We start from the raw sequence: 72,089 nt of genomic DNA on the forward strand, positions 1-72,089 counted from the left end.
TTATTTTTATTTATTTATTGCATTTTTTAAGAATTGTTTGGCTGGTAACTTATCAATTTAATAAAAAAAGAAAGATTAACAAACACAATAAAAAAAATAATATTTTAATAAAAATAAGTTAAAATAGAGAGTTTGATGCTAAGATGTGACTAGCTAAAATAACAAAATAATTTTAATTTGATTAAAAATTTGAAAAATTTAGTGTGGATGCTCTAACATAATTATAATAATTTGCATTAATATAAAAATTCATAACGATTTTACAAAATATACAAAACATTGTATCCATATCTTAACAATCCCACCAACTTGCTCTTTGTCCAATATGAACCGGACACACCAAAGACTAAAGGCAAGAGTTTCTACACCCAAAAGACGGAATGGCCTTCTTTTCTACCCCAAGAAGAACACGGAATGGTAGACAACTGATGACTTGACTTGGACGTAAATGTATTCTTATTTACAAATTTTAATAATTTTTAATTATATACATTATATTATAATAATAATAATAATAATTATTATTATTATAACTAGCTGCTCATGACTTGAGACTTTCCAAAACAATCAAGTCTTCTTATACACAGTCTATAAAACTCTAACTTGAGACTTTCCAAAACAATCGAGTCTTCTTATACAGTCTATAAAACTCTAGTCTTTCAACACAGGCATCAAAGAATTACATTCCACACTCAGAAGCTATGGGCACAACCTCTAGTGCTCTTGTAATGTTATTTGCTCTTTTTTTCATTGCAAGACTTGAGTTCATTTGTAGTAGTACAAATTCAAATGTGAGTTGCATAGCGAGTGAGCGAGAAGCTCTGATGAAAATCAAAGGAAATCTCACAGATAAAGCAAACCGTTTATCCTCGTGGGTTGGAAAAGACTGCTGTACGTGGAAGGGAGTTGGCTGTAGCAATAAAACAGGCCATGTCGTAAAGCTTGATCTGCGCAATCCAATTCCTGCAAAGTTTGGACACACCACTTACTACGATGATCCAATTTTCAAAATGAACGAATTGAGTGGTCAGGTAAGTCCTTCCTTACTCGATTTGAATCATTTGCATTACCTAGACTTGAGCATGAACAATATGCAAATTTCTAATTCCTTAGCTTCTTTGAAAAGCTTGAGATACCTTGACCTCTCTTCGTCAATTTCGGATGAAACGATTCCTCCTCATCTGGGAAATCTTTCAAGGTTGCAGTATCTCAACCTTAGCTATAATTATTTACCTGGTCCAATTCCTGATACACTTGGAAGGTTGACCTCTCTCACAGTCCTTGACCTTTCAAGTAACGACTTCAATGATTCAATGTCGTATTCTTTGTGTAACCTGAGCAGTCTTGTCCATATAGATCTTAGTTATAATAGCCTTAGCGGTGCAATCCCCCACTGCCTTGGGAATCTTGCTTCTCTTTCCATCCTCAGGTTGAATTACAATCAACTTCAAGGTCCAATTCCAAGTGAGATGGGAAATATGACACAACTCACAGAGCTTGACCTCCATAATAATGGGTTTCAAGGTCCATTTCCAAGGGAGATGGGAAATATGACACAACTTAAAGAGCTTGACCTCTCTCAGAATCAGTTTGAGGGTCCAATTCCAAGTGAGATGGGAAATATGACACAACTTACAGAGCTTCACCTCTATTCGAATGCATTTGCATGTGAAATACCAAACTCCATGAGGAACCTCTGCAACTTGCGTGTATTGGATTTGTCCGAAAACATGTTCGCTGGAAAGCTTTCAACTTCTATTGGAAGTCCATTTGGTTGCATCCATAATAGTTTGGCAGATTTGTCTCTTTCTTTCAATAAGTTGAGTGGTGGTCTGCCAAACCATTTGGGAGAGTTTAAGAAACTAGAGAGGCTTATTATTAGAATGAATTCATTTTATGGCCCGCTGCCATCATCACTCGGAAGACTATCATATTTGAGAGAGTTAGATACTGGATACAATCAATTGAATGGGAGCATTCCAATTAGTCTTGGACAACTTTCAAAACTAGAATCTCTAGATTTGTCAAACAATTTATTTGTTGGCACCGTATTCGAACTTCACTTCGCCAAACTAGAGAGTTTAAATGAATTGTACTTGGATTCAAATTCATTAGTTTTGAATGTGACCTCCCAATGGGTTCCTCCCTTTCAACTCCAAGACATACAATTGTCATCCATCAAAGTAGGACCCCAATTTCCTCAATGGCTCGAAACACAAAAAAATGTTAGAGACTTAGGCATGTCTAATGCAAGCATCTCAGTTGTCATTCCTGATTGGTTTGAGAGTATTTATTGTGGCATTAAAAGCTTGGATCTTTCCAACAACCAGATCAAAGGAAAGCTGCCAATATGTCAAAAATTTAAATATAGATATATTGATAATAGATGGTTAGATTTGAGTTCTAACAGATTTAAGGGCCCACTAACACCGCTTCCTTCAGATGTTTATGTGTTAGATCTCTCAAATAACCATTTGACTGGTGTCATTCCAGTGTCTTTGTGCAAGGTAAAGAATATAGCTTTTATTGAGTTCTCAAACAATCAGTTATCAGGAAGAATTCCTCCTTGCTTGTGGCAGTTGGATAACTTGGTCGTGCTAGATTTGACGAATAATAGTCTATATGGTGAAATTCCAAGTTCATTGGGTTACCCACAACTACAATCCTTGCACTTGCGTAACAATAAGTTTTATGGGAAGCTTCCTTTGTCCTTACAGAATTCGACCTTTCTTGTCACCATTGATCTAGGTGAAAATGTGTTCATTGATAATATCCCTCCATGGATTGGATACAACCTAACTGGTCTTAAATTTCTCAATCTTCAATCAAATAAATTCTATGGTGATATTCCTCCGCAACTCTGTCATCTCCAACATTTGCAATTGTTGAACTTGGCACAAAATAACATAACAGGAAATATCCCTCGTTGTTTTGGCGACTTCACTTCCATGGTTGCACTAGATCCAACTGACACAGAAGACCTTCATTATTATGAAGAGAACATTTTGGATTCAATGAAAGGAAGAGAACTGGAATACACCAAGACACTCGAATTTCTCGTCTCCATGGACCTTTCGAACAATGGCATTGTTGGAGAGGTTCCAGCAGAGTTAATGGATCTTTCTGGGTTGCTGAACTTGAATTTATCTGGAAATCATCTAAAAGGAAGGATCCCTAATAATATTGGCAATTTGACACAATTGGAATCTCTTGATTTGTCTCGAAACAAACTTTCTGGCCCCATTCCTCCAAGTCTGTCCAATTTAAGCTACCTAAGTCATTTGAACATGTCATTCAATAATTTATCAGGGCGAATACCAACAGGAAATCAACTTCAAACTCTCGACAATCCTTCCATTTATATAGGCAACGATGGCCTTTGTGGTGCACCACTAAACAGCTGCCTCGATGATAAATCATCTGATGGTGATCACAAACATGCTGATGAGAGTAAAGTTGCAGATGAAACTGATTTTTTGTGGTTCTACACTGGCATTGGACCTGGTTTCCTGGTTGGGTTCTTGGGGGTCTGTGGCACTTTGAATTTCAAGAAGTCTTGGAGGTATGTATACTTCCAGTTCATCGAAAACAACTACAATTGGATATCAATAAACATAGCAATCAAGCTCGCTCAGCTAAGGAGGATGTTCAACAAAGGCAAATTTGGAGGATGAATTTATCACCCAATTGGTTCGTGTCTCTCTCTCTCTTTCTCTCTCATGTAACTATATTGCCTCTGTATCTTGTCTTGATTGCAATGTGTGCATCAAATCAACATCTTCATAACCCATGATTTATCTTGCATGAATCTTTAGAATTTTTTTCAATTCCATACCATCATTAACATAACAATTCTATTCATGTTAATGATTTTTGGAACATCATCACAACTTGAAGAATAACCATTCATATTTTGAAGTGGAGGTAGTGATATTTCCAGATTATCATCAAAACATGTCTTACATTCAAGATCATATAGCAAAGTACAGATTAAATTCCACCAAATTTCTTTACCAAAAGCGCCAAAATTCTTTGTCACATGCTTAAAAACATTGAAACAAATGCAGGTTTGTTGCTATATAGTTCAAATAATGCAAATACATTTCTCAAATATTTTTTCGGAAGTCATTTGTTGCATTATTTCAGAGAAACCATGTTATCATCCACTAATATGCTTGTTATATGCTTTGCTGTCATTGAAGGGTCTTATATTCAGCTGGAGAAAGGACCCTCAGAGGAAGCAGCATTGAGATCATGTTATGGATTTTCTTGAGTTGTTGGAAAGAAATAAGTTTGAATAATTCTATAGTTCTAGTATATATGTTGATGGGGTTTGATGATTGTGTCTTTTGTAAAATATTCTAAAGTAAGTCTTTCCTTAAATAAATGACTTGTGAACTATCATATTGTCCAGAATATGTTATATAAATGACTTGTGAACTATCATATTGTCCAGAATATGTTATAGACTGTGTTTTGCATATGTAAGTATTCTCCTTTTATTGGTGAATTCTATGATTTTTGCCAATTGAGGCCATGGATTCTAGTTTTAATTTTGAGAATTGAGCAAAATGCTCCAACAATGATATACATATAGTAATGATATCACCAACAAAAACCTTATCAAAATAGAGAGCTATTGTGCCACAGTCAAATTCACATATAGGTTCAGCTATTCATGTTTTTCTTCACATTGTAGTAATCTTTACTTGCATCAAAGCTTTTAATGATTTTGGAGAAGTACGTAATATGAGTAATGTACAAGTATGTTTCTCAACTTGCACTACTTTTTGTTTAATTTGTTAATGATTAATCCTTGCCAAAGATCTGTGTTTTATTCTCTATCTATTTGTGTCAATTGAGTTTTAACCAATTTACAAGTGTTTAAGGTTGGCTTTTTTAATAACTTTTTGTTGATTTTTTTTCATCTTTAATAATTTTTATTTTTTTTAAAAAATTAAAAAGTGTTACACTCTTGAATTCTACTCAACTAGAGAAATTAGAAAAGATCAAAACATTTGAAAATTTTGAAAAAAAAGTCCGAAAAGGATTTTTTTTTTTAAAAAAAAAACAAAATAAGTCGACTTTTTATTTTTTTGTAACTTGTTTTTGTCTTTAGGATTTTTTTAAATTTTTTTTATTATTTTTATTATTTTTAGATTTGTCTACACAAGACAAACCAAAAACATAAAAAAAAAATAGACATAATTTAGCAAGAAAAAAATCACTAAAAATTTAAAATATATATACATATGGGTAAATGCCACACACAAACAAAGGCCAAAGCAATAAAACTGTCAATGTAACCAAAATATCATAAGTTTTCATATATGCAGATGCAAATGCCGATGATCAGCTCCTAATTACACATTGATTTCAGCAGTCCAGATAATGACCCAAAAGGGATCTAAATCAATTATCACAATTTCAATAGGCATCAGCCAATCCTACACACCATACCAACAATCAGCATAGAGAAAAGGAAGATGCTACGATGTTCACCCTTAAAATAATGCATATGGTATACTTTTGTGTTATTTTAATCTCTATATTTTCAAATCACTCGATTTTAACCTTGAACTTTATATATTGTCTCTTTTTGTCCCAATTGAAAATGGTAGTTAAGTTTTTTCACGGAAATTGGCCATGTGCATGTCACATGCCTTATTTTAAAGGGTAAAATTGTAAATTTAATATTTTGTATATTATTCAACCAACTCAGTGAGTTAACTCACTTAAATAAACACACGTGGATCTCAATTGTAGAAAGAGATGGTTTTTGTTTGACTGATGGTTCGACAGGAAAAAACAAAGGGGGTTCGTTCGACAGTGGGGCTCAGTTGGGGTAAGGCCGTGAGATTCGACTAGTGTCCGTTGCTGAGAAGGTCACAACCAGAGACCATTACTTTTGTTGCGGCTGCAACCGCTGCAGATTGTGAGATTTCATCTTTTTCATTATCACCTCCTTATCTCTATTGTGAGATTTCATCTTTTTCATTATCACCTCCTTATCTCTATTGCATGTTATTTACTATTTTGGGCAATAGAACTGATCCAAGTTTTTCCTCCTTTAAAATAAATAAAAACTTAACCAAGTTCTTTATGGAATTGTTTGTAAATTTTCTTATATTACTTGGAAAAAAAATCTTTTTGTCAATGGTGTTTTGCTAAGATATTATGGAATTGATTCAATGTGAAAATTTTAGAGACCACTGATGTAATTTGTCCAATAAAAAAAGGCAAGTTCCGTTTGGCACTAGTAATCTTAGAAGTTTGAGATAAATATTATGATCTAGTTGGGGGGGGGGGGAACACAACTAATAGAGGTAATATGTAAATATAAAAATAATTAATAATAGAACATACATTTCAATATAAAGATACAACAATTATTTTTTTTATCTATATGATTAATGAATGGCCAATAATACTACATTTATTTATTTTTTAATGACATTTACCATCTCATGGTCATGATTGCATTGGTTAAATTGGTTCCAGCCCTAGGGACAATTTCAAGGCAATTGTGATAAATGATATGGTAAAAATGTGATCATGTAAATGAATGACTTTGCCTAGTGGCAAAAGGATAGACCCTAAGAATGAACTGTAAACCCAAATATATCAAGTTCGATTCTTACTAATGTTTCTCAGACTTAATTGATACGTGTGATTTGTAGGCAATTTTTAGAAGGAAAGTGATTAAGAGCTCTAAAATTAGAGCTCTAATATGAGCTCTAGTAATGTGACAAAGCAAAAAAAAAAAATCATATCATATAGTAGAACCTACTATTAAAGCTCTCTCTAAAGCTCTTTCTCTAGACCTCCTAAACAATTTTCTTTTTAAAATTCGAGATTTACTGTCCAATGTAGCTTTCATGATTGCATTGGTTAAGTTTTTTCCATCACCCCCATTCTGTAATTACCTTTTTTGTCCTTATTAGCCACAAAGATTCGAGAGTAGGAGAGAAATAAGTGGGGGGAACAGTTCATATGGGAACCATAATTAAGTAAATTTCCAATTAAAAAATCTTCCCACACAAGCAAAAGTTGAAAACCACCGTCTAGGGACATTTTCAACCCCTATGGTTTGAGAAGTGTTATTTTAATTTATTTTTTAATTTCTATGAAAAATAAATAGAGTGATATAATAATTTATAGTAACTTTTTAACTATATTAGTCTAATGTCAAACAAGGTTTATCAAATTTAAATTTGGATAAAAATCTTGCAAAACACCTCTCTACTCATTGACTCAAATTTATATGAAATTGAGTTTTACTCATTTTTTAACCCAATTTGAAGAAGACTTAAATATATATACTTAATTTTTTTCGAGATCATTTTGTAATTTTCAAATTTATCATTATGTCATTATTGAAGTTTTACCCAAATTTATGTTCAAACCTAAGTCTATCCATTGGAATGTCACATCAAATCAAACTTAGATTTTTAATTAAATTTGTAGTAGTACTACATCCACACAATTTCTTCTCCTCACAATCATCCCTCCAATGAAGTGGCAAAACAAAATGCATAGAAAGAGAGTTTTGAAGGAATATTTAAATGTAGATCAACTTTTCATATTTTGCTTGTCACATCATTTGGGAGGGTTTGGGGAGAGAGAATTATGTGAATGAATCATTTTTCTTAAATTTGAGGAAAAATTTAAGGGGTCGAAAATGGCCTAACAAACTTTTTAAAATCTGCCCTAAATTAAGTTAAAATAAGCTTAAATTATTTTATGATAGGCCTACATAGACTAGTTTATTGGTTTTGTTGTAATGCTTGGTTGGTTTATTGTTTAGGGCAAATTACATCAGTAATCCCTATATTTTATTTCTTGTATCATTTTGATCCCTACACTTTCAATTGGCTCAATTTTGACCATTCATTTTAAATTTTATGTCAATTTGGTCCAATTGATAATATTACTAGTGTTTTTTAAAGAAAATTATCACTAAGTTAGTTGAGGTTAACTCACTGAGTTGAGTAAATTTATAATTGTACCCTTAAAAATATGACACATAACACTTAAGTGCATATTTTCTATAAAAAAAAAATGCTAAGAGTTCAAATCAATTGGACCAAATTAAGACAAAGTCATAAATTCAGAGTCAAAATCGAGCCAATTGAAATTATAAGGACTAAAATTTCACAATGACCAAAATACAGGAACTACCGTCGTAATTTTCCTCATTGTTTTTGACTAATACCATTCTAAAGCAAGGCAAATACCTAACCGTAAGAACTTGTGAGTGTCGAGCAAGAATTCTAAGGTTGACTTAATAAGACACCTATAAATATACATTGCTGTATATGACAAAAATATAAGTTGATCTAACAAGGTTGAACTAGTTACTCCAAAAAAAGAGCCTAAAAGAGAACAAAATGGGAGAGCTCAATGCTGAAGTGTCAAAGGTTATGAGGATGAGCAGGGCTGTGTGCCTTTTTGCCCTCCTAGGAATGCTTTTTAGTGTCTATCTTGGCTTATTTTTTAATTTGTGTCCAAGGAATTTGGAGGAAAGAAAACACATATCACTTTGTATAAATTTTGTGAGTTTGAATTTGTTTCACTTTTTATATTTATCTAAATATTGGGTATCTACTTTTTGACTCATTTCTATAAAAATTAACCCCGTGTTTCCTAGAAAACAAAAATTAAAAAAATGAAACACAATAAATAAATAAAAAGTGATAATTGTAACGCCCTCAAAATAATAACATTAAACCCATCAGACAAGACAAGCATTTACATATAAACTAACCACATTCCTTTATTTCATTGAGTTTCATTACATAAGTATTACATGTTAACATCAAAACAAAATGCCCTACGGGCTTACAACTTTCCAAGTTAACACTTGGTTTCAACAAAAGAGTACTAACTCGTTTACACATTAAGCCCTTGGCTTGAAGTTACATGTAATACATCAAAAGTAAAACAACTACACTATGTCCGCCTCTAGCCTCCCAAGCTATGTCCTTGGAGGTGGCATGCTTCCTGTACCTGAAAATGATATTCCCATATAGGGTGAGCCACAGCCCAGTAGAAATACACTAAACCAACCATGGACAATGACTAAAACATTAGCAATTGATAGTTGGTCAACACTGATACAATCACATAAATTACATATTTATGTCAACGACTTACAAGTCCCAATTACTTTTCATTTTCCCCTTTTCAACAGATAAGCATGCTAGCTCTATCATCATTTCCACAGATATGTATAAAAACTATATCTCACATTCAGATAAGCATAAAAGCTATATCCACATTCTCAACAGATATGTATATCAACAATATCCACAGATAAGCATACAAGCTGTATCCACACTCTACAACAGATATGTATATCAACAATATCCACAGATAAGCATACAAGCTGTATCCACACTTCACAACAGATATGTATATCAACAATATCCACAGATAAGCATACAAGCTGTATCCACACTTCACAACAGATATGTATATCAACAATATCCACAGATAAGCATACAAGCTGTATCCACACTTCACAAAGATAAGCATATGAGCTCTATCTTCACTTCTCTAGACAAGCATATGAGCTCTGTCTACGGAGTTCATCCCCTATCTCCTCCCAATACCTATCCGGTTTAGAGGTACATCCCCTATCTTCCCCTAAACCGCGGAGTACATCCCCTATCTCCTCCTCTACACATAACGTATATAAACACATTGGTTCTATATACAATCACACAATACACACAATTAATGTATTCTATCAACCGTCAAGTTCCATGACACATTCCATTGATTAGTTTCCGTTTACCTAATCATCATGCATTGTCTACAACAATCTCGACTATCCTCCACCGATAGTCCAAAGCAGTTATTTCTAAAACAGAAAATAAATGCACAAATGGATATTCAATCAACATTTCATTTCCTCATTTCTCACCAATTAATTATCCCAATTAATTAAACAATGTAATTAGGCCATTTTCCATAATTACCATTTCAACCCTTAGGTCCCATTTTCATCAATGATTCAACAATCATTCCATTTTTCTATGCCAAACATGCATCTAGGTTTATTATGAATAAAACCCCAACTTTTGTAAAATTACACAAAAGCCCCAAACTTTCACAAAATTACCAAACCAAGCCCAACATCTCAAAATACCAAAATTTAAAGACAAAACCCATAGAGAGGAGTAGGTTATCCCTACCTCAAATTCGGAGTCCCAAAGGAGAAGACGACAAAACCCAACGTGCTCCAAAACCCGAGATTTTCAGATTAAAATGAAGCCCTCGACGATCAACAACTTTTTTGTAAAGGCCAAAGGTGAGTAAATCACTCCTACTAGATCAAAACCTAGAGAGAAGGTAGAGTCTAGAGTGAGAGGCTCAACAATGGTGATTTTAGAAAAGTAAGAGAGAGAAGAGAAAGTGAAAAAGTGATTTGAAAAGTCACAATTTCGGGACTTTAACCCAGGTCTCCGCTCGAGCGTAAAACACCCCGCTCGAGCGGCCACTCACAGACTTCCGCTCGAGCGGCCAACCTCCCGCTCGAGCGCAGAATGCACTCGCCCAGCACTTTTGCAGAACCAGGCCTCCGCTCGAGCTCCCAACCCTACGCTCGAGCTCACAACACTGCACAACAAGATACTGGATGGATGTAATCTACGCTCGAGCGCCAACACCTCCGCTCGAGCGTACAGGCCAAAAAATCTGGGCAACTAATTTTGGTTTCTAAACTCAACCAACCTGTAACAAACCCGCTCAACACATCCTATAACTCAAATACAAAGTAAGAAAGGATGTAAACAAGATAATAAACAACTACCAACATCCACGGACACATGTCCGGATCACTATACAACAAGGGTAAACCTGGGATCGCTATAACCTCCCCCTCTTAAAGAATTTCGTCCCCGAAATTAAACACAAGTTTTCAAAAACAAGTTTTCCTCCATTTTAAACAATGTTACATTTTAACATTCAACAATTCGACCCATTACCGATCATCCCATCCCTTTAACAAGAGACATATCACAATATGTAAACAACATATGTATTTTCAACATGCATCAACATTATGCACTATCTTTCCAATTTCAACAATATATTCAACACATATAGTGTCACATTCAACTTCCATATGAGGTAAGTTCCAAACATACTTCCAATAATCAAAACATTTTCAATGTTTCACAACTTAAGACATATATAAAAGCTCTTAAGTTCAACAAAAAGTAAAATTTAAATACAAAATTACATATCAACAAACAAGTCCGGATATTTCTCACGGACTCCCGACTCACGTTCCCAAGTGGCTTCCTCCACTCCGTGATGTTTCCACAAGACTTTCACCAAAGGAATGGTCTTGCCACGCAGGACCTGATCCCGCCTATCCAAGACCCGTACCGGTCTCTCCTCATACGAGGCATCCTCATCTACCTCTAAATCAGTCCAATCCAACACATGTGATGGATCTGGCTCAAACTTCCGAAGCATACTCACATGAAACACATCATGCACTCCGGACAACTGCGGCGGTAAGGCTAACCGATAAGCAACCTCACCTATCTTCTCAAGGATCTCAAAAGGACCTATAAACCGAGGGGATAACTTCCCACTCTTCCCAAACCTCATCAGGCCTCGCCTAGGTGATATCTTCAGAAAGACATGATCACCTACCTCAAACGCCAAAGGCCTCCTCCTACGGTCGGCATAACTCTTTTGTCGACTCTGGGCTGTAACAAGCCTCCTACGGATAAGCTCAACTTTCTCCGTCGTCTCCCTAACCAACTCCGGACCCAACAAAGGTGCATCACCCACCTCGGCCCAACAAACTGGAGACCTACACGGTCGGCCATACAAGGCTTCAAACGGTGCCATACCGATGCTAGACTGAAAACTGTTGTTGTAGGCAAACTCTACCAATGGCAAGTGCCTCTCCCACGTCCCACTGAAGTCCAGGACACAACCCCGAAGCATATCCTCAAGGATCTGAATAGTACGCTCGGACTGCCCGTCAGTCTGAGGATGATAAGCCGTACTAAAGGTCAACTTAGTGCCCAAGGCACTCTGCAAACTCTGCCACAACCTAGCAGTAAAACGAGGATCTCTATCTGAGACGATCGTCACTGGGACCCCGTGCAATCTCACTACGTCCCGGATATACAAATCGGCAAGATGATCTACCGAATCTCTCACGCGCATAGGAATAAAGTGCGCCGACTTAGTCAACCGGTCTACAACCACCCAAATAGCATCACTACCCCGCTGAGTCCTCGGAAGACCTACAACGAAGTCCATAGTGACATGCTCCCACTTCCACTCGGCAATAGGCAAGGGTTGCAACAAACCCGCTGGCCTCTGATGCTCGGCCTTCACTTGCTGGCAAGTAAGGCACTTCGATACGAAAACAGCCACATCTCTTTTCATACCCCGCCACCAAAACTGGCGACCCAAATCCTGATACATCTTAGTACCTCCCGGATGCACCGCAAGGCGCGAATGGTGAAACTCTCGGAGTACTTCCTCTCGGCAAGACTCCGGTACAAACAAACGGTCTCGGTATCTCACATTCAGGTCGGGATACACCGTCAAACCCTTCTCAACTTTCCCACTGGAGATCTTCTCTCGGAGGGATTCTACCTCAAGGTCACCTCTCTGTGCCTCTAACACTCTAGTCACAAGTGTAGGCTGCACCACGACAGAAAACAAGGCCGCAGCCTTGACAGATTCGCCCAGTAGCAAATCAAACTCGCCAAGTGCTCCCAACATCACCCATTCCCGGATGGCTATACAAGCTACATCACTAATGGTTTTCCTACTAAGGGCATCGGCCACAACATTGGCCTTTCCCGGATGATAATGCAACTCAAAATCATAATCCTCGATGAACTCCATCCATCTCCTCTGCCTCAGATTCAAGTCTCTCTGTGTAAACAGATACTTCAAACTCTTGTGATCCGAGAATACCTCGAACCTCTCACCATAAAGGTAGTGCCTCCAGATTTTCAAGGCAAAGATCACAGCTGCTAACTCTAGGTCGTGTGTGGGGTAATTCTTCTCGTGTATTTTCAACTGGCGTGAGCCATAAGCTATCACTTTCCCCTCTTGCATCAACACACAACCCAAACCCTCTCGTGAAGCATCACAATAAACCGCATAACCCAACCCTCTCTCCGGAATAATCAACACCGGAGCGGTGGTCAATCTAATTTTCAACTCTTGGAACGACTTTTCACAAGTCTCACTCCACACAAACTTGACTCCCTTCCGAGTCAGTCTAGTCAACGGTGACGCTAACCTGGAGAAATCTTTCACAAACCGACGGTAATACCCAGCTAATCCCAGAAAACTGCGGATCTCAAACACACTCTTAGGCTGTGCCCAATCTTGCACTGCCTCAACCTTGGATGTATCAACAGACACCCCTTCCCCGGATACCACGTGGCCTAAGAATTTGACTTCCCCCAGCCAGAACTCACACTTCCCAAACTTGGCATACAGCCTATGGGCTCTAAGTAACTCAAGCACCACTCTCAAGTGTGCCTCGTGCTCCTCCTCAGAAGACGAATAGATAAGGATATCGTCCACGAAAACAACCACAAATCGGTCTAAGAACTCCCGGAAAATCCGGTTCATCAAGTCCATAAAGACTGCCGGTGCATTGGTAAGTCCGAATGGCATCACCAAAAACTCGTAATGGCCATACCGCGTACGGAATGCCGTCTTAGGAATATCTTCCTCCCTGACCCTCAACTGATGGTAACCCGATCTCAAGTCTAACTTAGAGAAACAACGGGAACCCTTCAACTGGTCAAACAAATCATCTATACGGGGCATAGGATACTTATTCTTAACCGTAGCCCGATTCAACTTCCGGTAGTCTATACACAATCTCAAGGCACCATCTTTCTTTTTAACAAAGAGGGCCGGTGCTCCCCACGGTGAAACACTAGGGCGAACAAAGCCCTTATCTAGCAATTCCTGGAGCTGAACTTTCAACTCAACCAACTCTGCTGGAGCAAAACGGTAAGGTGCCATAGAAATCGGCGCCGTACCAGGCACTAAATCAATAGAGAACTCTATCTCTCGGTGAGGTGGCAAACTAACAAGATCTTCGGGAAAGACATCCGAATACTCACAAACCACCCTCGGTAATACATGCTGGGTCTCACCACTCTCACCACTCTCAAAGCTAGCAAGTAGACTACTAAGCTCACTTCGCCCTCGCGAATCATACCCCGGTGGCAAAACACTACCAACCCGGTCTCCCAAGAAATGGAACCACTCCCCGCTCAAGGTACACAACGTAACCCTCTGGCGGTAGCAATCAATAACAGCCCGGTATGACGATAACCAGTCCATACCCAAAATAACATCAAAACCCTTCATGGGCATGACAACAAACGGAAAAGGAAGCCTATAGTCGGCGACCTCTATATCACATCCTCTAACACCCTGTTTCAGAATCAACTCACCACCCAAAGGCGATACCACACAAATAGAAGATGCTAACTGTGCTAACTCCAATTCCAAAACAGATGCAAATGCAGCAGATACAAAAGAATGAGATGCACCCGTGTCTATCAACACATTAGCAACTGAGTTGCAAAACAGAAAAGTACCTCTCACTACTGATGGAGCCGGTACTAAATCCTGCGCGGTAACAGCATACATGTGCCCCGTAGGCCCCTGGTCTACCTGCTCACCTCTCGGAGCAAAAGACTGCTGCACAGACTGGGATGACGAAGCTCCCGGATTGGCCCTCGAGGCCTGCACAGACTGAGCTGGCTGAAAACCCTGCGTCTGCCTAGAACCAGACGCTCCCGAAGTGGCACTCAACTGTGGGCAAAACCTCTTCATGTGCCCAGGTTGTCCACACTGATAACAAGTCAAGAGCTGCCCCCTGCCCAAACTCTGACTCTGCGGTCTAGCTGAAGAAGAAGTAGCTTTCTGACCCCCACCCTTCTGCGGGCAAACAGATACCTTGTGACCCAACTGGCCACACTTGTAACAGGTGAAATCCCCCTGACCACCTCTCCCGGAGCCTGCACTCGGCACTGGGAAGGTCGATCTAGCAACACCACCCTGCGACTGCTGAGGGTTATAACCCTTCTGTCTCCTGCCATCACTCTGACTATCCTGGCTCCTCTTGGAGCCTCTCTGACCCTCATCCTCCTCCTGCATCATAAGCTCCATATGAGCTGCAGCGTCCACTAGGTGTCTATACTCTCGAATATAAGACCCACCAATTCTCAACTTGAGGCCCCGCCTCAACTTCCGCTCAAACTCATAGCAACGGCGTTCCTCAGACGCCACCAGTTCAGGTGCAAACCTAGACAGACTGGTAAAAGTAGCCTCAAACTCGGCCACTAACAAGCCCTGCTGATTAAGCCGGCTAAACTGATCCCTCAGCTTTTCCCTAGCTGCTGCTGATAAAAACCTCTCCTGAAAAGCATTCACAAACGCCTCCCAAGTACCACCAACACGAGCTTTCTCGTACTTCCACCATTGACCCGCATCTCCCTTCAGTTGGAAGGACGCCAAGGTCACTTTCAGTGCTCCGTCCTCGATGCCAAGCATCTCAAACGTCTTCGTTGTCTGTTCGAGTCTGCCTTAAGCGGCTCTTTAGGATCCCCGATAAACTCGTCCGGATTACACCGGAAGAACTCCCTCTTCAAGAAGGAAGGCCCTGTCTCAGCTGCCTGATTCCCAGCTCTAAGAATACCCAAAGCTCCTGCTATCTCTCTGGCCAAGGCACCCATAGCCTGCTGACCCACTGGCTCGGCCACATTGGCCTGCCCAACTCCCTCCTGCACTGCCGGAATCTCACCCTGTAACGGTACTTCCTGCCTCGCAGGTCTACCACGCCTAGCACCTCTTCCTCGTCCTGACATCCTAATAAAGGTAACACAGAACGTTAGCACATTCATAGGTGTGCCGAAACTAAACACTCACGTCCTAATGCATGGACAACTGTAATTCACTCCACATAAGCACATAAACACATAAGCACTTACGAATTTCATTTCCGGATAATAATAGTCCCGAGGCGTTACTAGAGTTCCGGTTAGAAACAGCATTGATCAAGTGCTTTTCCAACAAGACTCCCAGAAACTCAAGGATCCAATCAATATCCCAGAAATTAAATCCCATACACACATAGTCACATAAGCATGTTATCACTTAAGCACATAGCATATGATCCCACATTTAAGTCTCTATCAAGCGAGACAAACCCATTGTGATCCTAATCACTTCCCACGTACCCAAAGTATTCGAACCCGGTACGCTCTGATACCAAGTTGTAACGCCCTCAAAATAATAACATTAAACCCATCAGACAAGACAAGCATTTACATATAAACTAACCACATTCCTTTATTTCATTGAGTTTCATTACATAAGTATTACATGTTAACATCAAAACAAAATGCCCTACGGGCTTACAACTTTCCAAGTTAACACTTGGTTTCAACAAAAGAGTACTAACTCGTTTACACATTAAGCCCTTGGCTTGAAGTTACATGTAATACATCAAAAGTAAAACAACTACACTATGTCCGCCTCTAGCCTCCCAAGCTATGTCCTTGGAGGTGGCATGCTTCCTGTACCTGAAAATGATATTCCCATATAGGGTGAGCCACAGCCCAGTAGAAATACACTAAACCAACCATGGACAATGACTAAAACATTAGCAATTGATAGTTGGTCAACACTGATACAATCACATAAATTACATATTTATGTCAACGACTTACAAGTCCCAATTACTTTTCATTTTCCCCTTTTCAACAGATAAGCATGCTAGCTCTATCATCATTTCCACAGATATGTATAAAAACTATATCTCACATTCAGATAAGCATAAAAGCTATATCCACATTCTCAACAGATATGTATATCAACAATATCCACAGATAAGCATACAAGCTGTATCCACACTCTACAACAGATATGTATATCAACAATATCCACAGATAAGCATACAAGCTGTATCCACACTTCACAACAGATATGTATATCAACAATATCCACAGATAAGCATACAAGCTGTATCCACACTTCACAACAGATATGTATATCAACAATATCCACAGATAAGCATACAAGCTGTATCCACACTTCACAAAGATAAGCATATGAGCTCTATCTTCACTTCTCTAGACAAGCATATGAGCTCTGTCTACGGAGTTCATCCCCTATCTCCTCCCAATACCTATCCGGTTTAGAGGTACATCCCCTATCTTCCCCTAAACCGCGGAGTACATCCCCTATCTCCTCCTCTACACATAACGTATATAAACACATTGGTTCTATATACAATCACACAATACACACAATTAATGTATTCTATCAACCGTCAAGTTCCATGACACATTCCATTGATTAGTTTCCGTTTACCTAATCATCATGCATTGTCTACAACAATCTCGACTATCCTCCACCGATAGTCCAAAGCAGTTATTTCTAAAACAGAAAATAAATGCACAAATGGATATTCAATCAACATTTCATTTCCTCATTTCTCACCAATTAATTATCCCAATTAATTAAACAATGTAATTAGGCCATTTTCCATAATTACCATTTCAACCCTTAGGTCCCATTTTCATCAATGATTCAACAATCATTCCATTTTTCTATGCCAAACATGCATCTAGGTTTATTATGAATAAAACCCCAACTTTTGTAAAATTACACAAAAGCCCCAAACTTTCACAAAATTACCAAACCAAGCCCAACATCTCAAAATACCAAAATTTAAAGACAAAACCCATAGAGAGGAGTAGGTTATCCCTACCTCAAATTCGGAGTCCCAAAGGAGAAGACGACAAAACCCAACGTGCTCCAAAACCCGAGATTTTCAGATTAAAATGAAGCCCTCGACGATCAACAACTTTTTTGTAAAGGCCAAAGGTGAGTAAATCACTCCTACTAGATCAAAACCTAGAGAGAAGGTAGAGTCTAGAGTGAGAGGCTCAACAATGGTGATTTTAGAAAAGTAAGAGAGAGAAGAGAAAGTGAAAAAGTGATTTGAAAAGTCACAATTTCGGGACTTTAACCCAGGTCTCCGCTCGAGCGTAAAACACCCCGCTCGAGCGGCCACTCACAGACTTCCGCTCGAGCGGCCAACCTCCCGCTCGAGCGCAGAATGCACTCGCCCAGCACTTTTGCAGAACCAGGCCTCCGCTCGAGCTCCCAACCCTACGCTCGAGCTCACAACACTGCACAACAAGATACTGGATGGATGTAATCTACGCTCGAGCGCCAACACCTCCGCTCGAGCGTACAGGCCAAAAAATCTGGGCAACTAGTTTTGGTTTCTAAACTCAACCAACCTGTAACAAACCCGCTCAACACATCCTATAACTCAAATACAAAGTAAGAAAGGATGTAAACAAGATAATAAACAACTACCAACATCCACGGACACATGTCCGGATCACTATACAACAAGGGTAAACCTGGGATCGCTATAATAATTCTCATGTCTTCCTTCTCATTTTAGTTTTCAATCTTATGATTTTTAATCTTCTCCTAATCGACAACTTGAAATCCAAATGTACAGATCAATCATACAGCATTGTGACAGGAGGATTCATGATGACTTCATCACTTTGACAATCAAAGCTCTCCATTTCTCCATTGCCAAATGTTTACAGTTCAGATACTTGAGGCCACTGCAGCCTGCACATTGACTACATCCATGCTATTTTGGGTTTCGTTGACTTGATCAGTTTCTTCGATGTACTCTTGATTTTGATTTGTTTAATCTCTTTGTAAAGTTCATTCAAGCCAAAATGCTGTCATTGATGCTATTGAACTAGAACAATTGCAACAGCCCGACATTTCGGACCACAATTACTTCATCCAGTCCACTAAAGAAACCTGGACACATATGGAGAGGGTTGCTTCAAGTGGAGATAGCATTATTTGAGCCTACTTTGATTCTACGGGTTGTATCATCTTCAACCTCATTCCATTCTCATTAATAATCGAACCTACATAACGAAATTGCTCACCCTTTGGTATCTCCTGCTTTTCAACCTCAAGTTGTCTGTTATTTCTATTTGCACTGTAATTGAAGTAATATTCCATGTGTACAATTTCAGTATTATTTTAAAATGTTTTTTAACGACTCAAGTGCTTCTATTCTATCTAAATTTCAAATTTAGTGTTAATTCCTCTTTTAATTTCATCCACTATGATAATAACATCTGTAAATAGCATAAATCATAAGACATCATCTAAAATATGTCTAATCAATTCATCTATAATTAACGCAAATAGGTACGGACTTGAGGCTAACTCTCGGTGTAATCTTCGAGTAATCATAAATTCATTTGTTTCTCTTGCAAGTGAATTAATTGTAGTCACAATTCCATTATACATGCCCTTCATCGCATTAATATAACCGCTTTGTCAATATTTTTTTCTTTAACACCCACCATATTATATTTCTAAGCACACCCCATCTTACGTTTTTTTTTTTTCTAAATCCATAAAAGCTATAAGCATATTCTTCTTCTTTTTCCTCCATATTTTTCTATTAATCTCCTTGGATGAAAATTTCAGCTAAATATTTCACTGATTTAATATTAAAACCAGGAATAATTAAACGGGGAAAATAGAGATCAATTGATAAATTTATAAAATTACCAAAAGACCATATGGCTAAATAGTTGGGGTTAAAAGTGTCTATAAGCAAATGTTCGCTATCTTATAAAACAGCAACTGTTCTTTGGTAAATTATATGAAAACAAGCTACAACTTAACCGTATGAGAAACACGATAAGGAATGTAGAATCAATGCAGTTTTACACCATCGAACCAATTAAGCGCAGGTAATATCTTAACCAGAAACAACTTAAACTCTTCTTCAGCAACAACATTCCCAATAATGTCTAATTGTGTCAACTTCGAGTCTTTAAAAATTGCATTGACACCACTAATTACAAATTCACCAAAATTCCAATCACTTCCTACTATATGGGAGAAGAGCACAAGTACCTTCTTGTGTCGACAGCGTGTGCACCGATTTCATTGTATGAGATATCCAACACTTTCAATGACTTTAGCAGTTTTAAAGGCTCCAGGGCAGAAAAACTACCCATTTTGTTGTTACTGAGGTTCAAGCAAGAAAGAAGCTGCATAGCCTGCAATCCTGTCATAAAGACCAATAAAAAGCACTCAATTACTTTCATTTAAATAATCATTAGAAATGCCTTTTAAGCATCAAAATGCACCATGAAACTATCAAGACTTTGACTGGCACCATTTTACAAAATAAAGATGGCCATTTCATTTAAATAATCATTAGAAATGCCTTTTAAGCATCAAAATGCACCATGAAACTATCAAAACTTTGACTGGCACCATTTTACAAACTAAAGATGGCCATTTCATTTAAATAATCATTAGAAATGCCTTTTAAGCATCAAAATGCACCATGAAACTATCAAGACTTTGACTGGCACCATTTTACAAAATAAAGATGGCCATGCAAAAAACTAATGTTGTACAAATGTGTTTATGTATAATACTGTATATATGAAGACATGATAGACACATATAGATGGACAGACAGACAGACAAATAGATAGATATAGAAATACAATGAATTGAAAATCGAAACCACAAAACCAGATTCAAGTGACAACGAAAATTTTAAAGAATTAATTGTAGTTTACCTTCAATTGAGCTAAGTTGGTTGTGGCTGAGGTCTAACATTTGGACCCACAGTAATTTCTCAATAGTCCCAATATGTGACAATGAAAGATTATTGAGTCGTAAACAGATATAATTATTGGTGCCTGAAGATGCCAAGTCCCTGTAATGACAGCAATGCCTCAGCAAAGATTCCGAACTGGAGGTCAGCTGCAGAAGCACAAAAAAAATTTTGAGAATCAGTGTTATAGAAAAATCAGTAATCTATATCAAAGGTTCAAGGCAAATCTTTAACACTAACTCTTACTAATATTATTGACTAGAGATCTCTCTGGGTGTGTTGAAAAGAACCAAACATTCTTACACAAGACATTCGTAATTCCAATGAACATAACTATATAGTTAGTTAGACTAATCTCAATAAAAATAATAATAAGCCCACTATATGAACTAAGTTCGGTTTTACTTTGAATTCTAGATGAACTCATTGAAGAAGCATGCCCATCTGTTTACTTAAATGAGCATGTAAAATAACATGTTTATAGGACTGCAATACAAGTACAACTATTTGGACTTTGGATGGCTAAAGGGCTATGAAGCATGGGTACTCCAAAAATGGTGCCGTACAAGTACTAGGTACTTACTGGGTGCGGGTACGCCCAATACATGCCAAGTATAGCAAATACATTTGAGTACGTCGTGGGTACAGCTCCGGTACAGTAAAATGATTTTTTTTTTTTTTTGTAGATGCTAGAATTTATTGCAACCTTTATTATTCTTCTTTCAATTTTGAAAATATCAAGTAATTTATTTCCAACACCCTTTATCCATGAGTCATGGTTTTGCTCTCTTTTGTATCATGTTTTAGACAATCAAAACAGAAAAAAAAATAATTATATAACTTTTTAGACAAGTTTGTTCTCTTTTTAGTTTTAATATTCAAACTTTGATTTGTATGTTAGATGTTTAGCTATAAATTAAAAAAAAAAAAAAAAAAATTTAAAAAATTTGACGTACCCCAACCGTACCGATACCCTAACCCTACTTTTTAAAGAATTTGTCGTATCGGCGTACCAGTATCGTACCCGTACCCGCACCCGTGTTTCATTGCTAAAGGGTCATTTGACCTAGTTCTTAAGCAAAATGGGTGAAAGCTTAAGCAAGAGCTGAGCCAATTTCTTTTAGTTTAAGTGTGAAAAACTCTTCACTATGTTGAGCAAAGCCCTCAAACCTAATAACATTTAGATTCTTTAATACAAGGGCATTCAGTAGCTACCATCAGATTTCTAATTTGATGCAAGCATGATGAGTGGTGGCAACCTCACGTGTCTAGAGTTAGATGAAAGGCTTATCAATCTGTCATGTGTAACATAGACCAATTTACGTAGCAGTATGTAGGAATGATATGATCCAAGTTGAAGGTGACTTTACATAGCAGTATGTATGTAGGAATGCTTATCAGTGAGTGAGTTGAGGCTGTGACAACATGCCTTTTTATAGGGGCAATTGAAGAAGACTGTTTCCATGGGACTTTGACACCTAGCCTTGTTAAGTTGAAAACAGATATTTTCATTTGAATTGTTGTTTTACTAATATATTTTAAGCCTATCTATGACTTAATATAATGAGCTTTGAGGCATAATTTCATGCTGGCCAATCAAGTAATCAATACGTCAGTAGGATATTAAAACCACCAGGAAATAATATCTGATGGTATTCACAAAATGAGCAGAGAAGAGACAAACTGGAGTAGCTTGTCTTTTTTGGCCAAACTGAGCTCAAACAATAACAGCACAAATTCAATCGAACCAGAACCAGGCACAAGCACTGCTCCTTACCTGCTAAGTTAAGCACAAACACGCAATACATTGTTTGCTGCTCAACTCATATCAGCTTGTTCTTACTCCTAAATGCAACGGTTCAAAGCTCTAGCTCTCCTCAAGGAGAACATGAAATATTAAAGAGATACTACTCATACATCCAACACAACAATAAAAAATGAACCTAAATGGTCTGTGCTTTTGATGTAGAATATAAGAAGCTCAAAGAATAGCAAATTTAAAGAAGCGGCGATATTTGAAAATTGGAATGGTTTCAAAGAGAAATTGATAGGAACCATACATAATCATGTTTCTAATATTATTATAATTTTATTTTATGATTATTTTTATGTTTCTAGGATTTTTAGGTGAGGGATATTTGTCTACATGGGCTGTAGGGGTCGCCCATGGTTCGTCTTGTGAGCCAAGTTATTTAATTGAGTTTTATTTATGTTTCTTATTTGGTCTTTAATGATGCAGAATATAAAAAGCTCAAAGAAGAGTAAATTTAAAGAAGTGGCGATATTTGGAAGTTGGAATGGTTTCAAAGAGAAATCGATAGGAATCATACATAATCATGTTTCTAATATTATTATAGCTTTATTTTATGATTATTTTTATGTTTCTACGATTTTTAGGCGAGGGGTATTTGCCTACATGGGCTGTAAGGGTCGCCTAGGGGTCGTCTTGTGAGTCAAGTTATTTAATTGAGTTTTATTTATGTTTTACTTGGTCATAAATTAGTTTTGGAAGTCTAAGATATTATAGTAGTTTTTTTTTTTTTTTTATTCTAGTTGGTTTAGGAAGTACCTAAAGTCTATATAAAGCCATGTAATGTCTCTAATTCAATAGAGTTGATATTTTATAAAAAGTTAAAGAGCTTTGAAGTTTCTTTATGGATTGTGTGATGCCTATGAAATCTAAAAGTGATGCCTAGACCTATCTTCTTCTTCTGCTGCTTTCTTCTTCTTTTATGTTTCAATTTGCTATTCTCGGATTACTATTTACCGCCCTGTAAATGTGCATTTTTCAACCTCAAAACTCCATCCAATCACCTTCAAATCAACCCTAATCCCTTCCCCTACCTATTAGCCTTCAATTTACTCTTGAAATCATAAATTACTCACTGTTTAGGCCATCAAATAACCTCTGTTTTGAAAATCCAGCGCTGTCCCTATTTGTCCTGCATCAGCTTTCCTACACAGTAATATAGAAGAGAAGAGATATTCACCTGCTTTAACACGACTAAGCTGTATTCATCCTTGTAGTATTGAGACTGTGGCGGGTCTAATGTCATAAGATCACTATATAATTCTTTAACTTCTTCAGAATGGACCATCTTGCATGTCTCTGGAGTTTTATCATATGACATCATTGCATCATGTGTAGTCAACAATCTTGCAAGCATAAGCTTTCCAATTTTATTACAATAACTAGCGGGAGAAAATAAGGGGACATTGGACAAACAATAAAGCTGCTTTGATGCTGCAAAGCTACTCATGAATGAATTCCACATACCAGTTTATCTCTGACAGCAATTCCCGGAAAAGAGCTATCTCATTAACTATAGTCTCAGTGCTCCACTTAGAAGCTGTTGACTCATTCACCTCACTATTCCTCAGTTGATCGAAATTTTTTATTTGGGTTGGTTCCTGAAGATGTGTTTCACCAGTATGAAAATTTTCATCTCCCCATGAAATCATCTCTGCACTTTCCATTTCAGCATGTTGCGAACCATGAGGTTGTATTAAAACTGTAAATTCAAAATGAGTAGGAAGGCAATGGTGAAATCCACTCAGAGACACGATTCCCTGAGAATGTCCAAGGCTGACCTTTACTGGGTGAGTTTGTAAAGAATGGAGATTCTCCTTGTGAAAAGTTAAATGTGTTACCCAAGCTTGGGAACTCCCAGAGTTGTTTGTTGAAAGTGGTGACCAAATTAAATCTTTATTTGTGTTATGTACAGATTGCACAGTTATTGTAGATGAGCTCACACCTTCAACTGCTTCATTAAAATAAAGAATGACTGGAATTATCCCACTATTAAGATGGAAACCTGTGATAGGAGATGAAGCACAAGTATCCAGGAAACCATCTGCTGATGCATTAAGATTAGAACCATGAGGTGGCCAGGTAGAACCAACAGAGGATTCTCCACTTTAACTGTTTGCTCAAGAAGCCAAAGATGATAAAACCATCCACTTTGATCATCAGGGTTAGTAAAAAGAGCTTGGTGTACAAGGTCATACTCCTCTGTCAGAACTTTCTCCTTTGAGAAAGATCCTTGAGCCCTTTTCTCCAGTAAATGAGACAGAATTACACTGCAGAACATTTATGGTAAGGTAAAGTAGAATAAAAACAAGAAATATGTTTAAGCAAACAGACAGAGACATCACATGCTCTCAAAGCAACAGGCATGTTTGTGTAGGTTGAAAAAGAAAAACAAAAGGCGCAATTGGACAAGAAACTTAATTTTCTAATCCTGCTAGAATAGATAGAATATCAAAAGGTAGCAGGCGTTTCATCATGCAGTTTCCACTATAATATTAACGTGCATAAGAATTGATCATTTAACTCCAAAGCAAAGTTGAAGGTTAATCAAGCTACAATTTTATATAACCTCGCATGCCAGATTTACACACATAGAAAGCTGCTTTAACAGTATTTCAAACAGAAAAATGCTGTAGAAGATTAATCTGAAATAAACAACATTTGTTTCTTTTTTGGAATCCGTTAGGCTAATGACCATTTAAATAGTGAAGTGCTTATCCACTTTTGATATAAGGAATAGAACTAATGAATATATTTTCCCCTGTTCCACAAGATGCATGAAAGGAGACAGCATTTTGCAACCTTGCATCACAATATACCATCAATACAAGTTACATGTTTTAAAGAGGATGTTTTTTATAACATCGCATGCCATCAATATCTTATCAACCTTGCATCACATTACAAGATAACTTATACCCAGTCTGTCATGCTTTACCTATTTTGAATGCTTTTATTACATAAACAATAAGTCACATGGTTTAAAGTGGATATTTGAATATTTTGTTTTAAACTAAAATGTCATTAAAAAAAAAAACCCCCCTATGTTGCAGAAAATCCACAAAATTTTTAGTATGTTCTATATAACTATGCATACTACCACTAGACATTCTGCTTCTAACGGGACCAAAGCTAGAACTAATTTCAAAGTTCCAACACATTTTTCCTAAAGCAATTTTTGCAAAAGAATCTAAGGATTATACAATTAAAGAATTATCAGTAATAACTTGATAAGATACATCATAAACATTGTGAAAAACAAATTATAACTGAACCATGAAGCTAGATAAAACAGTATGACTTTGGCACATCTCATTGTAATGCTACAATAACAACAGGCGCAGAAAAAAAAAACTTGAGAATCAAACAATGGCACAAAAAAGCATTTTTCTCCACTAGTCTATTTTAATTATGACGACCCAAATGGTAAAATAACATTGAGATACAAGCATACCTACGATTATGCCAAGAAGAATAGTTACTGAAGTTTTCGTTTATCAAATCAGTTGTGAAGTGTAGTTCCTCTTCATCTGATCTGTTCTTTAATGCTGCCATAAATCTGAAAATAAAGACCAAATTAGACCATTTGAAAATACAGCCCTTCAATATATTAAAGTAAATCAAACCCAAATCTTCACCTCCGGTAATTCCATGCACGGAAATTCCTGGAATCTTTCTTTAGGAACACCCCCAGAAGCTGCAATTCCTGATCTACAGATGAATGCCCCTTGCTTAGCACCCATTTACGATGATACCAGGTACCATAAGACCTATAATTCTTTGCCAATTCAAAATAAATTGAACCCAAACACAATACACAACATAATTACAATTGGCCGCTGAAAAAACCAAAGAAAAGAAAGCAACGCAATATTTCAAAATCTCATGATTTAAAATTTTAAAATTTCAAAACAAACTTTGCACTGAACGCAATTTAACCCAATAGCCCTATTTGGCACAGTTGACTAGTGTTCAGCTGAATTTCTTTTTTCTTTTCCTACAGTTTTTCAGCAACCAAACAGCATCAAATACATGGACAGAAAAAGAAATAGATATATTTTTTCATATAAGTGGTTCCGACAAACGTACAACTCTCAGTTCTTCACTGTAAATAGATTTAATGGAGTCTGGATCAATCTCTGTATCAGTCTCAAAATGACTGAGACTGTGTTCAACAGCAAATTTTCTGAAATTCCAAGCTGTGAGATACTCAGGATTGGCCTCGAGAACTTCGCATTGACATCTAGGGCTTCTTCCGTGTAACTGAAAAATTTGCACATACGAATACAAGATTTTTCAAAATTATCAGTGTTTATTAGATCACATCAGTGCCGGCTTAAGCATAAGGCAGGTAAAGCATGTGCTAGGACTCAAAATTGTGCAAAGGCCCCAAAATTTTGGAAAATTTCTCAAAGCCCTCAAAATTTCCAATACGCCAAAAAACCTATTTATGTTTTTATTTTTTTTATTTTTTTATTTTTTATTATTATAAAAAAAGGACCATCCAACGAATCAAATATAATCCATAACAATCTAGATTTTTTAATTATTCTGTAAAATTTATATTAATATTATTTAATCATAGTTAGAAAAATATACGATTGATTTTGTATTATTATGTGTAATTTTGTAAAAGAATATAATTAGTAAAAATTTAAGAATCAAAGTATAAATAAATAAATAAATAATAATAATAATAGATGTGGTAGTATAGTAAATAATTAATTTTCAGTTGATATACAATAAAGTGTAATTTAATTAACGATTAATTTATTTATATAATTATATTAAAAAATTAGGTTAAAATGTAATTATTTTAAATATTTATAAAAAAATAAATATGAATCTATATATTAATGGCCGAATCTGGAGAAAGAGAGATACGCGAGCCACGAGTTGGCCTGATGAGGCGTTCACCGTTCACCTCTCTATAAATATAGAGACAGGTGATGTGAGGAAAAGAAAGAAGAAAGAAGGACAAAAAAGGAAAGAAAATGAAAGTTGAGGGGGTCTTTGATAGTGAAAAGAAAGAGTGAGGTATTAAAGTTAAGGTAAGTTATATTATATCTTCAGTCACCATAATATATTTTACGAATATTTTGACTTACCATAATTTATTTTATACAAATTATGTTTTAAAAATTATTATAAACTATATTAATATTTCAGTTACGTGGATTATTTTCTGAACCCTATTTGCTTAAAATGAAACCCATAGATATGTTTGTTTATATTTTAAAGAATATTTGATTATGACCTTATAAACAATTATATTTTGTAAATACCACCACGGGAGTCCCATGTCTTGGGGGACTTAAATAACCATTGGCCTATGTTTGACCACTTCGTGGTCCTTTGTTTGTCATGGATCCATTGATCTCTGTTCTATGCAAACCAAAGTGCTGTGCGGAGATAAGCGCTACACTATTGTGGGAGCCACCTCTATAATCCGTACGAGCCACCTCTTGAATCTGTACCTCTGTTCTGTTTTGTTCTGTACCGTGGTTATGGTCATTTACTTACATAATTTCTGTATTTCAGTTTCTGTCACTTAAATGATTTGTTTACCAAATTATCATTGTTATGGTTATTTATTTATATAATTTCAGTTTTGCTACTTAAAGGATTATTTGTTCCGACTAAGTTATCTTAAATATTTTGGCTACATAACTATCTAGGTTATTTCGTGTCCCTTATATTCTTGGTATAATATTTCTCACTCTATCATGTGCTTATAGTTGTTTACCAATTTTCAAGAAATAATGCAATTCAGAAATAGCATTTGGAAAGTCTTAAACGCGGAGTTGCGGAATAGACACACACAACACTTTTATGATATTTTTTATATGTAAATATCGGCCTTTTGGTCAATAATTTTTGTGATAAAAGTAAAAGTTCTGATGATTATTTTGGTACCCTCAATTAAATATTACTTCTGCTCGCGTTTATTAATTTGTTTAAGAATTGGCCGGAGGTAACCTCAGTTACTGACCATCACGATGCTTAACCCTTAGGTACGGAGAGCGAGTCGGGACATAATCATTTTCTGATATTAACAATATTATTATTATTATTATTATTATTATTATTATTATTATTATTATTATTATTTTGAAGTACAAAAACGAGACAAATTATACTTTCCTATTTTATATGTTGTTTGCCTTATCTTATTTAGAAATAAATACATAGTTTCTTGTGGTTTTGTAAACTAAAGTGCACTGTTTGACATTCCGTCCAAATTAGCAGTAAGTGTGAAACACTTGTCTCATAAGAGTATTTAGCGAGATTTACCTTAATTCACTAATAGTGAAATACGGAAATAATGCATACAATCGCATGCCTCACCGATCGTATCATTTTTATACGAATCGGGAATGTGGGAGTAATCATTATTTACATGATTACAATACAATCAATTGTCCTGTAAAGACATCAAAGAGGCCTATAAGACCTTAACCGTGGTGGGTCTTTGCATTAAGAGAAAAGCCATCCCACTCCTTTTTTAAAGCTTCATAAGAGCAATATTCACTTGGGCAGGTTCGACCTATTTGTTATCGGCATTCTGTGCTGAACACATGCCGTACTCAAAAGCAACAACGGCTTCATACTCTATATTTCCCTTCCCGGACAGAAATCAAATGTTTTACACATTTTTCTGTCAATGAAGGGATGAATGAGGTGAGCAGAGCAGCGAGGCAGCCCTTGGGGGTCAGGGTAGAGTAATGATGATGTTACATCATTACTATATAATGTAAATGTCCTTTAAGGACATTAAAGAGGCCTATAAAGATAGTTATAGGTTATTAGATAGTGCATTTTAGTCCGCAAACCATAAAAGGTTATATGTTTATTTTCAAGTGCTAAGGTAAACCACACCTAAAGAACAAATGAAATTTTGACTTAAAAAATTCATTACCGACCTCATAAATCTAATATTGATGAAGAAAAGAGTGTCGGTTCTATAGTTTTTTTTTTATACATTAAAAAAATTGTAATTAATTTAAAAATTTATGTTCTAGCTAGGTCTCATATAATATATTTAATGGTAAAAATTAAATAGAATGTAACAAAAATGCTATATTGAACTAATTTGAAAAGTTAGAAGTTTTAATTAAACAAAAGATTAGCTTAGAACCTAATAAAAGAAGAGAATAAAAACTAGGTTAAAAGTCAGCATTTTGACTGTTTAGCTTTTTTAGATCACATTATCTCTCTATTTTTTTGCATGTTTTTTCAAAATAAAAAACTGAAAAAAAGCCAAAAAACTGACTTTTAATCCACTTCCCAAAAGTTTAAGGATTTTGGCATAATTTATTCGCACAATTTATTTATTTATTTAAAAAACTAAATATAAAAGGCCTCCTTTAAATTGTTTCTTTAGGCCTCAAAGTTTCTTGAGCCACATAGTTCAATACAGTACAACACGAATAAATAATTTTACATCGTGCATATAATTTGAACAGGTTACTGAACAATTTACACAATTGACACTTTTGACAATACAAATGGAAGATTGTACAAAATGATCAGCGTTGAGATCACAGAGTTCAAAACAACACAATTCGAATACATAATTTTACACTCGTGTGTCAAATTTGAACAATACACAATTCACAACACAAATTGAAGATTGCTCAAACTTAACAGAGTTTAGATCACAGATCAATACAATAAAATACAAAGCGAAGCATACATATAGACGAAGATATATATATATATATATAGCGAGAGAGAGAGAGAGGAGTCACATTTTGTTGTGATGAAAATTGAGGAAGTGAGATTGGAGGGGGCGTAGTTTAGTAGCTTTGAGAGTTAAAGCTTTTTCTTCTTCTCGAGTTGGGGCTTTGCGAGGACGACCATGCATTTTTCGTGCTGAGAGAGAGAGAGAGAGAGCGGCAAAGAGTGTTGGATTGTTAAAAGCTCGCATGCCAGTAGTGAGAGAACAAAGGTTAGATTACATACTTTGATCTGCCTTCATAGGTAAGGAAAGAAGAATAAATCCAAGAGGGGCAAATTAATAACTATTTAATAAATCTAGGTTAAATAGTAAGTTAGAGAGAGAAACATTATGGTGCACATTTTTTAAAAGTGTGTATTATATGTACTTTATAATTAAAAGGATACTCAGTTCAAAAATTTTAATTTTAATTTTATTTGTCTAAAGATCCCGGCACTGAAACATTTTGTCCAAAAGGATAAGCTCAATTTAAATTACTAAAATACCCTTCTATATATATAGTATACACCATGATCCTAAACTCTCAAACCATCCCTCTCTTCCTCTTTCTCTCTCATCTACCAACAGTCTCAAACCCTCTCTCTCAGATCACTCCTCCGACGATCTCGCTGTTGTCCATCGTCTTTTTCCCTACGGCCGAAGCAACTAGCCGGGACTCGAGATATGCTACATGATAAGCTCACCGACCGTATATCTCGTCGTTCACCATCAGCTGATTGCGGCTAAAATAGTGGCGCTGTTGTGCCTATCAGCTCTCAAATCGCCTCACCACCTCTCTATTTCACCGTTGTGTAGTCGAAGAGTGCCATGAGTCATCATTATCATCTTCAAAGCTCAAAAATGGATTTGTTTCATCATCCTTGAGATCTCAAATCTATTTCATCATCCTTGATATTTGTGTTTATATATATATATATTTTTCTTTTGAAATCAGATATAAGAAATAGATATATATGTATATATATATAAATATGATTTTTCCAGATCTATTTTTTTTTTTTTTTTAAGATTTGAGCTCATCTGATAAAGGATCATCTCTCTGTGTGTGTGTACAATAATCATCTAGATTCCTCTCTTTTTTCTTTTTCTTTTTTTGGTAGTTGTTGTTGTTGTTGTTGATGAAACATATTGCAGATCCAAATGTTTGGTTTGAACAGGTAGTGGTTGGTTTTTCGCAAGGAAAGATCGACTGGAGTTGTTGAATTTGAACAGATATATAGTATGAAGAAATATAGACTTTTAATAGAGATATTTTTTTGTTATTGTTAGATTTTCAATAGATAGATTTGTTATTGTTGTTGAACAGATAATAAAATTGGAATAAATAGATTTAAACAAATAAATGAAAAAATTGAATAGATAATAAAATTTAAATAGATATTTGAACAGATAAGGGGAAAATTTTGAATAGATAGTTAAAAAGAATTTAACAAATACTTAAAAATTTTGAACATAAAAATAAAAATTTGAATAGATAGATGACAATTTTGAACAAATAGAAAATAATTTGAACAGGTAGACAAATCAATAGATGAAAAAGTCAAAAGATAAATTAAGGAGTAAAATTGGAAACAAAATGTCTTTCAAAACAAGTAAAAGAACTTCTCACCAAACTATTTCATAAAGGGTGGATCTCTCATCAATAAAAAAAAATAAATTTGACCTAATGCCTTAGACACCCTCTAAATTAGATTTATTACCAATTTTCTCTAATTAAAAAAGAAAATGACATAATTTCATACTTTTTGAGATATAACCAAAAACAATGTCATAACTAAACACACTACGAGACATAATTAAAAAACTCATGAGTCATAATTAAAGAATAAAATTAATTATAACTAAAAAAGAAAATGACATAATTATAAATATATATGATACACCCTTTTTAGTGGTGTATATTATAATTTTTCTTTAAAAAAACAAATGCCCTTGGTCCTCCTAGACCAAGTGTATTAGAGTAATGCTAGGTATCATAAAAAAAATATCATAAAAGTTTCATGAAATTAATCCAAGGGTAGTTACATAACATACAATAAACACTATAAACTATTCAAGGGTGAAGGGTGATTGCATAACATAATAGAGGGAAGAATCTTTATGAAAGCTTTTCATGATATTTTTTTTCATGATGCCTAGCATTATTGTATACACCGGCTCATTTTTTTTTAGCAATGCTACATCCACCTAAAATCTTACTAAAGGCATTCATATCCAAATATCATTGGAGGTTTAAATATTATGAGCAACATTATAGTTCCACAAAAAAAAAAAAAAAACAAAAAAACAAAAACAAAAACAAAAAACAAAACAAAAAAAAAAAAAACAAAAAACAAAAACAAACAAATAGAATTTATCCAAATTCAAATTGTGTGGATAAGATTAATTTTGGATGTGGTCCACAACACAACAACTCTTCATCTACACCACACACTTATTTATGGACAATTTTCATGGTTGATAAATATGGAACAATAGTATTTATCAAGTATTATATTTTTCTTACAACAATCACAAATTATTATTATTTTTTTAAAAGATAGCGCTAATATGTTAGTATAGTTAAAATACAACTAGAAGGATTCACTGCTATTCCATCAGCTTGAACCCCTAACATCCCCTTCATCACACCCTAAGTTGTGGCCACCAGACCATTAGGCTAAACCCCAATATCTTACAACAATCACATTTGACCATTTATATTTTTAGTAAAATCACTCTTATGTATAGAATTATACATTTTTTCTTGAGAGTCTTCTAACATCGCATAAAAAAAATTTAAAAAATTATGGGAACATGTTTTTTTTAGTAACTTTTTTGCTTTTAGGTTAAAATATAATATAAAAAAAAAACTAGTATGTTTGGGTTGACTTTTTAACTTTTTACGAAAAGATGTGCAAAAAGTAGAGGGAAAATGAAATTTTTGACTTTTTGGTATAGGTTGTTGGCTTTTTGATTTTTTTAGTAACTTTTTGACTTTTTGGCTAAAACAGTCACTTGCCAAACGAAAGTAGGAGATGTTAAAAGTAGAGTGTAAATGTTTTTTTTTTAATATTTTTTTTTTTTTTGGCTTTTATTAGTATAAAAGACCATTTCTAATGGTTTATCAATTGGGTATGGCTTCTGTCCTGTTGGGCCTGTGGGGGCTCACCACGGGTCCCGTTTTGATAATCTGAACCGTTCAATATGTAGAAATCGTCGAGTACTATATGCCTATAAAAAATCACGTTGATCGGATATCGATAGCTATGTGATCAAAACAGTTTTTTGTCAACCGTTAATTTGTTCACCGTTCAATTTTTTTAATACGAAACTGATTTGATCATATAGCTATCAATATTCGATTAACGTGATTTTTTTTAAATATATAGTACTCGACGAGTTCTACACATTGAACGGTTCAGATTATCAAAACGGGACCCGTGGTGGGCCCCCACAGGCCCAACAGCACGGTCCAGTCCGATCCCGGACTGGACAAAAGCCATACCCTTATCAATTTTGACATCAAATTTAAATTTGATGAAAAAACAATCACCATGTTTATTTCCAGTTTTTTGAAAACACTTTTCAGAAAATTTTACTTTCTTGTTTTCCCTATTTTTTTGCTTCACTAAATTTTTTTAATATTTTAAGCCTTTTTTTAAAAAAAATTTTAGATACACCTAACATAAATACACTTAAAAAGTATAATTTTCGTGAAAAAAATCTTCAAAAAATTCACTAAATACCAAAAATGTAATATATATATATATATATATATATGAAAATTTAGTATATTTTTCATATTTTTGTGTATTTATTAATTTTTTAAAATATTTTTTCACAATATTTTACTTTTTAGATACATCTAAGTAAGGTGTATCTAAAAAAGTAAAAAAAAAAATGTTTAAAAATTTTAAAATATTTACTAAAAACAAAAAAACACGAAAAACAAAAAACTCAATTTTTAGAAAATTAAATTCAGAAAACTGAAACCAAACACACTAAAATATTTTCCTTGCTCCAATGGTTTTATCAAATGAGTATCAAATCGAGAATATCAAAAATCTTTCACTAAATTGAGGATGCCTAGGAACTTTCATCAAATCACTGTTCATACGTTGGATGTCCCCTTAGATAACCACCTTCAGGCAAAAATTTGTGAAAAAATACATGATCTGATCAACCGACCGGACATTCGCTTGGTCAACCAGTATTTTAATGAAAGCTCAAAATCCTTCGTTGGAACACTTGATATCAAATAGATTTTTACTCAAATTTGGTATAAAAAAAAAAGTTGGAGATGCTCTAAAGTGATGTATAATAAATAGACTAAGGGTTTGTTTGAGATATTCTAAACAAGTGCACTTTTTGACTTTTTATGAAATATGAGTTGTGTTTGAAGTGATGTGGTAGAGAGGTGATGTGACTTAATAAGATGATGTGACTTAAATATTTTTTGATATCATTAAAAATAATTAATTGACTTGATAATTTATTAATAAAATGGATCATTTGTTATATAATTATAAACTTGAAGAGACAGAATACAATTTCTATAACTACATGAGATAATCCATATATTAAACAAACTTCAAAGTGTATTTATAATTTAGTCTACTTTTTTTTTAATATTTAAAAACTAGTCTAATAAAAAAAATTAAGTACAATATTTTCATATATACATATATATATATATATATATTTTTTTTTTTGGGGGGGCAAAAATAATATTTTAAAATTTTAAAAATATATATTTATTTTTGTCAAATTAGTTCATAATTTTTTAAAAATCAAAATTTAGAAACTTAACCAAATAGAGAAATAGCCACTTATAGAATGTCACGCCCTCAAAATAAACCCATTATATATATATCATTGGCATGCAATATTAAAAGAAACCAATTCATTATCTCATTCATCAGAGTATTACAAAAAGAAAACATTACATGTAATATCAAATTAAATGCCCTATGGGCTTACATCTTTCCAAGCTAACACTTGGACACAAAAAAAATATGAGTTCTAACTCAAATACAAATAAAGCCCTAGGCTTGAATGTTTATCAAATAAAAACAAATAACTAAAGATAGTCTTCAAAATCCAAATCCTTCCAAGCTAATTCCTTGGAGGTAGCTTATCACCTGGACCTGAAAATGATGTTCCCATAAAGGGTGAGCCACAGCCCAGTAGAAATATACTAAACCAAATATAAGCATTGATTAAAGGAATAGCATTCAATAGATGGTTAACCAAGATAATCAATTACATCATTTTACAGTCTCATGACACTATTGTCTAAGACATGTTTTACTTTCCAACTTTATCAATATGGCTCAGAACCTAGCCAAACTTACAACAGTGAACTATATATATCATATTCACATTCTTCCAATGTCAACAAACAGATGAGACTCAGGCTCAAATCAAAACACTTCATACTTCCAGTTTGATACACATTTTAGTGTTGTATCAATAAAAACACTTCAATATAAATAAGCACACATAAAAGTGATGCTAATGGAGTCCATCCCCTATCTCCTCCCAAACAAAATCCGGTTTAGAGGTCCATCCCCTATCTTCCCCTAAACCGTGGAGTACATCCCCTATCTCCTCCCACACAAAACAATGTATGCAAATGCAATGCTCAATCAATACACGTATTTTCTGTATTAATGCAATAGTCAAAATTAATGACTTAACCAATGTGATTAGTTTCAGTTATTCCTAATCCACATGCAATGTCTACAACAATCACGACTATCCTCCACCGATAGCCCACAACAGTTATTTCTAGACTGGAAATAAATATAACAACAATTCAATAGGCGAGTGGTTTAAATTATCCCAGTATACCATTTAATCAATGAATTCCTCAATTTCATGAATTTAACCAAATTCCCAAATTCCCTTGAACTAATTATACCAATTAATTTATTAATACAACTAGGGTTTTTCCCAAAATTACCAAAGTATCCCCAACATATCAAAATACCAAAACTTAGAACAAAACTTATAGAATGGAGTAGGAAATCCCTACCTCGAAGAAATAGCCCCAAAAGAGAAGATGGAGATGAAGACCCAAACTCCAAAGTGCTCCAAACTACCAACAATTCAGATTAAAACGAAGCCCTCGACTCACACACTCTTTTTAATGAAGGATCTAGGGTAGAAACACACCCTAAGTGGATCAAATCTAAGAGAGAAGGTGAGCAGGGTGAGAGAGAAGTCGGACCTTAGGGTTTGGAATCTAAAGAGAGGATGAAAAACTGATTAAAAACCCGCTGCTGTCTAATTAAACTGGACAGGCTCGCTCGAGCGAAGACTTGGTCGCTCGAGCGACCAGACACAAGAAATCCTCGCTCGAGCAAAGAAAATCTCGCACGAGCCAAGAATGCAATGCTACAGGTCCATACAAGACGTAATCGCTCGAGCTAAGAAAATCTGGCTCGAGCCACCAAACACAAAATACAACCCTCGCTCGAGTGACCAAGTACTCGCTCGAGCGACCAACCCAAAAACTGGACAGCAACACTTGGTTTCCGAACCCAACTAACCTGAAACAAACCTGTCCAACACATCCTATAACTCCAAATAAGAAAATAAAGAATGACAACAACAATTATAAAATGACAGAATCTACGGAACCTAAGTCCGGATACAATACTCAAATGGGAAAAGACCAAGGTCGCTATATAGAATGAAGAAAAAAACACATCATCAACAGAGGTGATAAACAATCCAAATAATTCAAAGTCAACTAATTAAAAACTCACTCAAGATCAATTTATTAAGTAAATAAATCAAGTTTGAACACATTTTAAAACTCGTTAAATTTTTCAAATCGAACTCCACAGTCAATTGCTCGTTCGGTTCAATTTGATAAGCCTAAAATTATATAAAAATACCAAATTACTCAAGTTCAACTCAACAAAAACTTGTATGAGATCGGTTTAAAAATTTAATGAACCAAACTTGAACAGTTAAGTTCGGCTCATTTAACACTCTTCAGACATTCTCACACCAAAAATGCAGGTCAAGAGCAAAATAGAAAGGTAAAAAGTATTCCAGGAAGTTCCCAAAACAGAATCTGGAAAAAATAAAAATAAAAATACATTCACCTGCTATCAAATAAGAATTGTCAATAACAATCGAGTTCGAATTCAAGCATATGATGATGAACCCACAATGTAAAAATTATGCCAGGGAGTTCCCAAAACAGAATTTGGAAAAAAAAAAAAAATACATTGACCTGCTATCAAATGAGAGTTGTTAATAATAGTTATTAATAATAATCGAGTTTGAATTCAAGCATATGATGAACCTACAATAATAATATAGTATATGTATATCCTTTTCCATGACTTTTACCAATATTGACAAAGCACGAGAAGATATTGAGCAGACAAACTTTCAATGAATGACCTCTCCCCATCCTAATTGAAAGTTAATCCCAACATCTCCAAATTTCCTCTCTTTTTAAAAAAAAAATAAAATAAAAAATAATCTCAAATCTCCAAACCTGCAAAACCAATACCATTGATCCAAATCACCATCTAAGCAGCTATTAACGGGGACCTACACTTGCTTTGACCTGGAACTACCTCCACTTGCAGTCTGGTTCAAGCAATCTATGACCCATGGCAATTCTGCCTGACACATGGATGAATTATTAACCACAGAAGCCACCTGCCCGATTCTAGTAATCGTGTTCGCCTCACTGACCAGAGAAATCAAACCAGTTGGAGTTCCCGTCACACTCTGATAAACATCCAGAGGATTACGATAGAGAACCAAAGCACTTTCAACAGCAGATTTGTGTCCTCCGTTTCCGTTAGAACTCAGTCTCTGTTCGGCTCGTTTTCACATTTTCATTATCTTTTACTTGCCTCCGCAAATTCCTCCTCAAATTTATAATCAACCTATATATAAACAAGTGTTTTCTTCCAGTCAATTTAGTGTTTGTTCTCGGATTTGTGAATTCCGCTTGTGCGGATTCACTTAGTTACGGACTTTTCGCTCTTTTTGTTTCTTTTTAGGATCCTTTTGTTTTTGGAGTGATATTAATCTGAAAATGATGAAAACACTTTATTGTATTAAATATGATAAATTCCAACACTAAAAACATAAAATAGGAGTCTTAAAGTGTAACATTTCGGCTCAGATCAGAAAGATAATATATTGTGGACGATCACTATAACGTCCTCAAAATAACTACATTAAACCCATCAATAAATATGCATTGATATATAAAAGTCCCATATCCTTACATTCATTAGAGTTTCATTACAAAAGTATTACATGTTAACAACAAAAGCAAAATGCCCTACGGGCTTACAGCTTTCCAAGTTAACACTTGGTTACAACAAAAGAGTACTAACTCATTTACATATTTAGCCCTTGGCTTGAATTTACATGTAATACATCAAAAATAAAACGACAAAAGTATGTCCGCCTCTAGCCTCCCAAGCTATGTCCTTGGAGGTGGCATGCTACCTGTACCTGAAAATGATATTCCCATATAGGGTGAGCCACAGCCCAGTAGAAATACACTAAACCAACCATGAACAATGACTAAAAGATTAGCAATTGATAGATGGCCAACACTGATACATTCACATAAATCACATATTTATGTCATACGACTTATGAGTCCAAGTTACTTTTCATTTTCCCTTTTTCAACAGATAAGCATATTAGCTCTATCATCATTTAAACAGATATGTATAAAAACTATATCCCACATTCACAGATAAGCATATGAGCTATATCCACATTCTCAACAGATATGTAAATCAACTATATCCCACATTCACAGATAAGCATATAAGCTGTATCCACACTTCACAAAGATAAGCATATGAGCTCTATCTTCACTTCTCTAGACAAGCATATGAGCTGTATCTACGGAGTTCATCCCCTATCTTCTCCCAACACTATCCGGTTTAGAGGTACATCCCCCATCTTCCCCTAAACCGCGGAGTACATCCCCCATCTCCTCCTCTACACATAACGTATACAAACACATTGGTTCTATATACAATCACTCAATACATATAGTTAATGTATTCTATCAATCGTCAAATTCCACATTCCATTGATTAGTTTTCGTTTGCCTAATCATCATGCATTGTCTACAACAATCACGACTATCCTCCACCGATAGCCCAAAGCAATTATTTCTAAACAGAAAATAAATGCACAAATGGATATTCAATCAACATTTCATTCCGGTGAGTGATAAATAAGTCAACTACACCCTTTAACCCTTTGCATTTCCAATCTCAACAATCTCATTTCATTTCCTCATTTCTCACAATTAATCATCCCAATTAATCAAACAATGTAATTAGGTCATTTTCCATAATTAACATTTCAACCCTTAGGTCCCATTTTCATCATTGGTTCAACATTTATTCCATTTCTCTATGCCAAACATGCATCTAGGTTTATTATGAATAAAACCCCAACTTTTGTAAAATAACACAAAAGCCCCAAACTTTCACCAAATTACCAAACCAACCCCAACATCTCAAAATACTAAAATTTAAAGACAAAATCCATAGAGAGGAGTAGGATATTCCTACCTCAAATTCGGAGCTCCAAGGGAGAAGAAGACAAAACCCAACGTGCTCCACATCTCGAAATTTTCAGATTAAAATGTAGCCCTCGACGATCAACAACTTTTTTGTAAAGGCCAAAGGTGAGCAAATCACTCCTACTAGATCAAAACCTAGAGAGAAGGTAGAGTTCTAGAGTGAGAGGCTCAACAATGGTGTTTTTGGAAAAGTAGGAGAGAGAAGAGAAAGTGAAAAAGTGATTTGAAAAGTCAAAACACGGAACTTAAACCCAGTCGACCCGCTCGAGCGTCAAACACCCCGCTCGAGCGTCACTCACAGACTCCCGCTCGAGCGCCAACAATCCCGCTCGAGCGGCGAATACACACTCCCAGAACTTTTACAGAACCAGGCCATCGCTCGAGCTTCCAACTCCCCGCTCGAGCGGCACTCACACAACCCCGCTCGAGCGGCCAACTCCACGCTCGAGCGTCCAACACTGCACAGGAAATACTGGATGGGTGCAATTCCCGCTCGAGCGCCAAAACCCCCGCTCGAGCGGACAGGCCAAAAATCTGGACAACTAGTTTTTGTTTCTAAACTCAACCAACCTGTAACAAACCTGCCCAACACATCCTATAACTCAAATATGAAGTAAAAGGATGTAAACAAGATAATAATCAACTATCAACATCCACGGACACATGTCCGGATCACTGTACAATAAGGGTAAACCCGGGATCGCTATAATCACCCGGATGACTACTGAATGTTTGTTAAAATTACTAATTTGGATGATCACTCGGTCAACCACCGGAAAGTTGGTTAAGCTAAAAAATAGCAATTTGACAATTGGAACAGCATTGTTATCATATTGCTATTTTACACTATTTACTGCTAAATTATAGTTGTAGCCATATATTTTACTTGTTCACCGTTGAAATTGCTGTTACGAAATGCCAAATTTTAGCAATGGCGCCACATTGATGCAATGCCATTTTGGCACAATCCTAACCAACTTTTCTCCTATGTTTTAGATGGTGTTTGGATATAGTTTTTTTGGATATTTTTAATTTTCTTTTTATCTTTTTAAAACTTTTTCTAAAAAAAAAAAAAATTATATATTTACATTTTACACGACTAGATAAATAAAAAAAATTAAAAATTTTGAAAAAAAAATTATTCTAATTCACCCACCATTCACATGCCACTATAATATTGAAAAAACAAAAAAAAAATACTACCTATTTTAAAAATTGAAAAATAAAACCCACCAACACCTACCCATCAGTTTTGCAGAGATATCTACAATTCTGACCAACCATCCACCTATCCGGGCATTCTTCAAAATATATCTACAATTCTCACTCACAATCCACCATCCACCTACCATAAATACTTATACCATTTTCACACATTATTCACCCACTAATAACCACCCATTAAAGAAGGTCCGGAGAGAGACTCTCTCTAGGTGATTTCTAGCGATACTTTGGCGTTGCTCCGGTGACATTCCGGTGACCTATTTTACACTTGTAAAATGTAGATCTACACTATTAGAGTATAGATCTACAGTTTTAAGTGTAGATCTGGACTTTTTATGTTTGAAATGGGGGATATGAGAGTTTTCTTCGATTTCGACATAGATTTTTTGATTTTCGATACCTACAATGGTTCCCTCCTTTCTCAAGTCTTCTCCCATACCATTGTGGGTGTATTTCCTTCTCAACTCTAGCTTTTGGCAGTGTTCGATGTCCTGTGGCGGTGGTGACAAAGTTGAGCAATAGTGACGGGAAGGACAGAGAAGGAGACGGCAGGCTTTCAAGCAGACCTTACTTTTCAGACCATATCTTTGAGAAGATCAGTGGTTTTCCCTAACTCATAGCTGTGTTTTTGGCGAATTTGTTTTTATCTTTTGTTTTGTTGTTTAGTTGTGATGGCCTTTTAGGGTCTTACTTATGTAATGTTATTGTTTATTAATATAATGTGTCCCATGTTCTCAAAAAAAAAAAAAAAAAAAAACCTCCCATTATTTACTTTTTTTGATTAACATTTTTTGAAAATAATTTTTCAGTTTTCTATTTTATGTGTTTCTTTTGTCTTTGGTAAAATGTTTTAATTTAAATTTTTTTTTTAACTTTTTGTTTTAGTTAATCTAGATACACTTCAGTGAAATTTTTATTTCAAAACATCAGATTTTTTTGTTATAAATATTTTATTAACTAATAGATATATATAATTCACTATAGACAACAAGACAAAAAATAAAAAATTCAAAATAAAAGAGAGTAATGTAGTTTAAGTTTTTGTTTGTAAAACTTAAGCGTATGAAGTGACTGTATCTATAAAAATTCCTCCAGTCGCCACTGATGATACTCTTGTCGAGATTCAAACAATAAAATAAAAAATATGACTCATTTACATTATGTAGAGACATTAATACATGTGGGCACTTAGTTAAATATAAACACTTATAATATAACTCAAAATGTATTTTTATATATATATAGGGAAATGTTAGGGAGTGCACTCCTTGAGGGGTGCATACATATACACCCTATCACAAAATATATAATTTTATTGTAAAATTTTGTAATATCAATAATGATATGTAACCTTTGGCATAAATTGCTGTAACAAAATATTTAAAATTTTGTAGTTGATATTGCAAACTCGCCTGGGAACAAAATGTTACTTGTTACTTACTAAACAGCACAAGTGTTTATATATATTTTCTTGACTTAGGCCTCGAATTGTTCTGACTTTTTAAAAATTAAATTTTTTATTTTTCATAATATTTTATTTTTTTAATATTGTAAATATATATATTTTTATTTTTTAGATACACCTAATTTAGATAAACTTAAAAAATATAATATTTATAAAAAATATATATTTTTAAAAATACAAAAAAATATACAAAAATTTAGTATGTTTGCGTATTCTTGTATATTTATTAAAATTTTTAAATATTTTTTTACAAATATTTTACCTTTTAAGTGCATCTAAAAAGTGAAAAAACTAATTAAAATATTAAAAAAAATTCACTAAGAATAAAAAAACTCAAATTTCAGAAAATCAATCTAAACCAAACAAGATAGTAGCACACATTAAGACCCTGTTTGGGGATATACTATTTTAGTCTAAAAACTAAAAATTTATTATAAGTTGTCACATCATTTTCAAGCAATGATTAGTAAATGTTTATGACCCATTAAAAACTTTCAACAATTTCTACAGTGATGTGGCATAATACACGTCAACTTTCAATTTGTCACGTACTCAATTGTGTGGGGTCTATCCTTTTTGCCACATCATTTAGGGTTTCAATTTGTGGGTCTCTAATACTACTTTTAGAATTATGTAAAAAATAGTGAATTAATCATTATTTGAAATTTTGAACATTGAAGACTTTTTTTTCCCCACCCACTTTCCGCACTATTAGGTTATATTTTGATCATAATTTTAGAGAGATTTACGTAGAAAAGAAAAAGTAAATGAAATAAAGCTATTTTTTCACATTTCCATTATCTTTTACTTGCCTCCGCTAATTCCTCCTCAAATTTATAATCAACCTATATATAAACAAGTGTTTTCTTCCTGTCAATTAGTGTTGTTCACTTCTAAAAGAGACTTGATTGCTTGCAAAAGATTCTTTTCTTTTTGTTTTTTTTGTTTTTTTTTGTTTTTTTTTTGTTTTTTGTTTTTATAATTTTTATCAACTACTTGTAGAAAAACATGACAATGAAATGTATAAGTTCAAAAAATTCTACCCCTAAGAAGAACTAATTGCCACTCATGAGCTATGACTTTTGAAGTCATCAAGTCTTCTAATAGAGTTCCCTTAAGTTCATGTCTAAAAACTGCAATGCACAAGTTAAACTATCATCTTTAAACACTCGTACCAAGTAACCTTCCATACTAAGAAGCCATGGGCACAACCTATAGTGCTCTTTTGATGTTATTGCTTTTCTTTTCATTGAAAGAATTGAGTTCTGTTGTAGCACTACAAATTCAAATGTGAGTTGCATAGTGAGTGAGCGAGAAGCTTTTATCGAGTTTAGGGGAAAGCTGAAAGATGATGCAAATCACTTACCCACGTGGGTTGGAAAAGATTGTTGTTTATGGAAGGAAGTCGGTTGCAGTAGGAAAACAGGCCATGTCATGAAGCTTGATCTACGTAATCCAATCCCTTTTGATTTCCACAAGGGCGATTTTATTCAGCATTCTACAAATTTCGACAAGAACAGATTGAGAGGCGAGATAAGTCCTTCATTACTCGTTTTAAATCATTTGAGTTACAAAGACTTGAGCATGAACAATTTTTCAGATATGCAATTTCGAAAATTCTTAGGCTCCCTGAAAAGCTTGAGATACCTTGACCTCTTTTGGTCACAATTTTTATGTGGAATGATTCCTCATCATTTGGGGAATCTTTCAAGATTATAGTATCTCAACCTTAGCAATAATGCTTTAGTTGGTCCAATACCAGATACTCTTGGAAGGTTGATATCTCTCACAGTCCTTGACCTTTCTTTTAATGACTTTGATAACTCAATGTTGCATTGTTTGAGTAACTTGAGTAGCCTTGTCCATATGGATATCAGTTCCAATAATTTTAACAGTTTAATTCCTGATGCTCTTGGAAGGTTGACAGCTCTCACCTTCCTTAACCTTTCTATAGCATTTCTGGTTTAGACCCAACCCATTTTGTATTTTGAACTCGGGTTTCATAGCCTCGTATGGTTGATCATTCTTTTCCCTCCTATTCTTACTTGAGTTTGACTATTGAGTTGTATCGAGCATGTTTTAAACAGGTTGGTTGCTTAGTTTTCAAACTTTTGTTACCCTGGATTTTTGTCCTCCGCTCGAGTGGCACTTCTTGCGCTTGAGCAGGATTTGCAAACTCTCAGTCCTTTTGCAGGTCTGCAAAACAACTAGGAGAGTGTACTCTATGCTTGAGCGGCGTTTCCTACACTTGAGTGGCACTTTCTCGCGCTCAAGCCTTGGTCTATTGTCTATAAAACTACTGGAAGCGCGTATTCTGCGCTCGAGCGTCACTTCTTGCGCTCGAGTGGAACAACTTATTGTGTCTGACGCTCGAGCGTCAACTCTTGCGTTCGAGCGGACTGTGCATATATTAGATCACGAAAGTGACTTTTTACATCACTTTTCATACTCTTTTTTTTCCTAAAAACCCTAGATTAGGACCTTCTCTCTCTAAAACACACACTCTCTCTCTACATTTTCACCTAGTTCTAGTGATATCTCTACCCTCTTGCCTTTGTTAAAAAGAGTGAGCATCTCAAGATCTCTATTTTGATCTTAATAAAGTTGGGTTTAAGCATCTTTAAAGTTTCATCTTTGCCTTGCTCGTCTTCTCTTTGTGAGATAGAGATTTTCTACACTTTCATATGATTTTTAACTTAGTTATGAGTTGTTATTGTATAACAATGGTGGAATTTGGGGTTACTATGAACAAACCTAGGGTTTGGGTATTAAATCAAAAAAGGAGTTTCTAAGGGAATGAGTTATAATTGGTTATAGGGTTAAGTATGAGGTTGTATTGTGGCAAACTGGTTGATATTGGCATTTGGGTTGATATTTGGGAAATAAGGAGTTTGCCCTAAAATGTTTCAAATATTTATTTTGTATAAATAAATGGAATTGGTATTGAAAATGTGAAATTAAACGGATGTTGGCATAAAGGGTGGTGAAGAATATGTATTATCTCGCATCCATGGAACTTTGAATAAATTACCTGTCTTGAGATTAAATATCTGTTTAGAGATATCTGTATTGGGCCATCAGTAGTGGATAACTATGATTGTTGTAGAAAATGCATGAGGATTAAGTTCATTGAAACTAATCTCTTGTTGATTGTCATTGAATATGACCGTGTTTTAAATACATTGTATATGTATGATGTTTGGGAGGAGAAAGGGGATGTACTCCATGTTTGGGAGGAGAAAAACGATAGACTCCATTGAATTAAGTTGGTCTGTGTGTCCAGGGTGAAAGTCCCGAAATTATTGTGTAACATGGGTGCCGATCCCACGGACGAAATTTTCGTAAAATGACAAATTGAAGTGTTTGGATAATGATTGTGCTGAATTGTGAACCATTGAGTTGTAGTCTCATTTGAGTTGTCCGGATCATAATAAATGTAACTCATGAATTGAGATGAAATGAACTGACTTGAAATGAATTGAGATATAGAACTTGGCATATCATAACTTCATAGAATATTGATGATTATACTACGGGCATTGTATATGCATTTCATATTTATATCTTTGTTAAGATCCATATATTGTGTTAGATTGTTTCTACTAGGCTTTGGCTCACCCTATTTGGGAAAATCAATTTTTAGGTATTGGTGATATGCCTCTGCCAAGGCAATAGCTTGGAGGGACTTTGGAGAAAAGGCTTCCTTTTGTTGTAGATTTTCTTTTGTATAGCCAAGGGCTTTATTTGTATTAAGCTAGTCTCACTTTTGTTATAACCAAGTTATGACTTGGAAAGATGTAAGCCTATAGGGCATTTACCCATGCTAAACTCTTTTGTACCATTTACTCTATGAAATCAAAGAACATTACACTCTGATTCATGCTGTTATTCATATATGTTCTTAGTTGGATTTATGGTTTATTTCGGGGCGTTACACTTTCTGACAACAATTTCGATAATTCAATGTCATGTTCTTTGTGCAACCATACCGGTCTTGTCCATTTGGATCTTGGTTTTAATAGTCTTAATGGTCCAATTCCAAGTGAGATTGGTAATATGACACAACTCACAGAGCTTCACTTTACTAGAAACAAGTTCAAAGGTGAAATACTAAACTCCATGTGGTGGAACCTTTGCAACTTGCGTGTACTTGATTTGTCCAATAACAAGTTCAAAGGTGAAATACCAAACTCCATGCAAAACCTCTACAGCTTGTGCATACTTGATTTATCCTATAACAAGCTCAATGGGAACCTTTCGACTTTAGTTAGTCCATTTGGTTGCATCCATAGTAATTTAAAGGTGTTAGAACTTAAAACAAACATGTTTAGCGGTCATTTGCCAAACCACTGGGGAGAGTTCAAGAATCTTGAGTACCTTGATATTTCTGAGAATTCATTTTATGGTCTACTGCCATCATCAATTGGAAGACTGTCATATTTGAGAGGGTTGAATACTAGAAATAATCAATTGAATGGGAGCATTCCAAATAGTCTTGGACAACTTTCAAAACTAGAAAAGCTAGATTTATCAAAAAATTCTTTTGTTGGCCATGGTATTTGAACTTCATTTTGCCAAACTCAAGAGGTTAAATGAGTTATACTTGTCTCCAAACACATTATTAGTTCTGAATGTGAGCTCCCAATGAGTTCCTCATTTTCAACTCCCATCCATACTAATGGCATCCATCAAAGTGGGACCCCAATTTCCTCTGTGGCTTAAGACACAAAAAAATGTTAGAGATTTAGTCATGTCTAATGCAAGCATCTCAGATACCATTCCAGATTGGCTTCATAATATTTTTTCTGGTATTCGACACTTAGATTTATCTAACAATTAGATTAGCAGAAAGGTGCCAATATTTCAAGAATGTAAATACTGTGATTATACAGAGAATCATAGTGTAGACATCCCATTTTTTGACCGCCCTTAAGACTTGGGCACTACTGATTGTTTACTTGGTGGTGAAAGACGAGCAGTGCAAATGTTCGATTTCTTCGGCAAGGAGAGCGTCAAATCCCAACTTCACACCCCATTTTGGACCAAAACCATTTTGAATAAAAATATTTTAGACCTTACAACCCTCTCTTTCGAAATATTTTTGAAAGAAGTTTCTACGATGTTCCGAGGCTCGCATTTTGTTAAATGTCGCACTTTTCGATAAATCGAGCAAGGACAAAGTGGGGATGAATCAAATAGAGGTGAAATCTTTGGAAAATATTTCAAAACACCTTTCTTAGGGGTTTGGATTTGAATAAAAGAGGAGAGGAGAGAAGAAAACAAGTTGGAGAAGAAGTTCGGCATGAATCCCGGTAGTATCGAAATTGAGCAGTCTTCACTCAAATGAGTATAAATTTTTGAACACTTTGAATTTTGATGTGAGGCTGCCACCATTGGAAAGAAGACTTCCAGGGCTTCAATTTAGGCTCAAGAATGACCTGCAAAGGATTCTAGATAAAGGAGTTATGTCCAGTTGAAGTCGGGCCCAAAATGCAGATTTTTCTGTCCAACCAGAGGTGGAAGATGCTGGCCATAAATGGGATTTTTTGGCCATGTGCCGGCCATGAATGGCCTAGGCCGGGCCCCTTCCATCCAATGGTGTCCCATGCCGGCCAACAATGATCAAGTGCCGGCCAACAATGGTCATGTGCCGGCCATTGATGGGAGAAAGCAGTTTTTGGCAGATATTTGTTGTCCAGCTGGTATAACTGTCTCTCTTGAGATATTTTCGACCTAAGGCTCTTATATTGCTATATATTGAAGCCAAATATCTCATATTCAAGGGTTAGAAATATTTGGCAAAGGTTTGGGAGCCTCTCACTCTAAAACCTCTCTCTCTAAAGCTTTTGTGCTAGAAGCTTGCATACAACCATCTCCAACCTATCAACCCGTAACAAGAGTGGTTCATCTTTGGGCTGAGATTCCTTGAGGATTTGTTTGAGCTCCAAAAGATGGTTTTAGCTTAATTTGGTGCATCATTTGTGCCTAGAGTGCTCTTTGCTTCAAAGATATAATACTTACCTTCTTTAATCTTGTCTCTCACACTTGCTTTGCCATCATTTTACACCATTTCAAGGCTGGTTTTCAACTGTAAAAAAGTCTGATTTTGAGGTTTTAAAATGGTGGTTTAAGCCTTGTTTGGTTAGGGGGTGTTTCCTCCCTTTTCCTCCTTGGCTTGTAAAGCCTTTTGAGCTATTTTTCAAGCTTTTCAAACAATCTCTTTTTGGCCTTAAAACCACTAAATTCCAGAGGAATTTCAGTGGTGGAAAACCTATTTTGAGGCCCAATATAGGAGGGGGTGGCCTCCCCTCCTTGTCTCTCCATGCTATGCCTAGTTAGCCTTGCAAAGCAACATGTTTTTGTGACTTGTCTTAGCTTAGTTTGAGCATGTTTTTGGCCAGATTTTAACATGTTTAAACTCTATTTTTGGCTGGTTTGTCCACTCATTGCTTGCATCTTGCACTTGTAGTGTAAACTTGTTCACTAGCCCAGTGTACTTGATGGTTTAGCCTATTAATCTAGCATGTGTATGCTCCACTCCAGCATGTTTTTGGCTCTAATTTAGCATGCTTTAGGACTATTTTGAGTGGTCTTGGCTTCTTGGGGCTTGCTTTGTATAGCTATGGCATAGTTGGCTTTGCTAGTCTTGTGTTTTGAGACCACTAGCATGCCTTATTTGTGATGTTTGTGTGATATGGCATCATTTGGTATGTAATTTCAGAGCTTATATCTTTTCCATACTTTCACTTAAATCACTCTTTCAATGGCTTTGAGAGTTGTGCCTTTATGCCTTGTTTATAGGCCAATACATGAGTATGCATTTCCTGCTATTTGAGCTTCAATTTCAGCATGTTGTAGCCACTGATTTAGCATGATTAAGCTCTGTCCAAAGCTGGTTTGATTGTTATGGCTCATGAATTGCATAGCTATAGTGCAAGTGCCTTAACTAGCTTTAAGTTTTAGGGCCTCTAGCATGCTTTGCTTGTGATGTTTGCTTGATATAGCATCATTTCTCATGTGATTTTAGAGCATATGTCATTGTCACACTCTCACACATTTCACTCTCTAAGTGCTTTTGAGTGTTGAGCCTTATGCCTTGTTTGTGAGCCAATATAGCGATCCCGGGTTTACCCTTGTTGTACAGTGATCCGGACATGTGTCCGTGGATGTTGGTAGTTGATCATTATCTTGTTTACATCCTTTCTTACTTTGTATTTGAGTTATAGGATGTGTTGGGCAGGTTTGTTGTAGGTTGGTTGAACTTAAACACTAAGAGTAGTTGCCCAGATTTTGGCCTTCACGCTCTAGCGGGGATTCTGACGCTCGAGCTGGGTTTTCGACGCTCGAGCGGGAGTTTTGACGCTCGAGCGGGTTGTTGTGTGTGACGCTTGAGCGGGATGGTTGACGCTCGAGCGGAGACCTGGTTCTGTAAAAGTTCTGGGAGTGTGTATCCGCCGCTCGAGCGGGATTGTTGACGCTCGAGCAGGGCGACTGGGTTAAAGCTCCGTGTTTTGTCATTTCAAGTCACTTTTTCACTTTCTCTTCTCTCTCATACTTTTCCAAAAACACCATTGTTGAGCCTCTCACTCTAGAACTCTACCTTCTCTCTAGGTATTGATCTAGTAAGAGTGATTTGCTCATCTTTGGCCTTTACAAAAAAGTTGTTGATCGTCGAGGATTATATTTTGATTCGAACATTTCGAGTTTTGGAGCACGTTGAGTTTTATCATCTTCTCCTTTGGGGCTCCGGATTTGAGGTAGGGATTTCCTACTCCTCTCTATGAATTTTGTCTTTAAATTTTAGTATTTTGAGATGTTGGGGTTGGTTTGGTAATTTTGTGAAAGTTTGGGACTTTTGTGTAATTTTACGAAAGTTGGGGTTTTATTCGTAATAAACCTAGATGCATGTTTGGCATAGAGAAATGGAATAAATATTGAATCATTGATGAAAATGGGACCTTCAGGGTTGAAATGTTAATTATAGGAAATGCCCTAATTACATTGTTTGATTAATTGGGATAATTAATCGTGAGAAATGAGGAAATGAAATGGAAATGTTGAGATTGGGAATGTATGGGAAAAATGGTGTAGTTGAATTATTTATCACTCACCAAAGTGAAATGTTGATTTAATATCCATTTTTGCATTTATTTTCTGCATAGAAATAACTGCTTTGGGCTATCGGTGGAGGATAGTCGTGATTGTTCTAGACAATGCATGATGATTAGGCAAACTAAAACTAATCGATTGAATGTGTCATAGAATATGACGGTGGATTGAATACATTAATTTTATGTATTGATTGATTGTGTATAGAACCTTTGTGTTTATATGCATTGTGTATAGAGGAGGAGATGGGGGATGTACTCCGTGGTTTAGGGGAAGATGGGGGATGTACCTCTAAACTGGATAGGATTGGAGGAGATGGGGGATGAACTCCGTAGACACAGCTTATATGCTTGTCTAGAGAAGTGAAGATAGAGCTCATAGGCTTATCTTTGAGAAGCGTAGATACAGCTCATATGCTTGTCTAGTGAAGTGAAGATAGAGTTCATATGCTTATCTTTGTGAAGTGTAAATACAACTTATATGCTTATCTGTGAATGTGGGATATAGTTGTTATACATATCTGTTGGGAATGTGGATATAGCTTATATGCTTATCTGTGAATGTGGGATATAGTTTTTATACATATCTGTTGAGACGATGATAGGGCTAATATGCTTATCTGTTGAAAATGGGAAAAATGAAAAGTAACTTGGACTCATGAGTCGTATGACATAAAAATGTGATTTATGTGAATGTATCAGTGTTGGCCATCTATCAATTGGTAATCTTTTAGTCATTGTTCATGGTTGGTTTAGTGTATTTCTACTGGGCTGTGGCTCACCCTATATGGGAATATCATTTTCAGGTACAGGTAGCATGCCACCTCCAAGGACCTAGCTTGGGAGGCTAGATGCGAGTTGATTTTTGGTGTTTAGTTTCTTTTTGATGTATTACATGTATATTGAAGCCGAGGGCTTAACGTGTAGATGAGTTAGCACTCTTTTGTTGTAACCAAGTGTTAACTTGGAAAGCTGTAAGCCCGTAGGGCATTTTGCTTTTGTTGTTAACATGTAATATTCTTGTAATGAAACTCTGATGAATAGAAGAATGTGGAACTTTTTATATCAATGCATGTCTATATTGATGGGTTTAATGTTATTATTTTGAGGGCGTTACAACTTGGTATCAGAGCGTACCGGGTTCGAATACTTTGGGTACGTGGGAAGTGATTAGTATCACAATGGGTTTGTCTCGCTTGATAGAGACTTCGGAATAGTGTTGCATGCTCTGTGTTTAATTGATAACATGCTTATGTGACTATGTGGGTATGGGATTTAGTTTCTAGGATGTTGATTAGATCCTTGGGTTTCTGTGAGTCTTGTTGGAAAGGCACTTGATCAATGCTGTTTCTAACCGGAACTCTAGTAACGCCTCGAGACTATCATTATCCGGAGATGAAATTCGTAAGTGCTTATGTGTTTATGTGCTTACGTGGAGTGAATTACTGTTGTCCATGCATTAGGACGTGAGTGTTTAGTTTTGGCACATTGTGAATGTGCTAACGTTCTGTATTACTTTTATTAGGATGTCAGGACGAGGAAGAGGTGCTAGGCGTGGTAGGCCTGCGAGGCAGGAAGTACCTTTACCGGATGATATTCTGGCAGTGCAGGAGGGAGTTGGTCAGGCCAACGTGGCCGAGCCAGCGGGTCAGCAGGCTATGGGTGCCTTGGCCCGAGAGATAGCGGGAGCTTTGGGTATTCTCAAAGCTGAAAATCAAGTTACTGAGGCTGGGCCTTCTTTCTTGAAGAGGGAGTTCTTCCGGTCTAGCCCAGACGAATTTGTTGGGGATCCGAAGGAGCCACTTAAGGCTGACGAGTGGTTGGAACAAATGGAGAAGACGTTCGAGATGCTTGGCATCGAGGACGGGGCTCTTAAGGTGACCTTGGCATCCTTCCAACTGAAGGGAGATGCGGGTCAATGGTGGAAGTACGAGAAGGGCAGTGTTGGTGGTGCATGGGAGGCATTTGTGAATGCTTTCCAAGAGAAATTTTTATCTTCAGCTGCAAGGGAGAAGCTGAGGGAGCAGTTTTGCCAGCTTAAGCAGCAGAGCCTGTCAGTGGCCGAGTTTAAGGCTACTTTTACTAGTCTATCCAGGTTTGCACCTGAACTAGTGGCGTCCGAGGAACGCCGTTGCTTCGAGTTTGAGCGGAAGCTGAGGCGAGGCCTCAAGATGAGGGTTGGTGGATCTTTCATCCGAGAGTATTGACGGTTGGTGGATGCTGCAGCTCATATGGAGCTCTTGATGCAGGAGGAGGATGAGGGGCAGAGAGGCTCCAAGAGGAGTCAAGATGGTCAGGGTGATGGCAGGAGACAGAGGGGTTCTAATCCTCAGCAGTCTCAAGGTGGTTTGGCTAGGTCGACCTTTCCAGTGCCGAGTGCAGGCGGTGGTCAGGGGGATTTCACCTGTTACAAGTGTGGCCAGCTAGGTCACAAGGTTTCGGTTTGCCCGCAGAAGGGAGGGGGTCAGCGAGCTGCTTCTTCTTCAGCTAGACCTCAGGGCCAGAGTCAGGGCAGGGGCTAGTCCTTGTCTTGTTATCAGTGTGGTAAGCCTGGGCACCTGTAGAGGTTTTGCCCACAGTTGAGTGCTACTTCAGGAGCGTTTGGTTCCAGGTAGACGCAGAGTTTTCAGCCAGCTCAGTCTGTGCAGGCCTCGAGGGCCAATCCGGGGGCTTCATCGTCCCAGTCAGTGCAGCAGTCGTATGCTCCTAGAGGTGAGCAGGGGGATCAGGGGCCCACAGGGCGCGTGTATGCTGTTACCGCGCAGGATTTAGTACCGGCTCCATCGGTAGTGAGAGGTACTTTTCTGTTTTGCAACTCGGTTGCTAGTGTGTTGATTGACACGGGTGCATCTCATTCTTTTGTATCTGCTGCATTTGCATCTGTTTTGGAATTGGAGTTAGCACAGTTAGCATCTCCTATTTGTGTAGTGTCACCTCTTGGGGGTGAACTGATCTTGAAACAAGGTGTTAGGGGTTGTGATATAGAGGTCGCCGACCATAGGCTTCCTTTTCCATTTGTTGTCATGCCCATGAAGGGCTTTGATGTTATTCTGGGTATGGACTGGCTATCGTCATACCGGGCTGTTATCGATTGCTACCGCCAGAGGGTCACGTTATGTACCTTGAGCGGGGAGTGGTTCCATTTCTTGGGAGACCGGGTTGGTAGTGTTTTGCCACTGGAGTATGATTCGCGAGGGCGAAGTGAGCTTAGTGGTTTACTTACTAGCTTTGAGAGTGGTGAGTGTGATGAGACCCAGCTTGTGTTGCCGAGGGTGGTTTGTGAGTATTCGGACGTATTTCCCAAAGACCTTGTTAGTTTGCCACCTCACCGAGAGATAGAGTTCTCTATTGATCTAGTGCCCGGCACGGCGCCGATTTCTATGGCACCTTACCGTTTTGCTCCAGCAGAGCTGACTGAGTTGAAAGTTCAGCTCCAGGAATTGCTAGATAAGGGCTTTGTTCGCCCTAGTGTTTCACCGTGGGGAGCACCAACCCTCTTTGCTAAAAAGAACGATGGTGCCTTGAGGTTGTGTATTGACTACCGGAAGTTGAATCGGGCTACGGTTAAGAATAAGTACCCTATGCCCCGTATAGATGATTTGTTTGACCAGTTGAAGGGTTCCCGTTGTTTCTCTAAGATAGACTTGAGATCGGGTTACCACCAGTTGAGGGTCAGGGAAGAGGATATTCCGAAGACGGCATTCCGTGCGCGGTATGGCCATTATGAGTTTCTGGTGATGCCATTTGGGCTTACCAATGCACCGGCAGTCTTTATGGACTTGATGAACCGGATTTTCTAGGAGTTCTTGGATCGATTTGTAGTCGTCTTCGTGGACGACATCCTTATCTATTCGCCTTTAGAGGAGGAGCACGAGGAACACTTGAGAGTGGTGCTTGAGTTGCTTAGAGCCCATAGGCTGTATGCCAAGTTTGGGAAGTGTGAGTTCTGGCTGGGAGAGGTGAAATTCTTAGGCCACGTGGTATCCGGGGAAGGAGTGTCTGTTAATGCGTCCAAGGTAGAGGCAGTGCAAGATTGGGCACAACCTAGGAGTGTGTTTGAGATCCGCAGTTTTCTGGGGTTAGCTGGGTATTACCGTCGGTTTGTGAAGGATTTCTCTAGGCTAGCTTCGCCGTTGACTAGATTGACGCGGAAAGGGATCAAGTTTGTGTGGAGTGAGACTTGTGAAAAGTCGTTCCAAGAGCTGAAGGTTAGATTGACCACCGCTTCGGTTTTGATTATTCCAGAGAGAGGGTTGGGTTGTGCGGTTTATTGTGATGCCTCACGAGAGGGTTTGGGTTGTGTGTTGATGCAAGAAGGGAAAGTGGTAGCTTATGGCTCACGTCAGTTAAAAATTCACGAGAAGAATTACCCTACACACGACCTAGAGTTGGCGACTATGATCTTTGCCTTGAAGATCTAGAGGCACTACCTTTATGGTGAGAGGTTCGAGGTGTTCTCGGACCACAAGAGTTTAAAGTATCTGTTTACACAGAGGGACTTGAATTTGAGGCAGAGGAGGTGGATGGAGTTCATCGAGGACTATGATTTTGAGTTGCACTATCATCCGGGAAAGGCCAATGTTGTGGCCGATGCCCTTAGTAGGAAGTCCATTAGTGATGTAGCTAGTATAGCCATCCGGGAATGGGAGATGTTGGGTGCACTTGGGGAGTTTGATTTACTTCTGAGTGAATCCATTGAGACTGCGACCTTGTTTTCTATTGTTGCGCAGCCTACACTTGTGACACGAGTGTTAGAGGCACAGAGAGGTGACCTTGAGGTAGAATCCATCCGAGAGAAGGTCTCCAGTGGGAAAGTTGAGAAGGGTCTGACGGTGTATCCTGACCTGAGTGTGAGATACCGAGACCGTTTGTTTGTGCCGGAGTCTTGCCGAGAGGAGGTACTCCGAGAGTTTCATCATTCGCGCCATGCGGTGCATCCGGGAGGCACTAAGATGTATCGGGATTTGGGTCGCCAGTTTTGGTGGCGGGGTATGAAGAGAGATGTGGCTGTTTTCGTATTGAAGTGCCTTACTTGCCAGCAAGTGAAGGCCGAGCATCAGAGGCCAGCGGGTTTGTTGCAGCCCTTGCCTATTGCAGAGTGGAAGTGGGAGCATGTCACTATGGACTTCGTTGTAGGTCTTCCGAGGACTCAGCGGGGTAGTGATGCTATTTGGGCGGTTGTAGACCGGTTGACTAAGTCGGCGCACTTCATTCCTATGCGCGTGAGAGATTCGATAGATCATCTTGCCGACTTGTATATTCGGGACATAGTGAGGTTGCACGGGGTCCCAGTGACGATCGTCTCAGATAGAGACCCTCGTTTTAATGTCAGGCTGTGGCAGAGTTTGCAGAGTGCCTTGGGTACTAAGTTGACCTTTAGTACGGCTTACCATCCTCAGACTGATGGGCAGTCCGAGCGTACTATTCAGATCCTCGAGGATATGCTTCGGGGTTGTGTCCTGGACTTCAGTGGGACGTGGGAGAGGCACTTACCCTTGGTAGAGTTTGCCTACAACAACAGCTTTCAGTCTAGTATCGGTATGGCACCGTTTGAGGCCTTGTATGGCCGACCGTGTAGGTCTCCAGTTTGTTGGGCCGAGGTGGGTGACGCACCTTTGTTGGGTCCAGAGTTGGCTAGGGAGACGACGGAGAAGGTTGAGCTTATCCGTAGGAGGCTTGTTACAGCCCAGAGTCGCCAAAAGAGTTATGCCGATCGTAGGAGGAGGCCTTTGGCGTTCGAGGTAGGTGATCATGTCTTTCTGAAGATATCACCTAGGCGAGGTTTGATGAGGTTCGGGAAGAGTGGGAAGTTATCCCCTCGGTTTATTGGGCCTTTTGAGATCCTTGAGAGGATTGGCGAGGTTGCTTATCGGTTAGCTCTACCGCCGTAGTTGTCCGGAGTTCATGACGTGTTTCATGTGAGTATGCTTAGGAAGTATGAGCCAGATCCATCACATGTGTTGGATTGGACCGATTTAGAGGTAGATGAGGATGCCTCGTATGAGGAAAGACCGATTCGGGTCTTGGATAGGCGGGATCAGGTCCTGCGTGGCAAGACCATTCCTTTGGTGAAAGTCTTGTGGAAACATCACGGAGTGGAGGAAGCCACTTGGGAACGTGAGTTGGGAGTCCACGAAAAATATCCGGACTTGTTTGTTGATATGTAATCTTGTATAGCCACTTGGGAATGTGAGTTGGGAGTCCGTGAAAAATATCCGGACTTGTTTGTTGATATGTAATCTTATATTTAGATTTTGAACTATTGTTGAACTTAAGAGCTTTTATATATGTCTTAAGTTGTGAAACATTGAAAACGTTTTGGTTCATTGGAAGTATGTTTTGGAACTTGCCTCATATGGAAGTTGAATGTAACATTATATATGTTGAATATATTGTTGAAATTGGAAAGGAAATGCGTAATGTTGATGCATGTTGAAAGTACATATGTTGTTTACATATTGTGAAATGCCTCTTGATAAGAGATGGGATGACCGGTAATGGGTCGAGTTTTTGAATGTTAAAAATGTAACATTGTTAAAAATGGAGGAAAACTTGTTTTTGAAACTTATGCTTAATTTCGGGGACGAAATTCTTTAAGGGGGGGAGTTTATAGCGATCCCGGGTTTACCCTTGTTGTACAGTGATCCGGACATGTGTCCGTGGATGTTGGTAGTTGATCATTATCTTGTTTACATCCTTTCTTACTTTGTATTTGAGTTATAGGATGTGTTGGGCAGGTTTGTTGTAGGTTGGTTGAACTTAAACACCAAGAGTAGTTGCCCAGATTTTGGCCTTCACGCTCGAGCGGGGATTCTGACGCTCGAGCGGGCCCTTCGTTGTTGCCTGTCCGCTCGAGCTGGGTTTTCGACGCTCGAGCGTAGTTTTCCATCTTTCAGTTTCTCCTCTGCAGAGTTGCACGCTCGAGCGGGAGTTTTGACGCTCGAGCGGGTTGTTGTGTGTGACGCTCGAGCGGGATGGTTGACGCTCGAGCGGAGACCTGGTTCTGTAAAAGTTCTGGGAGTGTGTATCCGCCGCTCGAGCGGGATTGTTGACGCTCGAGTGGGAGTCTGTGAGTGACGCTCGAGCGGGGCGTTGGACGCTCGAGCGGGGCGACTGGGTTAAAGCTTCGTGTTTTGTCATTTCAAGTCACTTTTTCACTTTCTCTTCTCTCTCATACTTTTCCAAAAACACCATTGTTGAGCCTCTCACTCTAGAACTCTACCTTCTCTCTAGGTATTGATCTAGTAGGAGTGATTTGCTCATCTTTGGCCTTTACAAAAAAGTTGTTGATCGTCGAGGGTCATATTTTGATCCGAACATTTCGAGTTTTGGAGCACGTTGAGTTTTATCATCTTCTCCTTTGGGGCTCCGGATTTGAGGTAGGGATTTCCTACTCCTCTCTATGAATTTTGTCTTTAAATTTTAGTATTTTGAGATGTTGGGGTTGGTTTGGTAATTTTGTGAAAGTTTGAGACTTTTGTGTAATTTTATGAAAGTTGGGGTTTTATTCGTAATAAACCTAGATGCATGTTTGGCATAGAGAAATGGAATAAATGTTGAATCATTGATGAAAATGGGACCTTCAGGGTTGAAATGTTAATTATGGGAAATGCCCTAATTACATTGTTTGATTAATTGAGATAATTAATCGTGAGAAATGAGGAAATGAAATGGAAATGTTGAGATTGGGAATGTATGGGAAAAAGGGTGTAGTTGAATTATTTATCACTCACCAAAGTGAAATGTTGATTTAATATCCATTTGTGAATTTATTTTCTGCTTAGAAATAACTGCTTTGGGCTATCGGTGGAGGATAGTCGTGATTGTTGTAGACAATGCATGATGATTAGGCAAACTAAAACTAATCGATTGAATATGTCATAGAATATGACGGTGGATTGAATACATTAATTTTATGTATTGATTGATTGTGTATAGAACCTTTGTGTTTATATGCATTGTGTATAGAGGAGGAGATGAGGGATGTACTCCGCGGTTTAGGGGAAGATGGGGGATGTACCTCTAAACCGGATAGGATTGGAGGAGATGGGGGATGAACTCCGTAGACACAGCTCATATGCTTGTCTAGAGAAGTGAAGATAGAGCTCATAGGCTTATCTTTGAGAAGCGTAGATACAGCTCATATGCTTGTCTAGTGAAGTGAAGATAGAGCTCATATGCTTATCTTTGTGAAGTGTAGATACAGCTTATATGCTTATCTGTGAATGTGGGATATAGTTGTTATACATATCTGTTGGGAATGTGGATATAGCTTATTGTAGACGTCCCCGAACGCCCCGGGAGGAACGAGCTCCCGTTCTGTTCATTTTGGGGTCACTACAACTCAGGACTCTCAAATTTGTCACGGTTCTAAGTCTGAACCAAAGAGTCCAAATCCGGCAAATCGTTTTGAGAAAACAGATTTTTGAAAGAAGTGCCAAACATGGACTGCTTTGCCAAATACAGAGTCGCCACCTAAATGTTTTTTTAATGGGAAATTTAGGAAACCCTGACTCGGTGCCAAAGGCCACGTGTCCGTCATCACCAAAGTTGCCTCGGCTCGGGAACTTGGGTACGATTGGGGAAGGTCACTTCGTGAGCACCCCCGCTCGCCCGATCAAAGATCGGCCTCTACTAACCATGATATCTATTTTTGAAAACTTTGTATGTCCTTATTCCGGTTATTAGCCTAGGTTACTATGTGATGCACACAGCATATAAGTATAGACTGGATCGTCTGAATTGGAACAAAACATTTCATGTTTGTTTATTTGAAAATGGTTTGATGGTGCTACCCGCAGGTAGGCTAAGACGTGGATTTGCCACCCTCGGGTGGGCTTAGAAAACATGATTTTGCCACTATCTAGTGGGCTTAAAACACACATTTGATGAATTATTCCAATTCAAATAATCCAACCTTCATCCACAGGCACTCAGGCAGTTATATCACATAGGCAATTAGCCTCATGGCAAGCATGGTATTCATGGCAGTCACTCACACGCATGCAAGGATGCTAAAGCATAGAACTTACCGAGTACTCCAAGCCAAAATAGAAACTACATTAGAAATCATGCATGATCCTAAGTATACAAAAATGCCTAATGCAACACATGCAAAAATGCAACTATAGCAGGCTCGGCTATTCTAAACATGGCATATGGAATGCTACAGCTAACATGTATTCAATCTTGGAATTGAAAATACAATGCAGTTAGTATGATGCGCCGAGCCCGGTACATGCAAAACAGATGAATGAATGCAAACATGCTATCATACTGTATGCTAATTGAAATATGCCCTAATCTAACCACCATAAGCGGATAAATAAAAGGGAGAAAGACGTGGGGTTGGAAGACATACAACACACACATGCACACTTATTACAGTTATGCCCTCGCTCGGAGGGTCCGAATAAATATACAGTCCCGAATAAAAGAATATTACAGTCCAAATGTTACAGTCCAAATAATGTACAAATTCCTAATTAATTAATCAAATTAACTAAGAAAGCTGTAAAACTGGCGTGCAAGCCAGGGACTGCCTTGCTCCTGATGAATGATGCATGTCTGGGCTGCCTTGTGCGGAAATCCACTGAGATGCCCCAATTAGCCTCTGTTTTGTGATTTTTCTTGGAAAGCGCGCCAAACTCCGGAAGTTTGTTGATTCTTCATTTGCTGCAACAAAGAGCAGGAAAAGGGCATAGCAATGTATTTTCACAGATATATGCATGCCTCGACCCTCATGCCACCAATCACGCATATCGATGCATGATGGCAGAGGAGTCGAAATGTGCAACTCAATATAGAATGAATGCACGTATAAACACAACAAAACCTAACTCCATCATGGATAATCCAGAGTGTTGATGACTGGGAATTGAGACACGTTCCGTCACTCGGAGTACGAAACGTACCTCGTTTCCCGTGCCCAGGCTAACTCCTATCCCGAACACGATGCAATATGCATGACATGCATGAAATGCAACTAAGATACAATCCTAGTATGCACAATGCTATGAAAATGAGATGTCTCGAAATGCGTGCACACGGGCACGCAAATCGAGAAAATGACAGAATGCGATCTAAATGACATGGAAATATGATATGGGCTTATACCAACATGAGAGAGCCTTAGCCACACTCACATAGGATGCCGATGGATGAAAATGAAGTGCCTCGAAATGCGTGCACACGGGTACGCAAACCGAGGCAATGGCATACGCAATGCAATATGGCTAAAATGGCATGGAAAATGCAACATGGACTTATACTAACATGAGAGAGCCTCAGCCACACTCACATAAGAGGCCGATGGATGAAAAATGAAGTGCCTCGAAATGCGTGCACACGGGCACGCAAACCGAGGCAATGGCATACGAAATGCAATATGGCTAAAATGGCATGGAAAATGCAACATGGACTTACACCAACATGAGAGAGCCTCAGCCACACTCACATAAGAGGCCGATGAATGAAAATGAAGTGCCTCGAAATGCGTGCACACGGGCACGCAAACCGAGGCAATGGCATACGCAATGCAAATGACATGGAAAATGATATGCAAACATGCTAATGGATTTTCAGCAATGAAATGTGGGGGAAAACAGTCCCGAAATGAGGCGAAAACACACCCGATGCATGGAATCTCTCTCGAAATGCAAATTAGGCGCATGAACTACAGCTATACAAAGCATGCATAATTGATACATGGAATGAAAATACAGAATCAAGGCAGCCCCAAAATAAGCATTTTTACAGTACAAATCATGGCCAAACAGCAAGCAAAGATAGGGCAACAATGGCATGCAAAAATGGCCCTAAACATGAGATTATGAAGCAACTCACAGCTGCTAACTCCAAACAGGTTAGGGCCCTTCAACAACATTGAAGAGGGGCCAAAAATAAGCCACTTTACAGAACTGTAAAAACCCTAAAAACAAACATAGACAAGGCTAAGCTTTTATGCAAGAAAAAGGGCCAAAAGGTGGCCAAAGAGGCAAGTGGTATATGCAAAGCCCAAACTGAAAAATTCCCTTCTACAACATTGAAGAGGGACCAAAAATATGCATATTTACAGAACTGTAAAAAACCTAAAACAGTATACAAACATGCTAGAAATGCAATGCAAAATGAGGCTCAAAAGTGGCTATAACACAAAGTCTACAAAATATTCATCAAACAGCCAAAGACCCTTAATAAAACATGGAGAATGGGCCAAAATAAGACTATTTCTAGGCCTGTAAAAAGACCAAAAACAGAAGCATAATAGGCTGCCAAAGCATGCAAGAAAATGGCATTCAAGGAGGATATTGAAGCAAGTGCAATATGGAGGGCTCAAACAGGGTTGAACCCTGAATGAAACAAGAAAATGAGCTCAAAAAAATGACCTTTTCAGTTTTGGTCGGAGCTCAAATCAGCAAGCATGTATGGCTTATAAATGGTGCAAGAAATGGACCGAAAAGGGGGAAATGCTACTCACCCTTGAAGACGAATGCTTTTGTTGCTTCTTGGACCAACTTTGATGATTCTAAGCTGCTGGAATTCCTCCCCTTGCTGCTGGAATGGAGTGGTGGTGGTGGTGCTTGGTAGTGATGAAGGAATGAGGTAGAACTTAGGAGTTTTTCAAGGAAAATGAGAGAGATGGATGGAGATATGGATGCTTATGCTTGAAGCAATTTCTTTCCAACCCCTAAAACCAATGCTTGCAGCTGGTTATAAGGATCAAAAGGAGAGGGAGCATGGAAGGAAAGGGTGGGGAAAAGGACCAAGGCTTTCCCCCACAAAATATCCCCCGGATTGAGATATTTTTTGGGGGAAACAGCTATACAGCTGTAAAGTGTGTAACACAAGGAACATGGCCGGCCACCTTTTGGGCTTGCAGGTGGCCGGCCGGCCACCCCCCCTAGCCGACCGGCTAGGGGTCAAAAGGGTCAAGTTCAGTTAGTGGCCGGCCACCACAAAAAGGTGGCCTCCCAGGTCTCCTCTTCACAACCCTGTGGTTCGAATTTGGAAACTCTAAAACAGGAGAGAGAACAAGCCATTTTTATGAGGGGTTCAAAAGGGTCAACTGGAATTTCTGGCCGGCCATAAACTTTTAGGGTCCTCCCATGTGTGTACAACACAAATATGTGGTTTGGGGTTGAAGAAAGTGGCCCTAAGGTGTTCAACATTGGCTCGGAAGTGCGAAAAACGGGCGCCGGAGGGCGAAAATGGAATATAACTGGTTGCTAAGATAATTGCTGGCCTCCCACCCTCCAGTGACCTTCCTGGTGATGAAACAGAGGCACCTGCCAAAAATGAACGAAAACCGATGCAAAACGAATGCTCGGGGGCCAAAACACGCAGTTCGGGGTCCCGAAAATGGGCTGTTAAGCACCGAAAGTGGCGTTCGGCCACGAAGTGGGTTTCTCAGACCCCAGTGTCCCTCAAAAGGGAGTAAATAAGATGTATGCCAAAATTCAGAGCAAATGGAGATGGTTAAGCGGTCCCGAACTGAGGCACACGGCCAACGGTCCCGAAAAACCGGAAACCGGGCTCCGAAATGGGCAAAATGGCCTATATCCACAAAATGTAGCCCACGGCCACTGAGAGATGGTCTACGGGGCCTCTCCCTCCCCTCAGGAAAAGAAACAGAAAAAACCGAGTCTGGTTCGCAAACCGAGACAAGGCACAGAAGGGGGTTCAGAAATCCGGAGGCAGGGCTCACGGCCGCGACTCTGAAACTTCTAAACGAGCACGATATGCAACATCACCAAGCGCTCAATCGGTGACGTCTGAATCTTAAGGTCGGTCAAAAATGGGGTGTCTACACTTATATGCTTATCTGTGAATGTGGGATATGGTTTTTATACATATCTGTTGAGACGATGATAGGGCTAATATGCTTATCTGTTGAAAAAGGGAAAAATGAAAAGTAACTTGGACTCATGAGTCGTATGACATAAAAATGTGATTTATGTGAATGTATCAGTGTTGGCCATCTATCAATTGCTAATCTTTTAGTCATTGTTCATGGTTGGTTTAGTGTATTTCTACTGGGCTGTGGCTCACCCTATATGGGAATATCATTTTCAGGTACAGGTAGTATGCCACCTCCAAGGACCTAGCTTGGGAGGCTAGATGCGAGTTGATTTTTGGTGTTCAGTTTCTTTTTGATGTATTACATGTATATTGAAGTCGAGGGCTTAACGTGTAGATGAGTTAGCACTCTTTTGTTGTAACCAAGTGTTAACTTGGAAAGCTGTAAGCCCGTAGGGCATTTTGCTTTTGTTGTTAACATGTAATATTCTTGTAATGAAACTCTGATGAATAGAAGAATGTGGAACTTTTTATATCAATGCATGTCTATATTGATGAGTTTAATGTTATTATTTTGAGGGCGTTACAGCCATTGCATGAACATGATTTTTCTTGCTTTCCATGCTATCATCTCAGCACATTTTGGCCACTGTTTTGGCATGTTTAAGGTCTGTCCATGCTTGGTTTGGCCATTTGAGTGTGGTATTGCATGGTCCTAGTATTTTGTCCTTCACTAGTTTCAATGCTTGAGTCTCCAAACATGTTGTACATGAGTTGTTTGCATGTTATAGTCTTATTTCTCACGCCATATCAGCATTGAATTTCTGCAATCTTCCTCCATGCTTCACACTTTCATTTTCTTTGAAAGTAGTCTTAAGCCCCTTGTTAGCTTGAGCCCCTTGTTAGCTTGAGCATGGAATTGAGGCTATCATGCCTAATGGTTTTAGCCTTCTCTTGAGGGTTTCTACTAACCAAAAGCATGGGGCTTCTTTCATGCTCGAGGTGCTTGTGGCTGAGGCCATCTTTCGCATCAGAGGACTCTCACATTTGGACTTAACCGATTAAAGAATGGTTGGTAATGTTAAAATGTGTAAGCAAAATCCATCAAGTAAAACATGTCAAGATAAACATGTTGCATGTGTGCATTACATTGTGTTCAACCGGACGTTATGTTGAACACAAGGTGGATTGGTCCACTTCATACTCAAAGTGATGAAAGTGAGCCAATCCCTTTTGTCTCCGTTGCCTTTGATCATCCATGATGAGGTAGTGGATTTAGAGTCTTGTTTGCATGGCATTCATTGAATTTGTGCAAGTTGGACCCTTGGCCATCATGCATTAAGATGCTTGATTGATGGTTTTGGATCCAATAGTGTCTCTCCCTTGATGTTTTGAGATGATATGGAGTGGCATAGTACATACATATTCTAGGGAGACCCTCAATTTCCTCTGTTTTGTGCTCTGTTGCAATTTGGTGTCACAGCACACTAGTGGCCGGCAGTGCCACATTTATGGCCAGCACCCACTGGTGCACTCCCCAACATTGTTTTGGTAAGTTTCAGCATAAGGGTCTTGAAGGCACCCTACAAATAGAGCCTCTAAAGAGCAAACGGGAGAGCTTTTCGGGACGGCAACCGAGAGCATGCATCCTCCCTTCTTCAAATAGAGCTGAGGCAGCATGGTTTAATGCTTTACTTGCTAGTTAGCATAATTTGTAATTGAATTAGTTAGTTTGCTAATTATTTGATTGTTGTAATAATTAAGTAGCTTTAGATTAGCTATTTCTTTATTGTGTTGTAATAATTAGTCTAATTAGTTTAATTAGATTAGTTGTTTAGCTTAGCTTGGATTAGCTTAGCTTAGTTCATTCGGACCCTCCGTCGAGAAGGCAAAATGTTATAATAAGGGTGCGTGTGTGTGTGCATGTCTTCCAACTCCTTTTCTTTCTCCCGTTTACTTATCAGCTTTTGATGGTTGCGTGCATCGAGCTCAACACATCATTCAAACTGCATTGTATTTCAATACATTTACTTGAATACGTGTTTAACAGCATGTTATCAAGTGTTGCATTCATATGCCATCTTAGATAGCTGAGCCTGTTTAGTTACATTATTGCATGTGTTGCATTAGGCATCTTGTATAGTTAGGGTCATGCATTGATTTCTAACTAGCTTTTGTTTTGACTCGGAGTACACTGTAAGTGTTTACGCTTTAGCATCCTTGCATGAGTGTAAGTGATTGCCACGTTTAGCATGCTTGCCATGAGGCTATGTGCTTAAATGATTAACTGCATGAATGCCTGTGGATGAAGGCTTCATTACTTGAATTAGAACAATGCATCAAAATGTGAGTTTTAAGCCCACTTGAAGTGGCAAATCATCATGTTTTAAACCCACCTTGTTTGGTGGCAAATCCGCGTTTTAGCCTACTTGCGAGTAGCATCTTCAAACCATTTTCAAAAACAAACATGAGATGTTTTGTTCTAAATCGAGCGATTTAGTCTATACTTGTGTGTTGTGCGCATCACATAGTAAGTTAGCTAATAATCAAACAAGAACACATGTGTTTTCAAAAACAACATATCATGTTTAGTAGAGGCCAATCCTTTGATCGGGTAAGTGGGGGTGCTCATGTTATGACCTTCCCCTCTCGTACCCAAGTTCACGAGCCGAGGCAACTTTGGTGATGACGGACACTTGGCCTTTGGCACGAGTCAGGGTTTCCTAAACTTTCCAAAACAAAATATTTTGGTGGCGACTCTGTATCTGGCAAAGTAGTCCATGTTTGGCGCTTTTTGCTTCAAAATCGATTTTTCAAAACCGATTGCCAGATTTGGATTCTTTGGTGATTTATCAGTCTTACATTGCACTTTGTGAGATTAGATACAGAACCATGACAGGAGTCCGAACTGTAGTAGCTAGAACCCAAATCCGCACCCTCTCCGAAAAAGGGGGCACGCGGATGAAGTTCGGGCGGTCTACACATAGGGAGTTGATATTGAGTTCTAACAAATTTAACGGGCCATTAACATCACTTCCTTCAGATACTATGATATTAGATCTTTCGCACAACTTGATTTCAGGACCTATTCACATGAGTGATGATAATAAAAAATCGGGATTTCAAATTCTTACTCTCTCAAATAACCATTTCACTGGTGGCATTCCAACATCTTTATGCAAGGCAATGGACATAACAATTATTGATTTCCCAAAAATCAATTATCAGGAACTATTCCTCGATGCTTAGGACACCTGGATAACTTCGCAGTGCTAGATTTGTCGAATAACAACCTATGTGGTCATTGTGATGACCGGCTTTGTCAAGCGTTTCTTTCCTTGTTTTCATTGCAAAGCGTTGATTTCGGATGTTGTCTTTTTTAATTCTTATCCTTGTTCTATTCCAGGTTGCTTTTCTTTCATTGAGGAAGGTGCGTGGCCAGGTCCGGAGTGCCGGAAGTGGATGGAAAAAATTCTGGGCTGCTGGGCCAGGGCTGCACGTACGGGGCCCTAGGCCGAACGTGCAGAGAAGGACCGCTCGAGCGGTGGGCTAGGCCACACGAGCGGTGAAGGCTGAACCACTTGGGCAAGCTTACTGAAATCAACGCACGAGCGGGAGGATTGGGCCGCTTGAGCGGTGGAGGTGGGCCGCTCGAGCGGGGAGGGGAGGCCGCACGAGCAGGCCTGGGCAGTCCGAAAAACTCTGTTTTTATATCTTTCAGACCCGATTGTATCTCATATTTTGTTCGTCTCTCTGTCACTCTAAAACCTATTTTTCTCCCCCTTCTCTCTAGAAAACCCCCTCAATCATCTAACACACTTTGATTCTTGCAAATCTTGGGTCAAGATCTCCACTATCTACCTCCAGATCTTGAAGATCTAAGGTTGGGGCTTCACTTGGGTGATGGAAATTCGAGATTCTCTCTCATTCTAGGAGCTAGGGTTTCACCTTTTTTTCATCAAACATTGAGGTAGGGATATTCTTGAGTTATATATACATGTTTTGCAAGTTAAATGTTGATTTTGTGTCTCTATTGAATTTGTTTGGAAAGTTTTGGTTTTGGTTCAAAGACGATGAGATTTCTCAAAGGATGGTTTAAATGTTTAAATGTTTCTAAGTTGATCCTTGTGACTTCTTAATTATTGTTTAAAAAGGATGATTTTGATAATGCTTTCATCATGAAGTGAAGAAATGTAGAGTTTTTGATAAAAACCCTAGAAATTAGGGATTTTACATAATAATGAAAATGTCTTTGAAATTATTTACTTTCTTGTGTTAAGAGGATGTATGAGAGTAGGTTCCATTAAATGTTTATCATAATAACAACATACTTGACACATGGGATATGAGATGGTATTTTAATATTGTTGCTAACATTTGAACTTGAAATGAGGTAAGATGATAATTGTTGAGCACCATGGGTAGTGAATATTGAAATCTTGGAGGATGATGTTTAAAATTTCATATAATCTTGTAATGTTGTAAGATGGTAAGTTGTTGAGTGCCATTGATGATGTGAAATGCTTAATTATAATGTAATGGGGAAATGAAATGAGAGATGATATGTTGGCCATGTTGAAAGGTTTGGTCATGACGGGTTGGTGTTGAGAACTTATGGTGATGTGTTGAAGACACATGAATATTTGCGAAATGAGAAATGTAATTGTGAAAGTGGAAAGGTATTTGTTTATTATTGTTGTTAAGATATTTCGGAAATAGAGAAATGTTATGAGATATTAATTGTTGCACCTCATTTCCATTTGAGTTTATATCATCAATGTGCATGAAGTGAATTATTACCATTGTTGCATTCTCATCATGATTACTTGAGAAAGATTATATTACAATGAGAACTATGGTAATGTGTATGGGGTAAATACGGTGGTAAGTCTGAATAGGGGGTGTAGATGATTTGATAAGTTAGCCTGAGTGTCCAGGTGAAAGACCCGAAAGCCGCGCGGATAGGTGTCGAGCCTTCCAGTTAGTACCGGTAAAAATGACAGTTTGGTAGTACTCGTAGAGTCTATAGCGATCACAGGTTTACCCTTGTTGTACAGTGATCCGGACATGTGTCCGTGGATGTTGGTAGTTGTTTATTATCTTGTTTGCATCCTTTTTACTTTGTATATTGAGTTATAGGATGTGTTGGGCAGGTTTGTTACAGGTTGGTTGTGTTTGGGAGCCTAGTGCTGCTGCCCAGATTTTTGGACCTTCGCTCGAGCGAGGAGTTGGTCGCTCGAGCGAGAGTTGAGTTCGTGTCTGGTGGGTCGAGCCAGTGTGGCTTCGCTCGAGCGAGCGATTGCGCCTGGTTCTGGACCTGAGAGTTGCATTTCTTGGCTCGAGCGAGCTTTCTTCGCTCGAGTGGTCTGGTTTGTTCTTCGCTCGAGCGAGCAGTCTGTCGCTCGAGCGTGCTTCTGGTTGCAGACCTGAGGGTTTGAGTTGTTAGCTCGAGCGAGAATTCTTTCGCTCGAGCGCACTTCTGAGTTTTCGGCTCGAGCGAGAACTTCTTGGCTCGAGCGAGAGTTTTCTGTGTCTGGTCGCTCGAGCGACAAAGGCTTCGCTCGAGCGAGCGTGCTTTATATCAGCGGACAGTAGCGTTTTTGAACATCAGTTTTTCACTTCCTTTTCTTTCAAACCCTAGATCCGAGACTCTCTCTCTCTACACTTACACTCTCTCTAAGATTTGATCTCCCTAGAGTGTGAATCTAGCCTAGGGCCTTTGTTAAAAAGATAGAGGGCGTTGAGAGCTTCGACTTAATCTGAAAAAGTTTGGATTTGGAGCACGTTGATCTTCGAGTCTTCATCTCCTTTTTGGCTCAAACTTCGAGGTAGGGATATCCTATTCCTCTGTATGGATTTTGTCTTTAAATTTTAGTATTTTGAGATGTTGGGGTGGGTTTGGTAATTTGGTGAAAGTTTGGGGCTTTTGTGTTATTTTACAAAAGTTGGGGTTTTATTCATAATAAACCTAGATGCATATTTGGCATAGAGAAATGGAATAAATGTTGAATCATTGATGAAAATGGGACCTAAGGGTTGTAATGTTAATTATGGAAAATGACCTAATTACATTGTTTGATTAATTGGGATAATTAAATGTGAGAAATGAGGAAATGAAATGTTGATTGAATATCCATTTGTGCATTTATTTTCTGTTTAGAAATAATTGCTTTGGGCTATCGGTGGAGGATAGTCGTGATTGTTGTAGACAATGCATGATGATTAGGCAAACGGAAACTAATCAATGGAATGTGTCATGAAATTTGACGGTTGATAGAATACATTAAATATATGTATTGAGTGATTGTATATAGAACCAATGTGTTTGTATACGTTATGTGTAGAGGAGGAGATGGGGGATGTACTCCGCGGTTTAGGGGAAGATGGGGGATGTACCTCTAAACCGGATAGCGTTGGGAGGAGATAGGGGATGAACTCCGTAGATACAGCTCATATGCTTGTCTAGAGAAGTGAAGATAGAGCTCATATGCTTATCTTTGTGAAGTATGGATACAGCTTATATGCTTATCTGTGAATGTGGGATATTGTCGTTATACATATCTGTTGAGAATGTGGATATAGCTTATATGCTTATCTGTGAATGTGGGATATAGTTTATATACATATCTGTTGAAATAATGATAGAGCTAACATGCTTATCTGTTGAAAAAGGGAAAATGAAAAGTAACTTGGACTCATAAGTCGTATGACATAAATATGTGATTTATGTGAATGTATCAGTGTTGGCCATCTATCAATTGCTAATCTTTTAGTCATTGTTCATGGTTGGTTTAGTGTATTTCTACTGGGCTGTGGCTCACCCTATATGGGAATATCATTTTCAGGTACAGGTAGCATGCCACCTCCAAGGACATAGCTTGGGAGGCTAGAGGCGGACATACTTTTGTCGTTTTCTTTTTGATGTATTACATGTAATTTCAAGCCAAGGGCTTAATGTGTAATGAGTTAGTACTCTTTTGTTGTAATCAAGTGTTAACTTGGAAAGCTGTAAGGCCATAGGGCATTTGCTTTTGTTGTTAACATGTAATACTTTTGTAATGAAACTCTGATGAATAAAAGAATGTGGTTATTTCATATGTCAACGAATGTCTTATTTGATGGGTTTAATGCTATTTTTTTTGAGGGCGTTACAACTTGGTATCAGAGCGTACCGGGTTTGAATACTTTGGGTACGTGGGAAGTGATTAGTATCACAATGGGTTTGTCTCGCTTGATAGAGACGTAGAAGTAGTGTCATATGCTTTGTGCTTAATTGATAACATGCTTATGTGACTATGTGGGTATGGGATTTAATTTCTAGGATGTTGATTGGATCCTTGGGTTTCTGGGAGTCTTGTTGGAAAAGCACTTGATCAATGCTGTTTCTAACCAGAACTCTAGTAACGCCTCGGGACTATCATTATCCGGAAATGAAATTCGTAAGTGCTTATGTGTTTGCGTGCTTACGTGGAGTGAATTACAGTTGTCCATGCACTAGGACGTGGGTGTTTAGTTTCGGCACATTTGTGAATGTGCTAACGTTCTGTGTTACCTTTATTAGGATGTCAGGACGAGGAAGAGGTGCTAGGCGTGGTAGACCTGCGAGGCAGGAAGTACCGTTATCGGGTGAGATTCCGGCAGTGCAGGAGGGAGTTGGCCAGGCCAATGTGGCCGAGCCAGCAGATCAGTAGGCTATGGGTGCCTTGGCCAGAGAGATAGCAGGAGCTTTGGGTATTCTTAGAGCTGGAATCAGGCAGCTGAGGCAAGGCCTTCTTTCTTGAAGAGGGAGTTTTTCTGGTCTAATCCGGATGAGTTTATCGGGGATCCGAAGGAGCCACTGAAGGCTGATGAGTGGCTAGAGCAAATGAGTAAGACGTTTGAGATGCTTGGCATCGAGGACGGAGCACTGAAAGTGACCTTGGCATCCTTCCAACTAAAGGGAGATGCGGGTCAATGGTGGAAGTACGAGAAGGCTCGTGTTGGTGGTACTTGGGAGGCGTTTGTAAATGCTTTTCAGGAGAGGTTTTTGTCTGCAGCAGCTAGGGAGAAGCTGAGGGATCAGTTTAGCCGGCTTAAACAGCAGGGCTTGTCAGTGGCCGAGTTTGAGGCTACTTTTACCAGTCTGTCCAGGTTTGCACCGGAACTAGTGGCGTCTGAGGAACGCCGTTGCTATGAGTTTGAGCGAAAGTTGAGGCGGGGCCTCAAGTTGAGAGTTGGTGGGTCTTATATCCGAGAGTATAGACACCTGGTAGATGCTGCTGCTCATATGGAAATTATGATGCAGGAAGAGGAGGAAGAACAGAGGGGCTCCAAAAGGAGCTAGGATGGTCTGGGTGATGGCAGGAGACAGAGGGGTTATAACCCTCAGCAGTCTCAGGGAGCAGTTTCTAGATCGACCTTTCCAGTGCCGAGTGCAGGCTCGGGGAGAGGCAATCAGGGGGAGTTTGCTTGTTACAAGTGTGGCCAGCTGGGTCACAAGGTTTCTGTTTGCCCGTAGAAGGGTGGGGGTCAGAGGGCTGCTTCTGCTTCAGCTAGACCGCAGAGTCAGAGTTTGGGCAGGGGGCAGCCCTTGTCTTGTTATCAGTGTGGAGAACATGGGCACCTGAAGAGGTTTTGCCCGCAGTTGAGTGCCACTTTGGGAGCG

The 72,089-nt window shown here is 37.9% G+C and overlaps 1 protein-coding gene and 1 pseudogene across 2 annotated transcripts; one reads left to right on the forward strand and one right to left on the reverse strand.

The window, feature by feature from the left end:
* Window positions 1-613: 613 nt before the first annotated feature.
* Window positions 614-4,483, forward strand: LOC114296451 (receptor-like protein EIX2). The gene is made up of 2 exons (XM_028240746.2): window positions 614-3,690; window positions 4,203-4,483. The coding sequence occupies exon 1, from the start codon at window positions 702-704 to the stop codon at window positions 3,672-3,674; it is 2,973 nt and encodes a 990-aa protein (XP_028096547.1). The 5' UTR covers window positions 614-701; the 3' UTR covers window positions 3,675-3,690; window positions 4,203-4,483.
* A 15,139-nt stretch (window positions 4,484-19,622) lies between these two features.
* LOC114296446 (geranylgeranyl transferase type-2 subunit alpha 1-like) lies at window positions 19,623-31,163 on the reverse strand (annotated as a pseudogene). Its single transcript, XR_014343880.1, has 8 exons — window positions 30,284-31,163; window positions 26,611-26,795; window positions 26,171-26,320; window positions 25,987-26,091; window positions 24,015-24,802; window positions 23,713-23,914; window positions 20,685-20,871; window positions 19,623-20,158 (listed from the first exon to the last, which is right to left on the reverse strand). The product of XR_014343880.1 is annotated as a geranylgeranyl transferase type-2 subunit alpha 1-like (transcript).
* Window positions 31,164-72,089: the final 40,926 nt, after the last annotated feature.

Source organism: Camellia sinensis, chromosome 11, assembly GCF_055761805.1.
Source record: "Camellia sinensis isolate YWXY chromosome 11, ASM5576180v1, whole genome shotgun sequence".
Taxonomy (NCBI): domain Eukaryota; kingdom Viridiplantae; phylum Streptophyta; class Magnoliopsida; order Ericales; family Theaceae; genus Camellia; species Camellia sinensis.

Excerpts from the sequence above, each read along its gene's own strand:
- LOC114296451 (XM_028240746.2), top strand. The coding sequence starts at position 702 with ATGGGCACAACCTCTAGTGCTCTTGTAATGTTATTTGCTCTTTTTTTC.